Source organism: Ornithorhynchus anatinus, chromosome 2 (assembly GCF_004115215.2).
Source record: "Ornithorhynchus anatinus isolate Pmale09 chromosome 2, mOrnAna1.pri.v4, whole genome shotgun sequence".
NCBI lineage: Eukaryota > Metazoa > Chordata > Mammalia > Monotremata > Ornithorhynchidae > Ornithorhynchus > Ornithorhynchus anatinus.
The window spans coordinates 741,982-810,402 of NC_041729.1; the positions used below are offsets into that span (position 1 = coordinate 741,982).

At 57.8% G+C, this 68,421-nt stretch overlaps 3 protein-coding genes across 3 annotated transcripts in view; all 3 read right to left on the reverse strand.

The window, feature by feature from the left end:
• Positions 1–5,417: 5,417 nt before the first annotated feature.
• On the reverse strand, positions 5,418–17,187 carry NTN3 (netrin 3). Its single transcript, XM_029049135.2, has 7 exons — positions 16,943–17,187; positions 13,966–14,992; positions 8,241–8,429; positions 7,879–8,028; positions 7,136–7,189; positions 5,970–6,044; positions 5,418–5,756 (listed from the first exon to the last, which is right to left on the reverse strand). Exons 2-7 carry the CDS (start codon positions 14,969–14,971, stop codon positions 5,428–5,430), a joined length of 1,803 nt encoding a protein of 600 aa, XP_028904968.1. The 5' UTR covers positions 14,972–14,992; positions 16,943–17,187; the 3' UTR covers positions 5,418–5,427.
• Positions 17,188–37,318: 20,131 nt separating this feature from the next.
• On the reverse strand, positions 37,319–38,217 carry LOC114806127 (noggin-2-like). The gene is made up of 2 exons (XM_029049370.1): positions 37,850–38,217; positions 37,319–37,744 (listed from the first exon to the last, which is right to left on the reverse strand). Exons 1-2 carry the CDS (start codon positions 38,137–38,139, stop codon positions 37,387–37,389), a joined length of 648 nt encoding a protein of 215 aa, XP_028905203.1. The 5' UTR covers positions 38,140–38,217; the 3' UTR covers positions 37,319–37,386.
• Positions 38,218–46,927: 8,710 nt separating this feature from the next.
• The window catches only part of LOC103168370 (ankyrin repeat and fibronectin type-III domain-containing protein 1-like), a 75,689-nt gene continuing 54,195 nt past the window's right edge, over positions 46,928–68,421 (reverse strand). The window contains exons 3-24 of the mRNA XM_039911126.1: positions 66,670–66,825; positions 64,030–64,237; positions 63,204–63,411; positions 62,630–62,824; positions 62,058–62,171; positions 61,227–61,324; positions 60,539–60,629; positions 60,091–60,198; positions 59,702–59,801; positions 59,151–59,283; positions 56,682–56,801; positions 56,190–56,405; positions 55,933–56,099; positions 55,630–55,783; positions 53,841–54,009; positions 52,975–53,141; positions 52,542–52,770; positions 50,301–50,417; positions 49,427–49,691; positions 49,235–49,354; positions 49,009–49,147; positions 46,928–47,556 (exon numbers count right to left, since the gene is read on the reverse strand). Coding sequence (XP_039767060.1) covers positions 47,263–47,556; positions 49,009–49,147; positions 49,235–49,354; positions 49,427–49,691; positions 50,301–50,417; positions 52,542–52,770; positions 52,975–53,141; positions 53,841–54,009; positions 55,630–55,783; positions 55,933–56,099; positions 56,190–56,405; positions 56,682–56,801; positions 59,151–59,283; positions 59,702–59,801; positions 60,091–60,198; positions 60,539–60,629; positions 61,227–61,324; positions 62,058–62,171; positions 62,630–62,824; positions 63,204–63,411; positions 64,030–64,237; positions 66,670–66,825 — 3,568 coding nt within the window. The 3' untranslated portion in view covers positions 46,928–47,262. The remainder of the gene's footprint in view (positions 47,557–49,008; positions 49,148–49,234; positions 49,355–49,426; positions 49,692–50,300; positions 50,418–52,541; positions 52,771–52,974; positions 53,142–53,840; positions 54,010–55,629; positions 55,784–55,932; positions 56,100–56,189; positions 56,406–56,681; positions 56,802–59,150; positions 59,284–59,701; positions 59,802–60,090; positions 60,199–60,538; positions 60,630–61,226; positions 61,325–62,057; positions 62,172–62,629; positions 62,825–63,203; positions 63,412–64,029; positions 64,238–66,669; positions 66,826–68,421) is intronic.

Genomic DNA, 68,421 nt, shown 5'->3' on the forward strand with positions numbered 1-68,421 from the left:
ACCTTTTTCTCCTGCAATCTGGCTCCCACTCCCTCTATTCCATGGACACCACACTCTCTAAGGTCATAGATGACCTTCCTCTTGCCAAATCCAATAGCCACTACCCCATCCTAATCCTCCTCAGTCTCTCACTTGTCTTCAACACTGTGTATCACCCCCTTCTCCTGGAAATATTATCCAACCTTAGCTTTCATACTCACCCCATCCCCACAGTACTTCTGCAAATATTCTTATACTCTACTATTTCCCTTATCCCTAATCTATTTTAATGTCTGTCTCTACTTCAGACTAAGATTTTTATGGGCAGTAATCACAACTTTCCCAAGTGCAGGTACAGCGCTCTGCACACATTTAACACTGCCCAAAACATAACTCATCTTCCCAACGAAACCCTGTCTTTCCCCTACTTTCCCATCACTGTAGACAGCACCACCATCCTCCCTATATCCCAAGCCTGTAACCTTAGCATCATCCTTGATTCATCTCTCTCATTCAACCCACATATTCAATCTGTCACCAAATCCTGTGGTTCTACCTTCATGACGAAGCTAAAATTTTTCCTTCCCCCTCCTCCAAACTGCTACTACGTTCATTCAACAACTTCACCTATTCCACCTTTACTATTACATCTGCCTCCTCACTGACCACCCTGCCTCTCATCTCTCCCTATTCCAGTCCATACTTCACTCTGCTGCCTGTATCATTTTTCTTCAAAACTGTTCTGTCCATGTTTCCCCACTCCTCGAGAACCTCCAGTGGTAGCCCATCCACCTTGGCTTCAAACAAAAACTCCTTCCCATCAGTTTTAAAGCACTCTCCTTGCACCTTGCACTCTTCTACCTTACCTCCATGATTTCCTACTACAACTCCAACTGCACACTACACTTTTCTCACACCAACTTACTCACTCTACCTTGATCTCATCTATCTTGCCATGGACTCCTTTCCCCCATCTTCCCTCTGGCCTGGAACTCCCTCCCCCTCCAAATACACCAGATCACCACTCTCCCCACCTACAAAGCCTAATCAAAATCGTATCTCCAAGACAGGTCTTCCCAACCAAGCAAGGTTTCATTTCTTCTACTCCCTCTCCCTTCTGGTCATCCTTGCACTCGAGTGGGTACCCTTCAAGCATCTGATGTTCACCCCATCCTCAGTGCCACAGAATTTATGTACATATCTGTAATTTATTTTAAAGTCTGCCTCCCCCAGTAGACTGTAAGTTCCTTGTGGGAAGGGAACATGTCTATCAACTCTTGTTATATAGACCCCTCCCAAGCACTTAGTTCAATGCTCTGCACACAGTAATTTCTCAATACACATGATTGATTGATCCATCAGTGAAAATTATTGATTTGTTGATTGAGCCCCTGGCCTGAACCTCCAGCCCTGACCCCTCCCCCAGATGGACCCAGGCCTCAAGAACATCCCCATCCAACCAGGCCCTGATCTGGTCCCTCGTCTTCTCAACACCAGTCTCATCCTACTGCCTTCCCTGGGGCTCCTCGGTCCCCCTGTGAACCGGGGCCAGGGAGAATGAGCCACAGGGAGTGTGGGGGTGCACATTGGAGGGACTGCCAGAGAGTCCATCTCTGGGACAAGTCCCTGCATTGGGGGGCTCCCAACTGGTCTCAGGAGCAGAAATGCGTCCCTGTAGATGGGTGGGAGCTGGCCCTCTCCCTTCCTCCCACCCTGCTGGGCTGAGGGGGAAGACACCGGCTCCGGCTGCCGCTCCTGCTCCGGCCCACCCCCAGTTTCCTGCTTCCAGGTCGGCCTGCCTCTGCTCGGATTGGTGCGGGGCTCCCGTCCATCCCCGGGTTCTGGCCGGGTCCCCAGCTCCCCGCGCCCCACTCCCTCCTGCCGGGACCTGGATCCTGCTCTGCCCTGGCCTCTGGCCAGCTCCGGGCCTCTGCTCCACTTCCCACAGACCGCTCCAGCAGGCTGCTTCCACCCACTGCTCCCATCAAATGCCCCCTCAGACTGCTCCCCCAGACTGCTCCCTCAGACCTCTCATCCAGAACCACTCCCACAGACTGCTCTCCTAGACTACTCCCACCAACTGCTCTCACGGACTGCTCCCAGACTGCTTTCCCAGACTGTTCCCCTTTAGACTTCTCCCTCAAACTGATCCCTTAAATTACTCCCACAGACTGTTTCCACAGACTGCTCCCCCAGGCTGCTCCCTCAGACTCCTCAGCTCCAGGCTGCGAATGCTCTGGGGTAAGGGTATGGAGAAGCATGGGGAGAAGGAGAGGAAGGAAGAGGAGGAAGGAGAAGGAGGGGGAGCCCCCTCAGGGAGTCAGTAAAGGCCCCCGGACTCAGGTCTGGGGACAGGCATCAGCTCACCCCTTGAGTTAGGGGCTGGAGCCCGAGTTCCCCATCGCTTTCTAGCCCCGTGCTGGGTCTAGACGCCCGCCGCCCCCCACCTCCGGGGCCACCCTGCCCCCACCCAGGTCCTGGGCTGGATTCCAGGGGGCCACGCCAGGGGAGGGAGTGGCCAACATCTGGACAGGGAGCCTGTGCCTTCCTTAATAGCAACTCCAGATGTTCCCAGGGCCTTTCTTTCATTATTTTGCTTCTCTCGCCATCCCCCCTTCCCCATGAGTCAGCAGAAAAGGGGGAGGGGCGAAAGTGCTTACCGCCCCCCTCCCCTGCCCAAGAGATAGAGTGAGTCCCTTACTCTTAGCAAACAGGGTGGGGGAGGGGGGCTCGTGCACTAGGGGCCAACCCCCCATCTCCACTGGGACCCCAGATCACGGAGGGGGAGGGAGAGGGGCCAGGGAATCGGGAGGAAGACTCCTTGAGCTAAGGGCTCATACCTTTGCCCCCCCCCCGGAAGCTGGGGATCCCCAGAGCAGCAGCCATACTGCCCTTCCCCCACCCCTCTTACTTTTAGGGCCCCTCCCCTGATCCCAGGAACGGAGAGGGGTGGGAAATCCCCTACCCTGGTGAACTGGGGAAGGGGGGTGGGAAATGTGAGGGCAGGGGCCGGACCTAAAGTCCTGGAGCATCCACCCACCCCAGGGGGGCATGGGGGAAGAGCAATGGGGGAGGGGGGGCGGTACAGAAGCGAGGTAGCCATCAGGATCCGGGGGTGGGGAGGGTGATTTTGGGCAGCTCCTTCTCTGCTTAGCGCCCCCAACCCTCTCGCCCTGCCTCCACTGTCCGAGCTCGTTGGGAGAAGGGTCCCTGCCAGGGCCGCCCCCTTCCATCCCCCGAGAGTCCATCAGACTCTCCATCCTGGGTCCCCTAGGGCCGAGGGTCTGAGGGTCTGGAGCCAGGAGCCTCGGGGAAGCAACGGAGTCTAGGGGAAAGAACGCAGCTCCTAGAAGTCAGAGGACCTGGATTCTGATCCCGGCTCTACCACTTACCTGCTGTGGGACCTTGGGCAAGTCACTTCACTTCTCTGTGCCTCAATTTCCTCATCTGTAAAGTGGTGATTCAATACCTCTTTTCTCTCCTCAAACTGTAAGCACCATATGGGCCAGAAACTGTCCGACCTGATGGCCTTGGATCTACGCCACTACTTGACACATAATAAGCACTTTTTATTGTTATTATTATTATCATTACTCCTCAACCCAGCTTGACTGCTACAGTAAATCTCTCCCCCATCCGCTCCCTCCAACTCCGAGCCCCGACGGGGTTTTCCCCTCACCTCCTGAGACCGCACCCAACATCCCCTTACCCGGGCTGAAGAGACAGGTGCAGGAACGAGTTTTGTGGGTTTTATTTTTAATTTATTGAACGAGTTAAAATGATTCTCGTGTCGGGGGAGGGGACTGGAGCTAGCCTGAGGAGAGGACGTCCTGTCAGAGCGCCTGCCCCGCCGTCCGCCCGCCCCCAGCCCCCGCCCGGCCCCGTCCTGTGGACACACCGGTCCGGCGCCCAGCGCCGGCTGCAGAGATGGGGAAGGAAGGGGAAAGGAGGGAAGGAAAAAGGAGGGAAGGAAAGAGGAGGGAAGGGGAGGGGAGGGGATAGGCCGGCCCCCGCGCCGCTCAGTGTCCGACTCTCTGGTTGGGGTGGGGAGAGGGATGGAAAGGGTCGAACGACCTCTGGGCCCAGGTCCCCGCCAGGGCTCGGAGGTGGGGAAAGTGGCTGGGGGATGGGCGGGGGGCGGGGGGCGCGCGGGTCCCTGGGGGCCCCAAATCTGAATGTCAGGATTGGGGTGAGGCCACGAACGGTGAAGAACCTGTGAGGGAATTCAACCAAGTCCCCGAGAAACCCTCTCCCCCACCCCCTCGCTGAGCTCCCGCCTCCACTCCTCCCTGACCTCCCACCCTAATTCCAGCGGCCCTCAGGACCACGAGACCGAGGTTGGGGGCGGGGGAGGCCACAGAGCCCCTTCCCACGTCATTGGGACCCCAGGACGGACCCTCTGTGCGGTCCCCACCCAGGGATCCGGGGAAAAAACAGACGGAGAAACTGCAGGGAGAGAGACGGGGCGGAGAGAATACTGGGTGGGTGGGAGGCCGTTCCCCAGTTATGGGGTGGGACGCAGCGACACCCCCAACCCCCCAGCTCGGGAAACTTCGCGGATTGAGCCGGCCAGGCGCGATTAGACGTGTTATTAAAATAATAATAATAATAATAATTAATAATAACAATATCAATAATAATATCAACAGCAACAGGAGAGAGCCGCAGCCCCCGACTCCCTCTTAGTGCCCCTCGTTAACCCGCCTTTGCCCCCCTCAAGTACTTTCCCCGGGTCCCCCACTGTGGTACTCCAGGGGGGTCCGCAGGGGAATGCCACTCCTGGGGTGTTGGAGTTGCGGGGGGAAGGGGATGGGGGAGAGGACAGGCATCTGGCTGGGAGGGAGAAGGGCAGGAGGAGCAGCAGGAGGAGGAAGAGGAGGAGGAGAAGGAAGGGTAAGAGATGTCTAGAGAAAGAGGGAGAGAATGGGAGAGACGAGAGAGACAGAGAGAGGAAGAGAGAGGGAAAGAGAGAGAGGAAGAAAGAAAGAGGGGGGAAGAGAGAGAGGAAGAAAGAAAGGGGGGGAAAGAGAGAGAGGAAGAAAGAAAGAGGGGGAAGAGAGAGAGAGAAAGATGCCCGATTGCTCTCCAAGGTCCTGCTCGCTCCCTCCCTCCCTCCCTCGGAGCCTCCTTCCCCGTCTCCCCGGAAGCAGGAGGCGGGGCGGGGCGAGGGGGTACCCTGCGGGCCTCGGCCTGGTCGGTGCAAGTGGGCAGCCCCCCTCCCCCGCGGAGAGAGCCCCCTCCTCACTTCGGTCTCCCACTCAGGGCTGGCGTGACCCCGGACTCACAGACGCAGCCCCACCCGTCCATCTGTCCACCTGTCCATCCGTCCGTCCCCCAACCCTCACCCTGTGAAGTCTTCGCTCCTCATCCCCCCCCCGGCCCAGCCCCCCGGCCGGGGTCGGACAGTCCTCGCCCCCCCCCCGCCCCGGGGTCCCCCTCCCTGCCCCCTCAAGGCTTCTGACACTTGCCCTTGCGTTCGCGCCGCTGCAGTTTCCTTAGGCGCCGCGTCCACGCGTCCCGCCACGGGATGGCCAGGCTGTTCTTGCCGGCCGTCAGCCCCGGACGCTCCCCGGACGCCTCGGCCGCGCCCATCAGCAAGTAGCGGTGTCCCAGCTGGAGGCGCGGGCAGCGGCAGGCCAGGTCCTTCATGGGCACCCACAGCCCGCTGTCCCCTCGCCGGACCCGCTCGTCCCGGCTCTTGTAAACCGTCAGCACCGACACCGTGAACCGAGCCCAGCTGCCCGCCGCCTCCAGGGCCAGCACGTTCACCTGGACCACTGCGGGGAAGGGGCGCTCAGCAAGGGGGTCCCGGGAGGGAGGAAGGAGGTCCCAGGGGGCGGAGGACGGTCCTGGGGAGGAGAGGGGGCCCCGGATTCCCGACCCCTGGAGCGCGGGATAGTGTTGGGATGAAGCTGGAGGCGGGGCGGGGGTCCGGGCCGCGAGGGAAGAGGGCAAAGGTCGCCGAGGGGGCAGGGAGCCGCGTTAGGTACCGTAGTCTTTTTTGCAGTATTTCTTCAGATTAATCTTGTAGTTCCCTTTGGCCGGTTTGCAGTAGGACTCACAGTCTGCAAGAGATGGAACGCGGACAGCGTTGGGCCGACTCATTCGTTCATTCATTCGATCACTCATTCAGTGGTATTTTTTGAGCGCTTACTGTGTGCAGAGCAGTGTACTAAACACTTGGGAGGGTATACTACAACAATAAACAGACACAGTCCCTGCCCACAGCGAGCTTACAGTCTAGAGGGGGAGACAGACATTACTATAAATAAATAAAATAACAGATGTATACATCAGTGCTGGGGAGCTGGGAGGGGAGATGAACAAAGGGAGAAGCAGCGTGGCCTAAAGGATAGTTCACGGGCCCGGGAATCAGAAAGTCATGGGTTCTAATCCTGACTGCCACTTGTCTGCTCTGTGACCTTGGGTAAGGCACTTCACTTCTCTGTGCCTCAGTTACCTCATCTGTAAAGTGGGGGTTGAGACCGTGAGCCCATGTGGGTCAAGGGCTGTGTCCAATCTGAGTTGCTCGTATCCACCCCAGCACTTAGTACAGTGCTTGGCACATGGTATTTGTTAAGTGCCTACTATGCGCAAAGCACTGTTCTAAGCGCTGGGGTCGATACAAGGTAATCAGGTCGTTCCACGTGGGGTTCACAGTCTTAATCCCCATTTTACAGATGAGGTAACTGAGGCACAGAGAAGTTGAGTGACTTGCTCAAAGTCACACAGCAGACTAGCGGCAGAGCTGGGATTAGAACCCTTGACTCCTGACTCCCAGGCCCGGGCTCTATCCATCACGCCATGCGGCTACAGTGCTCCGCACGCAGTAAGTGCTCAATAAATACGATCGATGGATTGATTGATGGGAGAAATGGGGGAGAAACGCAGTTCGTCGTTCTCCTGAGACTTCTCCCCCATCCGAACCCACGACCCTCTTTCTGGTCCCGGGGTCTGCCATGTCCCCCTTCCGCCCCCCACCCTTCACGACCATGTGACACTCCCCACCCCCCACCCCTGACTCAGCGGGCCCTGGCAGGCTCCCCAACCTCCCCGTCCCCCGGGCCACCCCCCAGGCCTCCCCCCAACAGGCAGCCCCCCGTTCGACCGTCCCGAGCCCCCTCCCCGCTCTGCCTCCCGCGGCCCTCGGACCCACCGGCCGGCTCCTCGGTGCTGGTCACTGCGGCCGTGGGGCTGGTGGCCGGAATCTCTGGGGAGGCGGGGAGGGGAGGAAATGCCTAAGGATGGGAAGGTCCGGCCTCCCGCCCTCTTCCCACCCCCGCCGGCCCCTTCAGGCCCTCCCCCACCACGCCGCGGGGATGACCTGTCCTTCCCGGGCAGGCTGCGAGGGGCTCGGGAAACAAGCCCAGATACTGAAGCCACGGGGCCTTCAAGTCATTGCGTCCTTGGGGGAGCCGGGGCGGGGGAGGGGTTGCGGCGGGAAGGCCGGGGGGTGTGAGCAGGGGGCGGGGAGAGCACTCCAGGACCCAGAGCGGGGGTGGAGGGGCATGGGGAGCGGGGCGCTCAAGCAGAAGAAGCGTGCAGGGGGGAGCGGGGCCGGATACGGATGGAAGTCGGGAGGCGGGGGGCATTCTCTGATGTTGCTGGGGCGGGGGTCACTCTGCTGCAGGGGGCAGAGTCACTCACGCAAGGGGGCAGGGGGAGCGGGGCCGGGGGGACTGATTGATGCTGCAGGGTGAGAGGGGCGGGGGTCACTCTGCTGCAGGGGGCAGGGTCACTCACTGATGCAAGAGGGAAGAGGGGATCGGGGGCGGGGGGACTCTGATGCTGCAGGTGAGGGGGCGGGGGTCACTCTACTGCAGGGGGCAGGGTGAGGGGTCGGGGGTCACTGATGCAGGGGGCGGGGGTCACTCTCCTGCAGGGGTCAGGGTCACTCACTGATGCAGGGGGCCACCGGAGAGCGGCTCTGCTGGAAGCCCTTGGCGCAGCGGTTGCAGGTCAGGCCGGTGACCCCGTCCTTGCACGGACACTGCCCGGTCGTCTGGTTGCAGGTCTTGCCGGCGGCTCCGACAGGATGGCAGTCGCAGGCTGCGGAGAACGGGGAGGGACGGGGCGGGAGGGAAACTTTCCAAGGGTGCTGGGGCGGGGGGCGCGTCCCGGGGTGGGCGTTTGGAGCCCGAGGCCAGAAGCGACGCTGCAGTGGTCACCGCGGCCCGGCGGTGTGGGTGCGGTGGGGGGGTCCTGAGAGGGCCTGGAGGGTCGTGGGGGTCCCGGATGGGGGGGCGACGGCGGCAGCTCACCCTTGCAGGCCCGGCGATCGCTGACGGGGCGGGCTCGGTCGCGATAGTAGCCCTCGCGGCAGTAGTGACAGTGGCGTCCGGCGGTGTTGTGGCGGCAGTTGAGGCAGACGCCCCCGCTGCGGCGACCGGACAGTTTGTACAGCTCCATGTTGAAGCGGCAGCGGCGGGCGTGGAGGTTGCAGGAGCAGGCTGCGGGCAGACACGGGGGGGGTGGGGGCGGGTCATCGGGCTCGGGTGGGGGGGCACATAGAGCCACACGTCATGTGTTCTAACCCCGGCTCTGCCACTTGTTCTCTGTGTGGCCTTGGGCAAGTCACTTCACTTCTCTGGGCCTCGGTTCTCTCATCTGTAAAATGGGGATTAAGACTGGGTGCCCCAGTGGGGGACAGGGACCGTCTCCAACCTGATTTGCTCGTATCCAACCCAGTGCTTAGTATAGTGCCTGGAACATAGTAAGCATTTAACGAATACCACAGTTGTATTATTATTATTATTATTATTAGAGGAGTTACAGGCTGGGGGCAAAAGTTGGGGGGACATGGGTTGAGGTAGAGAAAAGGGGGTAATGGGCTGGGGGAGGCCACAATGTGGAGGGGGTCACAGTCTGGAGCAGTGGGCAGAGAGGGGGTCAGGGCAGAGGGGGTGACAGGCTGAGGCGGTGGGAAGAGCATAATCACAGGTCGGGGGAAGGGGGGACTACAGGCTGGGGGACAGATGAGGGTCACAGGTGGGAGGGTGGGGGGGACACATTTGGGGGGCAGAAGGAGTCTCATCCTGGGGCAGTGGGCAGTGGGGTCACAGGTGGGGGGTAGAGGCGGTCACAGCCTGGGCAGTGGGCTGGGAGGACACAGGAGGGGGTCAGAGGGGATGGCAGTCTGGGGCAGTGGACAGACAGGAGGTTACAGGTTGGAGGCAGAGGGGTAATAGATTGGGGGACAGAAGGGGGTCAAGCACTTAGTACAATGCTCTGCATACAGTAAGCGCTCAATAAATAAGTGAGCAGAGAGGGGGTCACAGGTGGAGGACAGAGGGGATCATAGGCTTTGGGGAAAGAGGGGGTCACAGACTGGGAGGCAGAGGGTGTCACAGAGACCGTAGTAGGAGCAGGTGTACACACCTGCTGACTTCATTTCCCTTTCACCCACTCTTTTTGACCCCCTTCAATCAAATTTTTGACCCTTCACTCCATCTAGACTGCCCTCTCAGAGGTCTCTGATGACCTCTTGATAACCAAGGCCAAGGGGTTCCCTCGCAAACATACCTATCAGGTCATGACCTATTTATTTTGTTAATGAAATGTACATCGCCTCGATTCTATTTAGTTCCCATTGTTTTTACGAGATGTTCTTCCCCTCAACTCTCTTTATCGCCATCGTTCTCATCTGCCCGTCTCCCCCGATTAGACTGTAAGCCCGTCAAACGGCAGGGACTGTCTCTATCTGTTGCCGACTTGTTCATCCCAAGCGCTTAGTACAGTGCTCTGCACATAGTAAGCGCTCAATAAATACTATTGAATGAATGACCTCTCACCGCAGCGGCACTCCTGCAATTCCTCTTCCCTACAGGACCTCTCTCCTTGTGGGATGCCCCGGCCCCCATCAGCACCTCCAACTCAGCTTATCTAAAACTAAACTCAGCTTGCCTCCGAATCTTCTCCTGCTCCCAACTTCCCATCTCCGCTGATGACATCACCATCCTCCCTGTCCCAGAACCCCTCAACCTCAGTGTCATCCTTGACGCCTGATTCTCAGTCGTATTTACAGGGCACTAATGTGTGCAGAGCACTGTTCTAAGAACTTGGGTGAGATTGGGCAGTTAGTTCAAGGAGCTACAGTCGAGAGAAAAAGGCACCCACAAATTACTGACAGGAAGAAGGAATGGAGTATGAAAATATATATATCTATAATAATTATGGTATTTGTTAAACGCTTACTATGTGCCAAGCACTGTTCTAAATGCTGGGATAGGTATGAGATTATCAGTTTGGACATAGTCCCTGTCCCACATGGGGCTCAGCCTTTACCCATTCTATAGATGAGGTTATTGAGGCACAGAGAAATTAAGTGACTTGCCCAAGGTCACCCAGCAGACATGTGGCAGAGTCAGGATTAGAACCCAGGTCCTCTGACTCCCAGACCTGAGCTCTTTCCACTAGGCCATGGTGCTTTCCCAGGGGACAGTTACATATATAACTGGTAGGAAGGTGTGAGGACCCAACATGACCACCAACTTGATGATACTGTCCTCTCCCAAGCACCTAGTATGGTGTAATTTTATTTATTTATATTAATGTCTGTCTCACCCTCTAGACTGAAAGCTTGGTGTGAGCTGGGAATGTGTCTGTTGTATTGTTATATTGAACTTAGTACAGTGCTCTGCACACAGTAAGTGCTCAATAAATATGACTGATTGACTGCTCTGCACACAATAAGCACTCAATAAATACCATCGTTTGATTGATTGTTGGTGCATAAGTGGCAGTCTAGGGGGAGGCATCCCTGGGGCACATGGGGTGAGGAGATGAGCGATTGATGGGACAGGCCTCTCTGGAAGGAGATCTGAGTTTGGAAGGATTTTGAAGAGCAGTGGTTTGTCAGGGGTGAAGTGGGAGGGAGTTCTTTGCAGAAGGGAGTGAGCCAGAGGTGGACAGTGAGCAAGATGAAAGCAAGGCACCGTGAGTAGGTTGGCATGAGAGGAATGAAGCGTGTGAGCTGGGGTGGAGTGGGAAAGGAGTGAGGATAAGTAGGGGAGAGTGAGCTGATGGAGGAGCCTTAGAGTGGACATTGAGAGTTTCTGGTTGATGTGAAGAGGAATGGGTCACCACTCAAGGATCTGGGGGAGATGGGAGAAGAATGATATCTTAGCAAAAACAACTGGGCACAGAGCAAAGTACAGACTGGAGAGGGGAGAGTCTGGAGGCAGGGAGGTCTGCAAGGAAGCTAATATGGTCGTTACATTGCAACTGCTGCCCAATCCTGCCTGTTCCTCCTACACAACATTTCCAGATCTGCCCCTTCCTCCCCACCCAACCTGCTCCCCCGGGTGCACTGCCTCCCTGTCCCCCACCCCGGGACAGGTTCTGACCTTGTCACAGCCAGACTCCAGTCCCCCCTACCTCTTGCTCAGGCTGGTCCCCGGAGTGCTCCATCTCTCCCTCCCCAGACCAGACAGGCCCCAGCTCTCCTCACCTTCAAATCCCACCTCCTCCAACAAGTCTTTCCTACTTAACATCCAAGACCTCAGGTGACAGTCGACCCCTCAGCCATCTCTAGCACTTACATTTTTACTTATTTTATACCCTCCCTCAGCACTTCCATACATATGTATGGTTGATGGCATGGGCTAGTTATTCTAATTACCGTATTTGTAAATATTCTGTTGCCTACCTTTCCTGTTGGAGGGGAAGCTCTTTGTGGGCAGGGAACAAGTCATGTGCTTCTGATATATTTCCCCAAGTTTCCAGTAACAATAATAATAATTAATAATAATAATAGTAGTATCTGCTAAATGCTTACTATGTGCCAGGTACTGTACTAAGCGCTGGGGTGGATACAAGCAAATCAGGTTGGAGACAATCCCTGTTCCACACGGGGCTCTCAGTCTCAATCCCCATTTTACAGATGAGATAACTGAGGCACAGAGAAGTGAAGTCACTTGCCCAAGTTCACACAGCAGACAAATGGTGGAGTCAGGATTAATAATAATAATAATAATGTTGGTATTTGTTAAGCGCTTACTATGTGCAGAGCACTGTTCTAAGCGCTGGGGTAAACACAGGGGAAGCAGGTTGTCCCACGTGGGGCTCACAGTCTTCATCCCCATTTTACAGATGAGGGAACTGAGGCACAGAGAAGTTAAGTGACTTGCCCACAGTCACACAGCTGACAAGTGGCAGAGCTGGGATTCAAACTCATGAGCCCTGACTCCAAAGCCCATGCTCTTTCCACTGCGCCACGCTGCTTCTCAATTAAACTCACAACCTCAGGATTCCCAGGCCCCTGCTCTATCCACTAAGCCATGCTGCTTCTCGCAGCAGTACAGAGCACTGTGCCCAGGAGGTGTTCAGTACACTGCTGCTGCTACTACTACTGAAGATCCAGGGAAGTGGTGCGGTGGGGGAGCGAGGGTCATAAACTAGAGAAACAGAGAGGAAGGGCTACAGACTCGGAAGGAGTCTCAGGATGGCTGGGGTGGGCAAGGAGGAGAAAGAGGAAGAGGAGGAGGAGGAAAAGTAGGGGGAGAAGAAAGAGGAGGAGGATTCAAGGCTGGGAAAGCAGGATGTAGTGGCAGCCTGAGAGCTAGGGAGAGGAGCTGCAGATGGGACGGAAGATGGAGGGGGTGGAGATGGAAGTGAATGGGGAATAAGCATTAGGATTGGCCAGAATAAGGGGGGGGCAGGGGTGTAGAGGGGAAGAGGTGGAGGTCAAAGTAGAAGAAGAGGGTGCCCAGGCTACCCGGGCCACTAGGGATCCTCAGCGGTAAGCAAAGGGACCCGAAAATCTGAAGCTGTCTTCATCGCTCACAGCTTCTCCTGACACCCCACCTCCTCCAACAAGCCTGAAGCAAAGGGACCCGAAAATCTGAAGCCGTCTCCATCGCTCACAGCTTCTCCTGACACCCCACCTCCCCCAACAATCCTACCCCAATCCGACGGCTGCCTCTACCACTTATGGCTTCATTTATTTATGCCCAGTCCTCAGCACTTGGGCATATATGGCTATGGATTGAACATTCCATTTCTGTATTCTGATTTTCACGGCTTGTAAATATTTTTACGGCTGTCTCCCCTTTTAGAGCGCAAGCTCCTCGCAGGCAGCTTTGTCTCTGGCATGCTTTCCCCAACGCTTAGTGCGGTGCGAGGCACGGTGCAGCTGGAGCCTGGTGCACAGAGGCACTGCTAGTATGCAGAGGGACAGTTTGCATCATGGGATTACGACGCCAGGGAGACACTGATGCCAGAGGAATGGCAAAGTTGTGGGGGGAGGTGCTGCAGGGCTACTGATGCCAAAAGGGCAGTGGGAGGGTCTGGGGGGACAACACCAACATTGCAGGAGCATCACCGCCAGAAAGACCACCAACCCCAGATAGACACCGACCCAGGAGGGCGCGGGGGTGGGGCTGGGCACTGGGGGGATGCGAACACTGCAGAGTTTTCTGCACATTCGCCCTCTCCCCTAAAGAGAGTGAGGACTCACTTCCTCCAACAGGTCAGAATCACTGGTCAGAGCGCTCCTGCTGCAGCTGATGAGCGTGGGCCCTGCCCCCTCTCCAGCCTCCCTCACCCCCGCTGCCACCCCATCCCCTCTCAAGGGACCTCTCTGCCAGCTTCCCTGGGCTCACTGGCCCTCTGGGCCCAGTTCCTCCGTATTCCAGGCCGTCATCCTCTCCCCCAAGGCTCCCTGGCCCCCTAACCAGGCCCTGGGGGACCTCACCTTCCCTCCCAGGCCCCCCTCCAGGTCATCATCATCATCATCCCCTCCCCCACCAGGACCCTCTCTGGGCAGAGCTCACTATCCAGGCACTCGTGGACTGGCCCCAGGCTGGGCCCCACTCCTCATGCCAGGCCATCATCCCCTTCCCTCCAGCCTCCCGGCCCCCCACCTAGATACTCTTGGGCCTCACCTCCGCTCACCTCCGTCCTCAGACCGAGCCATCATCCCCTTCCCCAGCCCTGCTCCGCCCTTGTCACCCCCCACCCCGCGGCCCTCGGCCGTCGCCCCCCTACCCAGGCACTCGTGGGCCTCCCGGGCTGTGGCGCGCTGCCAGGGCCGGTCGTGGTGGAAGGGCTTGCAGCGCTCGCAGTCGGGGCCCTCAGTGCCGTGCTTGCAGTCGCATACCAGCCGGCCCTCGCGGTCCCTCACGCAGCGGGCCGCGTGCCCGTTGCATTTGCAGCGTCCGCCCACCTGGAACTCGCCCACGGCGTAGGCGTAGGGGGCCACCGTGGCCCCTTCCTCGCCCACGGGGCCGGTCTCAGAACCCCCGCCGCCTCCGCCCCCTGCCCGGGACCCCAGGTGGGGCCGCGTGAAGACCACCCGGATGTCCGTGGCCGTGACCCAGTCCTGCAGCACTGGGCTGGCGTCCAGGTCCTGGGCGCTAGGACGGCCATCTTGCGTGCTGAAGGCGATGAGCCCGCCAGTCAGTGGGTACAGGTCCGTGTGGCCGTCCGAGCACAGGGCCTCCTGCTCGTCCTGTCGGCTGACTGCCGCGCGGCTGGGCCGACCATAGACCCGCCGGCACTGGGAGGAATAGTACTGCAGTGGCGTCCAGCTGTGCCCGTGGTCCATGGACTTGAGGATAGCGGCCGACTCGGGCCGTGGCGAGCAGAACTGCAGGCTCACATAGACCACCTCGAAGGCCTTGCCCAGGGGCAGGGTCAGCGTGACGTTCAGCGGGGCCCGGGTCAGTGTCTCTGAGCGCCAGCAGGTCAAGTTGGCGGCCGTGTTCAGGTCAGTCAGGTAGGCGGGGGGGTGGGCCCGCCGCGGGTCAGCTGCATCGCAGAGCCGGGTGGCCGGACGGCCGCAGGTGCTGGACGCCTGCACCTCCCGCCCGAAGGCCGCATTCACAAACTCGGGGATGCAGCGGCGGGGGGCCCCCGTGTCATCATAGCAGGGGTCTGGGGGGGCCTGCTGTCCGGCAAAGGGGCCCAGGGGCTGGGCCGGGGCCGGGGGCCAGGTGGCCCAGAGAGGCAGCAGCAGCAGCAGCCACAGCGAGGGGTGGCCCGCCATGGCCATGGCCCCGAGGAGGCCGGTCACCTGGGAACAGAGCAGAGGAGAGGTCAGGGAGAGGTCATCTCAGGGCAGGGGGTTGGGGTGGCAACCCAGCAGGAGAGCCCAGTAGTCATCGGGGAGGTCAGACCCCAGGATCGGGGCAGGGGCGTGGTGTTCTTACAAAGGCACCCCCCCCCCCAATAGTCAGTCAGCCCCTGCGACTCTGGACCACCTCCCCTTGCCCCATGGCTCCCCTCAGCGAGCCCCTTCAGATAGGCTGGTCTGGATTCCGCAGAGAAGCTGAGGCCCTCAGGTCTGGGCTTCCTTCTCCTCTCCCTCTGCCTCAGCCCCTGGCCCTACCCTGGCAGGGGCTGCCCCTCAGGGTCACAGTCAGGGGAACCACAGCTAGAGAGATAGTAGGGGAGGTGGGGGGAGGGAAGCAGTTGTTGCCTAGTGGAAAAAGGATGCCCAGGTTCTAGTCCCAGTTCTGTCCTGATGTCAAAAGAGAAGCTGCATGGCCTAATGGAAAAAGTATAGGCCTGGGAGTTAGAGGATCTGGGCTCTAATTCCAGCTCCACCACTCATCTGCTGTGTGACCTTGAGCAAGTCACTTCAATTCTCTGTGCCTCAGTTACCTCTTCTGTAAAATGGGGATTAAGACTGAGAACTCCATGTGGTACAGAGATTGTGTCCAACATGATTAGCTTCTATCTACCCCAGTGCTTAGTGCAGTGCCTGGTGCATGGTAAGCACTTGACAAGAGTTATTTAAAAAAAAGAATGAGAAAGTCTCTGGGCCTCAGTTTCCCTATCTGTAAAAATGAGGATTCAATCATTCAATACCTGGTCTCCCTCCCCTTTAGACTGTGAGCACTATGTAGTACAGAGATTCTGTTTGACCTGATTACACTGTATCTGCCCCAGTGTTTGCACAGTGCTGGGCACATAGTAAGTTCTTAATAAATACTACAGTGGTCATTTCCATGCTCTGGAGGTAAAAGTAGGAAAAGAGACCTCCCCACCACAGACTCACTCACACACACACACACACACACACCTGAGCCCCTTCCACCAAGGTCAGCAGAGTGGAGGCACGGCTTGGGGAGGGGGAAAGGGAGGGGTCTCGGTCTGGGGGCCAAATGGCGGAGGGGTCTCGGGAGTATGGGGGCTTTCCTGTCCAAGTCTTCTCTTCCCCCTCACCCTTTCTAGTCCAGGCCTGCCACTGGCACCCAAGGGATCGAGGTGGAGCGGGGCAGAGCCAGGGCTAGGCTGGGCAGGCCCTACTCCCTGCCCTGCCCTGTCCCCGGACCAGGGCTCTCCAACCCTGGCCCTCTCCAGCCCGGCCCACCCTTTGCCCCTCCGGCCCTGAGCTCTGCCCCCTCCGCTCTCTGCCCATATGCCCTCCACCTCCCTGCCCGGCTGTCCCGGCCGGTCCTTCCCCTCCCCTCCCCTCTCCTCCGGCCCGCCCCGCCCCGCCCCGCCCGCGGGAATCGGAAACAAGCAGCAAACCCAGCGGCGTGAGGCTGCAGCCTGAGCCGTGAAAGGATTTAAACAGGAAATAAAACGGAGAGAGGAGGGCGGGGGGGGGAGAGAGAAAAAAATCGGGGAGACACCCACCCCGAGAGAAAGGGAGAGAGCGGCCAAGACTCGGGGACGGAGCGAGAGACTCGGGAGACTTTGGGAGGGAGAAGAGGCCGGGGGTTGGGGGCTGCAGGCTGGGGGCTGCAAGCTGAGACTGACTGGGAGGCTGGAGGCTGGAGGCTGAGTCTGGGGGCTGGGGACTGGGGACCGGAGGCTGGGGGAGGGACTTAGGTCTGGGGGCTGGAGGCTGGGGCTGGGGCTTGGGTCGGGGGGGCTGGGGCAGCTGTGGAGCAAATGAAAAGTTTTTCCTTCTCGGCAGAGCGTCCGGGCCCTCTGACAGGAGCGGCCAGTGCGCCTCCCCCCGCCCCCCGCCCCCAGCCCCGCCGGGCCCCGGGGGCCGGTTGGGGGGTCTCACCGGGCTGGATGGAGCGAGGACGGTCCTGCCTCCCGGGGCCGGCGAAGGGGAGGCGGCGCGGGACCCCCCGGGCCGGGACACCCCCCCGGGCTTCCCGCAGACCGACGGCGGTGGCCCCGGCCCCACCCGTTTCCGAGGACCCGGGAGGGGGCGGCGGCTCCGGGGGCTGCGGGGGCTCCGGGGGCTGCGGCTCCGGCTCCGGCTTCTCCGAGCTGCCCCAGCCCAGCTGCGGGGCGGGACGGACGGACGGACGGAGGGAGGAGGAGGAGGAGGAGGAGGAGGAGGAGGAGGGAGGAGCGCAGTGTGTGTGTGTGTGGTGGTGGTGTGGGGGGGCGCCGGGGGCTGGGGGAGCCCGGCCTGGCTGGGCGGCGCTGGGGAGGAGGGAGCAGGACTGGGGAGGAGGAGGAGGAAGAGTGGGGGGAGAGTGGGAGGAGGAGGAAAGGTTGGGGGGGAGTGAGGGGAGGAGGGGGGGGAATGAGGAGGAGGAGGAGGAAGAAGGGGAGGGGACCGGGCAAGGGCCGGGCGTTGGCGGCTGCTGCTGCCGGCGAAGCAGGGAAACGGGGCTGCGAGAGGGGAAGCCGCCCGGCTCCCCGAGGAAATCAGAAGCAGATTTCAGACATTTAATCACAGGCGCGGGGGGCTGGGGGGGGGCGCGGGGGAGGGGGGCCGCCTCGCCCTCCCCTCCCCTCTCTCCTCCCCGTCCCGCTCCCGCCCCGTCCCGCTCCCGCCCAGGACCTCCCTGCTTGTCTGCTTGGCGGGGGCTCAGCCCCAGCCCCCAGCGCCCAGCGCCCAGCCCCCAGGCCCCAGCCCCATCGGGGAGGGGGGACCCGCCGGGGGGAGAGGGAGGAAACCGGGGGCTGAGATGTGTCACCGAGAAAACAGCTCCTTCCCTCCCTCCCTCCCGCGGGGGCTGCGGGCCGGGCCGGGGGGCGGGGGTCTGCGGGCGGGGGGCCAGGAATGCGGAGCGGAGAGGCCGGGCGGCCCGGTGGGCGGGGGCGCACGGAAGGACTGGCGGGGACCGAGGCAGGTGTGCGGCCCCGGGAGGGAGAAAATGCAGCTGTTTGGATGTGGGGGGCGGGGAGGGGGAGGGGGCGGGGGAGGGGGAAACCCACCCAGCCGGGCACTCGGACATCGAGAGGCAAACCCCGCGGCCGGGGGGGTCCCGGGGCACGGTGGACCCCTCAGCTGGGCCGCCTCCGGGATGGACCCTCCAAGGCTCCGGGCGCGGGGGGGGGGGGCCCGTGGGACAACCTGACACCCTCCCCTCTGACCCGGCCCGCCCCCGGGGAGGAGGGGTCCACACCAGCGTTCGTGGGGAAATCGGTTCCGCCCAAGACCCCCGGACCCCCGCCACCACACACGCGCCCTCAGACAAAAATGAACCTTCCGCCCTGACCACCTCAACGGCCCACGAGAGAGAGACCGGTGGAAGCGAGTTCCCCAGGGGCAGGGATATCCTGACCTCTAGCCTGCCGGGTGTCGGGAGTGGAGAGGTGGTGAAAGCAAGAGGATCGCAGGGTCAGGGGGTCAGGGTCTCCGGGGTCAGGGGGTCTTGGGGAAGGGTCTCAAGGGCTGGGGGTCTCAGCTGTAGCCAGCAGGTGGCAGCCCCTGGATGGTCTGTCCGGACCCAGAGTCCAGACTTGGGTGGGCCCGAGGGGAGAGGCGGGAGGGGACCTACAGAGATCGGGTCCCGGGTTCAATTTATGACAGTCGGTGGGCGGGGAAATGGGCGGGGGCACAACTGTCAGATGGGCAGATGGGCCTGGGCCAGTCTGGAAAGCAATGAGACTGGATCAGGGGGAGTGAGGGTGGGGGGTGGGGCGACAGGAATAGGGGCAGACTAGGTGTGCTGGGTCTGGCACCGTGTCTGGGAGCGAACTGGAGGGAGAGTAGGCCAGGCTAGGGGACTCGGGTAACAATAAAAACCTGTGTGACTGGGCAAGTCACTTAACTTCTCTGTGCCTCAGTTCCCTCATCTGTAAAATGGGGATTAAGATTGTGAGCCCCATGTGGGACAACCTGATTCCCCTGTGTCTACCCCAGCGCTTAGAACAGTGCTCTGCACATAGTAAGCGCTTAACAAATACCAACATTTTTTTTTATAAAAAATAATAATGGCATTTGTTAAGCGTTTACTATGTGCCGAGCACTGTTCTAAGAGCTGGGGTTGATACAAGGTAATCAGGTTGTCCCACGGGTGGCTCACAGTCTTAATACCACAATTATTATTATTATTACTATTAACCCCCATTTTACAGATGTGGTAACTGAGGCACAGAGAAAAGTCAAGTGACTTACCCAAAGTCACTCAGCTGATCAGTGGCAGAGCGGGATTAGAACCCACGACCTCTAACTCCCAAGCCCGGGCTCCTCTCACTTCCCCCGAGCTCGCTGGGTGGCTCTCCTCTCCTCTGGTCTGGGAACTGTGCGTGGGAGGTTCCTGTCAGGTCAGAATCAGGGAGCTGAGCTCTGGGGATTCCTTGCCCTCCCCAGGGTTGATCCCAACGCCGCCACCCTCACATCCTTAATCAATCAATCGCATTTACTGAGCGTTTACTGTGTGCAAGGCAGCGTACTAAGCACTTGGAGTGTACAATATAAGAGTTAGTTGAAAAGTTCCCCTCTCACAATGAGTTTGAGGAGACAGGGGTGAAAGGAGTCAGGAAGTGGGGACACAGGTGCATCTGGCCATTACCTCCTCAGCCCCTCAACTGGGAGTGAGGCCAGGGCAGAGGGTGTAGGGTGCACAGAGATGGGACTGGAACGTGGCTTAGTGGAAAGACCACGGGGTTGGGAATCAGAGGACGTGGATTCTAATTTCCCCCTCTGCCACATGTCTGCTGTGTGATGTTATGCAAGCCACTTAACTTCTCTGTGCCTCAATTACCTCATCTGTAAAATGGGGATTAAGACTGTGAGCCCTACTTGGGACAATTTGATTATCTACCCCAGGGCTTAGAACGGTGCTTGGCACATAGTAAGCGCTTAACAAATACTATAATTATTAAGAGGGAGAGTCTGGGTGAGGGGTTAAAGAGAGGGGAGGAGGCCTGTCACAGGCTCAAAGTAAGAGCAGGGGACCATGAGGGGGAGTGGGGAGAGGCTTGCCCCATTACTGACGCGTGCGGCAGGTCAGAGGTCAGCCCTGCATCCACCCCGCCCCCGCCCAGCTCACCTGTCCACTTCCATTAGTCTATGTCTTTTTCACTGCGGGTCTCTGCATTCTCTTAGTAATAATAATAATTATGGTATTTTGTTATGTGCTTACTATGTGCCAAGCACTGTGCTAAGCGCTGGGGTAGATACAAGATAATCAGGTTGTCCCACGTGGGCTCACAGTCTTCACCCCCATTTTACAGATGAGCCAACTGAGGCACAGAGAATTTCCCCCGTTCACCCCCCCCCCAGCTAAGTCCCCTTTCCCTCTGCTCCTCCCCCTCTCCCTTCCCCTCCCCTCAGCACTGTGCTCATTTGTATATATATTTTTACTACCCTATTTATTTTGTTAATGAGGTGTCCCTCCCCTTGATTCTATTTATCATGATTATGTTGTCTTGTTTTTGTCCATCTGTCTCCCCCGAATAGCCTGTGAGCCCGTCATTGGTCAGGGATTTTCTCTCTCTTTTGCCGAATTGTCCATTCCAAGCGTTTAGTCCAGTACTCTGCACAAACTAAACGCTCAATAAATACTATTGAATGAATAAAATGGCTTGCCCAAGGTCACAGCGCAGACAAGTGATGGAGTCGGGATTAGAACTCACGTCTTGACTCCCAAGCCTGTGCACTTTCCACTGCGTCAGGGTCTCGGTCTGTTCGCTGATGATGTCTGGAAGCCTTTGAAAATATTGTCGATATTTGTTAAGCACTTACTATGTGCAGAGCACTGTTCTAAGCGCTGGGGGAGATCCAGGGTCATCAGGTTGCCCCACGTGAGGCTCACAGTTAATCCTCATTTTACAGATGAAGTAACTGAGGCCCAGAGAAGTGAAGTGACTAGCCCACAGTCACACAGCTGACAAGTGGCAGAGTCGGAATTCGAACCCATGACCTCTGATTCCAAAGCCCAGGCTCTTTCCACTGAGTCACGCTGCTTCTCCCAAAGACGTTGCCTGTTCCCCTGCCTTGCCCCCTTCCCCTTCCAGGACTGGGCAGCCCAGGACAGCCCCCCGAGGTGCCACTCGGGACCCTCTGCTGTGCCCTCCGCTCCGCCCAGCCCTTTCCCTCCCGCCTCACCCCGGCCGTGATCATGGTACACGGACTCCGCGCCCCCTCCGGTGGCCACCAGCGGTACTGCAGGGACCCTCCGTCAGCGGAAAAACTCCCCCCGTACATTCATTCATTCAATCGTATTTATTAATAATAATGTTGGTATTTGTTAGCGCTTACTATGTGCCAAGCACTGTTCTAAGCGCTGGGGTAGACACAGGGGAATCAGGATGTCCCACGTGGGGCTCCCAGTCTTAATCCCCATTTTACAGATGAGGTCATTGAGGCACCGAGACGTGAAGTGACCTGCCCACAGTCACACAGCTGACAAGTGGCAGAGCTGGGATTCGAACTCATGACCTCTGACTCCAAAGCCCGTGCTCTTTCCACTGAGCCACGCTGCTTCTCTATTTATTGAGTGCCTACTATGTGCAGAGGACTGGACTAAGCGCTTGGAATGGACAATTCGGCAACAGATAGAAACAATCCCTGCCCAACAACGGGCTCACAGTCTACACCGGGGAGACAGACAACAAAACAGAACAAAACAAAACAAGTAGTCTGGCGTCAATATCCTCAAGATAAATAGAATCATAGATATAGTGACACCATTAACAAAATAGAGTAATAAATAATATACACAAATAATAATAATGATGGTATTCGTTAAGCACTTACTCTGTGCAAAGCACTGTTCTAGGCACTGGGGGCCTACAAAGTGATCAGGCTGTCCCAAAATGGGGATGAAGACTGTGAGCCCACGTGGGACAACCTGATTCCCCTGTGTCTACCCCAGCGCTTAGAACAGTGCTCGGCACGTAGTAGGCGCTTAACAAATACCAACATTATTAATCCCCATTTTACAGATGAGGTAACTGAGGCCCAGAGAAGTTAAGTGACTCACATAGCTGACAAGTGGCGGAGCCGGGATTCGAAACCATGACCTCTGACTGCTGACCTCTGACTGCCAAGCCCGTGTTCTTTCCACTGAGCCACGCTGCTTCTCTCTATGCACATTCCTGTGAGGAGGGGAAGGGGGAAGAGCAGAGGGCGGGAGAAGGGGGAATGGGGAGGGGAGGAGGAGCAGAGGGAAAGGGAGAACTCAATCTGGGCTCAGTCAGTTAAACGCGGCCTTGGGAGAAGAGAGGGGAGAAGGAGGGAAAGAAACGGGGGAAAACAGTGTCTCTCAGGTCCTCGGGGAGACCGAAGGTCAGAACGGGGGAAGGGCAGCAGACGGAGCCGCTCACATTCGGGGGCTCGAGTGACTTTGTCTTCACCCACGCAGGACCTCCGTCCCTGCGACGAGCGGAAAAGCAAGCAGGAGTGAGGGCAGACTGAGCGCGGCTCGAGTCCGTCCGGGGCAGGGAGGGAAGCAAGATGGGCAGCGCCGGGAGGGGAACGGGTTCTCCGAAGGCAGAATAGCTGGAGGCCGAAGCAGCACCCGGCCCTGCCCACCCGCAGCCGGACGCCGAGCAAGGGGGACGCGGCCGGGGATCCCTCCCCGAGAGCCGACCTCCACCCCAGCCCCATGTGGGGAACGAGGATGAAGCAGCATGGCTTAGTGGAAAAAGCCCGGGATGGAGAGTCAGAGGTCGTGGGTTCTAATCCCGACTCGGCCACTTGTCTGCTGTGTGACTTTGGGCAAGTCACTTAACTTCTCTGTGCCTCGGTTCTCTCATCTGTAAAATGGGGATGAAGACTGTGAGCCCCACGTGGGACATCCTGATGACCTTGTATCTCCCCCAGAGCTTAGAACAGTGCCTGGCGCCTAGTAAGCGCTTAACGAATACCAACATTATTATTATTATGAAGCGGGGCGGGAACCAAGACCGAACGGGCAAGGGTGGGGCGGCTGAGAGCTCCTGGATCCCGCGGGCAGAGCCCGAGGAGCCACTTTAACCTCGAACGTGTGCGTCGCCCCCGCCCCGTCAAAAAGCGAGAAAGTATCTATCGACCGCTCTTGTGAGATCTTGGTGCCGGTGTCCACTAGGCAAGCTGTGGCCACGTGGCTGCCCCAGTTTCGGGCCCTCCACTGAAAGATGTGCGCCACACTTACCCCCACCCAAGCCTTGGCACTAAAATGGGAGTGCCTTCTCTATGGTTCTAATTTGTTACTCAGTATTGAGTGTCCACTGGGTGGGGTCCACTGTACTGACTGCCCAGTGGGTCTAGTGGACTGTCATGAACACCCACTGACAGCAATTCACCGTTCTGAGCTCATGATGATGATGTTGGCTGTCCCACATGAGGCTCACAGTCCTAACCCCCATTTTACAGATGAGGTAACTGAGGCACAGAGAAGTTACGTGACTTGCCCACTGTCAGCTGACAAGCGGCGGAGCCGGGATTCGAACCCATGACCTCTGACTCCCAAACCCCTGCTCTTTCCACTGAGCCACGCTGCTTCTCTAAGATGTACTCATGAGAGTACAGCAGCACAAAATCCATCTCCTTAACCAAAAGAAGCTTCCACTCCAACACGGAAGTCAGACATAAAAATATTAAATGCTCAGACATCCACAAATGCTGATCCTTGGACAACGAATGATCTGGCGGGGACTGGAACCCGGCGGCTAAAATGGACCAGACACTCAGGCTTTTAGGGCAGCAGGGCTTCTCTCCCTCCCTTTTTGCAGTGGTGGAAGGAGCCACAGCCACACCTGTGGCTAGCATGGTGGAAAGGCAGAAAGGTCAGAGGAGGGTCAGATCAGCTTGTAGGTCAAATCTTCCCGTTGGTCCAGAAACGACCATCAGTGGCTACCCAATCCAAGCTGTAAGGATGCTTGCTGGCAGCCCTACAGTTGCGAACATTTTACCATGTCCTGTGGACCTGTTCTGATAATTGCAGTAATTATTAAGCACTTACTACGTGCCAGGCTAAGTGCTAGGATAGATAGGAGACAATTAGGTCAGACCTCTCTGCCTCATCGGGGCTTTACAATCTAAGGGGGAGAGAGATCAGGTGAGAAAACACAGCAGTCAAATGACTTGCCTGAGGTCTCACAGCAGGCAAGTGGTAGAGCTGAGATGAGAACCCAGGTCTCCAGCCTTCCAGTCCTGTGCTCTTTCCACATTGGACCACATTGTTCTGACCTTGCCCTTCCTGATGCTTTCACTGTGTGTAAATAATTTGTGTCTGACTGCCTACCCCACTAGAGTGGAAGTTCCAAGGGCAGGGAACATGAGTCTGGATATTGCAGTAATCTTCCCAGTTCTACAATACTAGAGAAGTGGTGTGGTCTAGTGGAAAAAAGCCTTAGAGCTGGGCATCAGGAGACCTGGGTTCTAATCCTAGCTCTACTACTTTCCTACTTCTTCCTACTTTCTACTACTTCCTTGGGCAAGTCACTTAGCTTCTCTGAGTCTCAGTGTCCTCATCTGTAAGATGCAGATAAGATACCTGTTCTCCCTCCTCTTTAGACTGTGAGCCCGAAGTGGGACAGGGAACTGTGTCTGATCTGCTCATCCCCCATCTACTCTAGCACTTAGTTTAGGGTTTGGCACATAGTAAGCGTTAAACTATTACTATTATTATTATTACTACTATTATATAGTGCAGTGCCTGGCAATCAGTAATCTCCCTTAGTGCTGCTGCCGTATGGATGGATCTTTATCTTTAATTCATTCATTCAATCATATTTATTGAGTGCTTACTGTGTACAGAGCACTGTACTAAGAGCTTCGGAGAGTAAAATATAACAATAAACAGACATACTCCCTGACCACAACGAGTTTACAGTCCAGAGGGGGAGACGGACATCATGGCTCGGGGGAAAGAGCCTGGGCTTCGGAGTCAAAAGTCATGGGTTCGACTCCAGGCTCTGCCACTTGTCAGCTGTGTGACTGTGGGCAAGTCACTTAACTTCTCTGTGCCTCAGTTACCTCATCTGTAAAATGGGAATTAACTGTGAGCCTCACGTGGGACAACCTGATGACCCTGTATCTACCTCAGCACTTAGAACAGTGCTCTGCACAAAGTAAACGCTTCACAAATACCAACGTTATTATTAATATAAATAAATAAATTACAAATCTGGACCTAAGTGCCTTGGGGCTGGGACGGGGGACGAATAAAGGTATCAGGATGCCTTTCTCATTAGAGTGTAAGCTCCTGAGGGCAGGAAAACTGGGCTGGAAATGTTGGAAGTGGGTGTTCCGAGGAGGGGGGAGTCTGGGGGCGCTGGGACCCAAGGCGGGGCAGCGGGGTCTTCACCCGAGACATCTGGCCGAACCTGGGTTGGCGCGGGTCTAACGCCAGGCCACCACTAGGTGGCGGCATCGCTCCACGTTGTTAATTGCCACTGATCGATTGATTGACTGGATGACAGAATAAAGACACTAGAATAAGAATAACAATTATTATGGTATTTGTTAAGCGCTTACTGTGTGCCAGGCACTGACCTAAGCTCTGGGGTAGATATAAGGAAATCAGGTTGGACACAATCCCTGTCCCACATGGGGCTCACAGTCTCAATCCCCATTTTACAGATGACATAACTGAGGCACAGAGAAGTGAAGTGACTCGTCCAAGGTGATACAGCAGACAAGTGGCGGAGCCGGGACTAGAACCCATGACGTTCTGACTCACAGGCCCCTGCTCTATCCACTACAACATGCTGCTTCTCATGAATGGGAGAACAGCACAGAATGACAACATAGTGCCCGTCCCATGCACCTCATAATAATAATAATAATGGTATTTATTGAGTGCTTACTTTATTCCAAGCACTGTTCTAAGCACTGGGGGGATACAAGATGATCAGGTTGTCCCACGTGGGGCTCACAGTCTTCATCCCCATTTTACAGATGAGGGAACTGAGGCACAGAGAAGTGAAGTGACTTGCCCAAAGTCACACAGCTGACAAGTGGCAGAACGTGATTAGAACCCATGACCTCTGACTCCCAAGCCCGGGCTCTTTCCCCTGAGCCACGCTGCTTCTCAATACATGCTGCTGAAACCCCAGAATCTCCCTCCGCATATACAGCGGAAGTGGGGTAAAGGGGGGGGACAGAGATGGAGGTTCTGAGCTTCAGGGGGTCCAGCCTATGGTCCCATGGTGTCCTATCTCCCTGGGCGCCCCCCACCCCACCCCGGGGGGTCTTGGCAGTGTCTCCACCGCCACTCTCCATCCACCAACGCTCCAGGCCCTGGCTGGAAGGGGGTTCTGTTGAGTTCCCTCATTTGTAAAATGGGGTTAAGACTGTGAGCCCCATGTGGGGACTGGGACCATGTTCAACACGACTTGTTTGTACCCCCCCCCCCCAGCTTAGAACAGTGACTGGCACATAGTAAGTGCTTAACAATTACCACAGTTATTATTAAAATTTTCATTATATCCCCAGGGGTCATTCAGGCAGCCTGGGCTGGCCTGATCATTTTACTTTCCTGATCATTTTATTCCAGGGACCTCCTGCTTCACCTCACCAACTTGGACACATGCTGGATCTCTTCATTTCTAATCACTGTACGATCTTAAACCTGACCAACTCTGAAGTTTCACTCTTCAACCACAACTTCCTCATCTGCCTTCTTTCCCCTCCCCACCAAACTATCCTCCCCCTTCCCCCACTCCCCCATAGTATTCTTCTAGCTCTCAACCCCCTCCACCTATTCGGGGCTTGCCCCATTTCGTTTTCTGCCCAAATCCACATCCTAAACTTCTCCCTCTCTGTAGAACTCAACTCCTCTTTACCCTTGCTCCCCCATTCATCTTGCACCACCAACCCCCATATCTGTGTCCCTTCCTCTGTGTGCTTTGATAATGATAATGATAATAATAATAATAGTGGTATATGTTCACTGCTTATTATGTGCCAAGGACTGTATTTAAATACAGGATAATCAAGTGAGATTCAGTCCCTGGCACACAAACTCAATACAGTGTTCTGCACATAGTAAGTGCTCAATAGATACAATTGAATGAATAGATGAATGAACATGGGGCTCATAGTCTAAGAGGGAGGAAGAACAGGTATTGAACCCCCATTTTACAGCTGATGAAACTGAGGCACAGACAAGTTAAATGATTTGTCTAGGATCACACAACAGGCAGAGCCAGAATTAGAACCCAGGTCTCCTGATTCCCAGCGCCGTGCTTTTTTCACTAGGCCATGTTTCTTCCCATTGCCCTGCTGTGGGCCACCGTGGCTGGTGGAAAAACGGACAACAGGCTGGCTCTCTCTAACTCATCCTCACCTGCTATTGTTTTTGTCTGTCCGTCTCCTCCTATTAGACTGTAACCCCGTCAAAGGGCAGGGACTGTCTCTGTTACTGACTTGAACATTCCAAGCGCTTAGTACAGTGCTCTGCACATAGTAAGCGCTCAATAAATACTATTGAATGAATGAATGAATGAATGCTATAACTCTGCCAAGCAACACTCCTCTCTAACAAACTCTTATTTGCAATGCCCATTCCTGACTTTTAACTTCTTTTCAAGCCTCCAGCTATCCCAATTCCCCCATCTCTTGCCCCTGATGACCTGGCCATTTACTTCATTGACAAAATTGAAAGCAGCCAGGCATGAACTTCCCAAATCACCCCCTCACTTGCCCAGCTCTCTCCAAATCCCCCATCCACTCTCTCATCCTTTAGAAATATCCCCCAAGAGGAGAACTCCCACCTTCATTTGAAATGTACTCATCCCCACACACCTCCAACCCCATCCCTCTGCATCAAATTTAAATCCCTGCCCCCTCTTTTCTTCCCTCCCCGACCACCATCTTCCACCACTCACTCTCCAAGGGCTTCTTCTCCCCTACTTTCAAACAAGCTCACATATCCCCAATCCTGAAAATATCCTCTCCACCCCACTGCACCACCCAGCCAATGCCCCATCTTCCCCCTACTGTACCAACACAAACACTTCGAGTGAGTTGTCTCCACCTGCTGCTTCCATTTCCAATCCCTTTCTCAGCCCCATGGTTGGGGCTTCCTGCCCTTCCACTCCCCTGAAACTGCCCTTTCCAAGGTCACCAATGACCTTGTCCTCCTCACCAAATCTAACAGGCTCTACTCCATCCTAATCCTCTCAGCAGCCTCTGAACCTTTGAACCACCTCCTTTTCCTAGGAACCCCACAAAGCCTTGATTTCTCTGATACTGTCCTCTTCTGGTTCTCCTTCTACCTTGGCTTCTCTTTGGTCTCCACCGCTGGCTCTTCTTCTGCCTCCCAACCCCTAACTCTGGGTGCCTCTCAGAGCACGGTTCTGAGTTGTCCTGTAGTCTTTATTTTCACCCACTCTCTTGGGGAGCTCATTCACTTCCTTGGCTTTAGTTACCACCTCTATCCAGATGATTCCCAAATCTACCCCTCCAGCCCCTACCTCTCTCTTTCTCTACAATTGCACATTTCCTTCTGCCTTCAAGACATCTCTACAAGGTTGTCCTATCACCATCTCAAACTTAACATGTCCAAAACTGATCTCATCTTTCTTCCCAAACTCTCTCCTCCTGGGAGTTTTCCCATCACTGTAGGCAACACCCCCATTCTCCTCATTTCACAAGCCTGCAATCTTGTCATTAACCTGGACTCTTATCTTTTCTTCAACCAGCATCGTCAAATCCAGTCGATTCTATCTTACCAATTTCTTTAGAATCCGTCCTTTCCTCTCTATCCAAATTACTCCCATGCTGCTCCAAGCACTTGTCATAACCCATTTTAACTACTTCATTAGCCTCCTTACTGACAGCCCAGCCTTGAGCCTCTCCCCTCTGCTGCCCATATCATTTTTTAAAACACTCTTTACAGTATTTGTTAAGCACTTAAGTTTGCACTACATGCTGGGGAAGGTACAAATTAATCAGTTTGGATATAGTCTATGTCTTACATAGGGCTCACAGTCCAAATCCCCATTTTACAATTGAGACATCTGAGGCATAGGGAAGTTAAGTGACTTGCCCAAGATCACACTGTTCTATGCACATCTGTGCAATGAGCTTCTCCATCCAAACTCCTACCACGTTAAGACAATCACTGATCCTCTGCTGCCTGGAGGACTGCATCAGCCTCCTTGCTGATGCCCCAGTTTCCTGCCTCTTCCCGCTTCAGTCCATACTTCACTCTGCTGCCTGAATCGTTTTTCTACAAAAATCTTCAGAACATGCCACCCCACTCCTCATAAAACTGCAATGGTTGCCCATCCATCTCCTCATCAAACTAAAACTCCTCACCATTGGCTTCAAAGCACTCAACCACCTTGCTTCTTCTTACCTCACCTTACTTCTCTCCTTCTACAAGCCAGCCCACATTAGTGCTCTAGTGCTCACTCTGCTAGTGCTAACCTTCTCACTGTGCCTCAATCTTGCCTGTCTCACCACCGACCCTTAGTCCATGTCATTCATTAGTATTTATTGAGCGCTTACTGTGTGCAGAGCACTGTACTAAGTGCTTGAAAAGTACAATTCAGCAACAAATAGAAACAATCCCTTCTCACAACAGGCTCTCAGTCTAGAAGGGGGGAGACAGGCATCAAAACAAGTAAACAAGCATTAATAGCATCAGTATAAGTAAATAGAATTTTAGATACATATCATTAATCAAAATAGAATTATAAATATGTACATATATACACAAATGTCCTGGCTCTGGCCTAGACTGCCATCCCTCCTCAAATCTGATAGATGATTAGTCTACTCTCTTCAAAGCTTTATTAAAGGCACATCTCTTCCATGAGGCTTTCCCAGACTCAGCCTCACTTTTCGTTACCACACACTCCCTTCTGCATCACCCTGACTTGCTCCTTTTGCTCTTCCCCTCCCCCAGTCCCGCAGCACTTACGTACATATCTGTAATTGTATTTATTTGTACTGATGTCTGTCTCCCCCACTCAAGACTGTAAGCCCATTGTGAGCAGGGAATGTGTCTAAAATATGTATACATTAGGAATGTGTCTAATATATATATGTGTTCTGGGGGTCAGAAAGACCTGGGTTCTAATAATGACAATAATAATGGCATTTGTTAAGCGCTTACTATGTTCAAAGATCTGTTCTAAGCACTGGGGAGGATACAAAGTAATAGGTTGCCCCACATGTGGCTCACAGTCTTAATGCCCATTTTACAGATGAGGTAACTGAGGCACAGAGAAGTTAAGTGACTTGCCCAAAGCCACACAGCTCACAAGTGGTGGAGCTGGGATTTGAACCCATGATCTCTGACTTCCCAGTCCGTGCTCTTTCCACTGAGCCATGCTACTTCTCTCCTGGCTCCATCACTTGTCTACTGTGTGACTTTGGCCAAGTAACTTAACTTCTCTGTCCTTTGGTAACCTCATCTCTAAAATGGGGATTAAGATGGTAAACCCCGTGTGACACATGGATATGTTCAACCTGATTAGCTTGTATCTATTCCAGTTTTAGAACAGTGCCTGACATATAGTATTGCCTTTGACACTGCTGACCATCCCCTTCTCCTCCACACCTTATCTCACCTTGGTTTCACGGACTCCATCCTTTCCGGTTCTCCTCTTATCTCTCTGGCCGTTCATTGTCGGTCTCCTTCGCAGGCTCCTCCTCCCCCTCCCATCCTCTAATTGTTGGTGTTCCTCAAGGGTCAGTTCTTGACCCTCTTCTGTTCTCCATCTACACTCACTCCCTCGGTGAACTCATTCGCTCTCATGGCTTCAACTATCATGTCTATGCAGATGACACACAGATCTACATCACTGCCCCAGTCCTCTCTCGCTCCCTTCAGGCTCGTATCTCCTCCTGCCTCCAAGACGTCTCTACCTGGATGTCTGCCCGCCACCTAAAACTCAACATATCCAAGACTGAGCTCCTCATCTTCCCTCCCAAGTCCTGTCCTCTTCCTGACTTCCCTATCACTGTGGACCATCCTTCCCGTCTCTCAGGCCCGCTACCTCGGTGTCATCTTTGACTCTGCTCTCTCGTTCATCCCACACATCCGATCCGTCACCAAGACCTGCCGGTCTCACCTTTATAATATCGTCAAGATCCACCCTTTCCTCTCCACCCAAACGGCTATCTTACCAGTACAGGCTCTCATGATACCCCGGCTGGATTATTGTGTCAGCCTTCTCTCTGATCTCCCTTCCTCCTGTCTCTCCTCACTCCAGTCTATTCTTCATTCCATTGCCCAGCTCATCTTCCTGCAGAAACGCTCTGGGCCTGTCACTCTCCTTCTTAAAAACCTCCAGGGGTTGCCTATTACCCTCCGCACGAAACAAAACCTTCTCACTCTAAACTTCAAGGCTCTCCATCACCTTGCCCCTTCCTACCTCTCCTCCCTTCTCTCTTTCCACTGCCCACCCCGTAGGCTCCACTCCTCTGCCGCCCACCTCCTCACCGTTCCCCGTTCTCGCCTATCCCACCATCAACCCCTGGGCCACATCCTCCCACGGTCCTGGAATGCCCTCCCTCCTCACCTCTGCCAAACTAATTCTCTTCCCCTCTTCAAAGCCCTACTTAGAGGTCACCTCCTCCAAGAGGCCTTCCCAGACGGAGCTTCCCCTTTTCCCTCTGCTCCCTCTGCTGCCCCTCTACCCCTTCTTCACCTCCCCTCAGCTAAGCCCTCTTTTCCCCCTTTCCCTCTGCTCTTCCCCCTCTCCCTTCCCCTCCTCTCAGCACTGTGCTCATCCGCTCAATTGTATATATTTTTATTACCCTATTTATTGTTTTAATGAGATGTACATCCCCTTGATTCTATTTATTGCTATTTTTTTTGTCTGTCTGTCTCCCCCGATTAGACTGTAAGCTCCTCAGTGGGCAGGGACTGTCTGTATCTGTTGCCGATTTGTACATTCCAAGCGCTTAGTACAGTGCTCTGCACATAGTAAGCACTCAATAAATACTATTGAATGAATGAATGAATATGCTAAACAAATACCATTAAAAAAAAATCTCCCCATTCCTCAAACACCTCCTGTGATGCACTGAGAAATGGGCAACCAAACCCATACTCCTCCCCTTCGTCTTTAAGGCATTCAATCAGTTCTCTCCCCTTCACTTATCCTTGTTCCTCTCTTACTACAATCCAGCACACGTTGCTCCTCTAATACCAACCCCCTCAGTCAGCTAGCCAATCGTATTTATTGAGCGCTACTGGGTGCAGAGCACTGTACTAAACACTTGGGAGAATACAATATTACAACAGACACATTTCCTGCCCACTTTGAGCTTACAGTTTAGAGGGGCACTCATTGTGCCTTACTGTACTCTCTACCGTCATCAATCCCCCGCTCATCCCTTCCTCCAACCTGAAGTTCTGTCCTCTTTCCCTTCTGACAGATCACCGTTCTCCCCAGATTCAAGGCCCTTCTGAAATCACATTTCCTTCAGGAGGTCTTGCCTGATTGTCTCTCATCTCCTCACCCCATCTCCCCCCACCCCGATTGCATCACCTTTGACCTTGAGTCCTCACCCCCCAAACACTTGGGTAATCACCCCACCCATTCCCTCGACAGTAGTTAGGTAGGTCTCTGCTGCTTCCCTTACCTGTAATTTATTGTAGTGTCTGTTTTCCTTGCTAGATGGTAAGCTCCTTGAGGGCAGGAATCATCACTACCAACTCTACTGTTATCTTCCCAAGCACTTTGTCCAGTGTTCTGCACACAGCAAGGCTCAATAAATTCTATCGATGGATTTATTGACTACTTACCAATCCCCCTGACCGCAGGGCTGTGGAGGTTGAACATCATAGAGGGAGCCCCCAGAGGGACCCCTCCCTGCAGCCTCAGCTTCCAGTTCTGGACCTGCAATCCTGCTCGCCCAAGCCCCGCCTTGGTGTGACCCTCCTCCGTCCCCCCGGTCCCCAGAATTGGCCCCCTTCCTCCCCCAAACCCCACCAACTTTCTCTAATTTCTTGCCGCAGCTGCTCAGTCTGGCAAATTATCCTTTCTCTCAGCCTGGAGACCCCTTCCGAGCATGGCTACCCACCTCGTTATTCCCGTCCTCCTCCCCCCGCCAATCCCCAGGCCTAGAAGGCCCCTGGCCCCACGGAGGCTGCAATCGCGCTATTAGACCCTAGATGATGATGATGTTGCCCATTGACCTCCCTGGGGAGGGCGAAGAGCCTGACACCGCCTCCCCATACCTCTCTCCATAGACTCGGTCACCTGGGTTCGGTGCGTCCCGGGCAGCACAGTCCCCTGGAGGGATAGGGGGAGTAAACCTGGTGAAACTGTGGGAGTTTGGCTTCACACCGGAGTTGAGCCCCGGATCACAGGCTGAAGTCAAGTTTATTCTTTCCCTTCCCACTTCGTCCGTCCTTCCATCCTCTCCTCGGTCCTCCCTCCCTTCCCGACCTCCCCTCCACCCCTCACAGTCGCCCCGAGTAGCCCCAGCTTCCGGGTGGGCTCTAATCCAGGGTGGGGGCCTGTGACGAGGAGAGGGGGGTAGTTCCCTACCGAGGCCGACCCCAACTAGACCCTCATTTCCTCTTCTGCCACTCCCGACTGCGTCGCTCTTGCACCCTTTATTCACCATTTCCTCGGCCCCGCAGCACTAATATCATTTAGTTATTTATAATAATAAGCGCTTACTATGTGCCAAGCACTGTTTTAAGCGCTGGGGTAGATACAAGGTAATCAGGGTGTCCCAAGTGGGGCTCACAATCATAATCCCCATTTTACAGATGAGGTAACTGAGGCACAGAGAAGTGTGCCTCACGTCCTACCGCTGTCCTGGAATGCCCTCCCTCCTCACATCCGCCAAAGTAACTCTCTTCCCCTTTTCAAAGTCCTACTGAGAGCTCACCTCCTCCAGGAGGCCTTCCCAGACTGAGCCCCCCTTTCTCTCTGCTTCCCCTTCCCTCCTCTCCCCCACCCCACCCTCTGCTCCTCCCCCTTCCCCTCAGCACTGTGTTCATTTGTATATATTATTTATTACCTATTTATTTTGTAAATGAAGTGTACATCTCCTTGATTCTATTTATCTTGATGATGTTGTCTTGTTTTTGTTTTGTTTCGTTTTGCTTTGCTATCTGTCTCCCCCTTTAGACTGTGAGCCCATCATTGGGCAGGGATTGTCTCTATCTGTTGCCGAATTGTACATTCCAAGCGCTTAGCACAGTGCTCTGCACATAGTAAGCGCTCAATAAATACTACTGAATGAATGGAAGTGAAGTGACTTGCCCAAAGCCACACAGCTGATAAGTGGCAGAGCCGGGATTAGAACTCACGACCTCTGATTCCCAAGCCCGGGCTCTTTGCACTAAGCCACCCTGCTTCTCGAATATTTATATTAAGGTCTGCCTCCCCCTCTACACTGTAAACACGCTCTGGGCAGGGAACGGGTCTACCAACTCTTATTTTGTACTCTCCCAAGCGCTTAGTACAGTGCTCTGCACGTAGTTAGCCCCCAGTGGAAAGAGCCCCGGCTTGGGAGTCAGACGTTATGGGTTCGAATCCCAGCTCCCCCGCTTGTCGGCTGTGTGACTTTGGGCAAGTCACTTCACTTCTCTGTGCCTCAGTTACCTCATCTGTCAAATGGGGATTAAAACCGTGAGCCCCATGTGGGACAACCTGATCACCTTGTATCCCCCCAGCGCTTAGAACAGTGCTTTGCACATAGTAAGCGCTTAATACATACCACCATTACCATTATTATTAAATACTGTTGATTAGTTGATTGGTTCCAGCCTTTTCTGGTGGAGTGAGGGATGAGAGTGTCAGTTTGAAAGTGTGTGTTCGTCCTGAATACAGGGACGGGGGCAAGGGGTGGGGGAAACGTGTGTGTGTGTGTGTGTGTGTGTGTGTGCGTGCGTGCGATTGAAGGACCGGCGATGGGTCCGGGGTGGTGGCCCGTTAGGGCGCCCAACGGGACTGTTTCCCTCCATGCCTCCTCCCTCAACCGACCCTGGCCCCACTAGGGGGCAAGTGGGAAGGGGCAGTGTCACTCCGGGGGGACGGTGCCACAGTGGGGAAAGGGCAGGGGGATTTGTGAATGGGAGCGGGAGAGCCCCCCCATCCCCCCGCCATCCCCCCGACTTACACACACACACATACATTTCCTTATCGTTGGCCTGAGCTGGACTCAACAACACCGGCGGGAGCCGGCGGACCGGTAGTGTGAGGGTGTTCGGGGCTGATACTCTGGGGCAGTGTAGACGCGGGGTGGGGGTGGGGGGTGGACAAGAGGGTGGACAAGAGAAAATGTATGTGTGTGTGTGTGAGTGTGAGAAAGAGAGAGAGCGAGCCTGGGGTTTTTAGGTGTTGTGAGGGCAAGCACGCAGAGACCCGGATATAAATGCGTGGCTCAGTGGAAAGAGCCCGGGCTTGGGAGTCAGAGATCATGGGTTGAAATCCCGGCTCTGCCACTTGTCAACTATGTGACTGTGGGCAAGTCACTTCACTTCTCTGGGCCTCAGTGACCTCATCTGTTAAATGGGGATGAAGACTGTGAGCCTCACGTGGGACAATCCGATGACCCTGTATCTACCCCAGCGTTTAGAACAGTGCTCTGCACATAGTAAGCGCTTAACAAATACCAACGTTATTATTATTATTACCCCAGCGCTTAGAACAGTGCTCTGCACATAGTAAGCGCTTAACAAATACCAACGTTATTATTATTAAAAGGCCAAGGCAAACGGACAAAGATGCCCACGGGCCCTGTCTGCCCTCGCTCCTCCCGGCTGCGACGGGCTGGGCGTCGGTAAGAGAGCGGGTCCGGGGCCGACAGCCGGAAAACCTGGGACAGAGGTGGGAGGTGAGAAGCAGCGTGGCTCAGTGGAAAGAGCACGGGCTTTGGAGTCAGGGCTCATGAGTTCGAATCCCAGCTCTGCCACTTGTCGGCTGTGTGACTGTGGGCAAGTCACTTCACTTCTCTGTGCCTCAGTTCCCTCCTCTGTAAAATGGGGATTAAGACCGTGAGCCCCACGTGGGACAACCTGATTCCCCTATGTCTACCCCAGTGCGCGGCACATAGTAAGCGCTTAACAAATACCAACATTATTAGGTGAGGGTCCCGGGCTTCTCCCAGCCCCTGGCTCTGTGCTGCCGGTGACGGCGGCGGTGGTGACTGTGTCCGAGGGCGATGGTGTAAACCGAGGGGCGTCGTGGGTGGCTAGGCGGTGTCACCGTCTGGGAGTGTGTGACTGCGACAGTGCCGGGCTGCGGCGGGCTGCGGGCGGGGGCCGCGCCGCAGCCTGCGTGGGCCGAGACCGCGTTGGCGTGGGCTGCGGCCTGAAGGCGGCCGGGCCGGGGGACCGGCTCCGGGAGGCTGCCTCTTCGGGCCAAGGCGGGACTCCCGGCTCTCCAGGGGGTCGCGGAGGGCGGGAGAGGGGGCGCCCGGGGATGAACCGGGGGTGGGAGAGGGGCAACACGAGCCGGTGAGGGTCCCGGGCCCTCCCACCCCAGCCGGGGCCAACCTTCCCGGGCGTCAGATTCGGGCTTTGGGTCGAGCCCCGTCGTCCGCGGTTTTCGGGTCCCAAGCCGTGGGGGAGGGGAAGGGGCTGGGGGAGGGGGCGGAACGGGGGGCGGGGTCTGCAGGGTTTCCGCCCCCTCCCCCATACTCCGCCTCTCTCCAGGGAAAGAGCGGGGGAGGCCAGGCCAGGCGAGGGGGTGTCCGGACCTGGGACCAGGAGCGAGGCCTACCCGCGCCCTCCCCGGGCAGCGGTCAATCCCGCCCTCCCGGGGCTCTCCGCGAACGATGCCCTTGCCCTTTTCAACCTGGAGGGTCCCCTCCCTCGTCCCCCCGTCCCGTCTCCAAGGCCTTTCCAGGGGGAGGGGGGCATGGTCCTCCGCTCCCGGGTCTGGCCGGGTGCCCCTTTTCAAAGGGACCCCCTTCCCTTTCCCCGCGCTCAATCTCTCCGCCTCGTCCCCCCACCCCCTTGGGGTCGGGACGCCCGGAAAAGATAAATCTGCACCTTATTTCCATTTAAAATCTCTCTATTGCGCAGCGGGCGGCTGGGCTCGGTGGAGGGGGTTGGTGTTGTGGGGGGGGGGGCTCCCTCCCTCTCTCGGTATAAAAATAAACATCTGGGCGGCGCGGGCGGGCGCGCTGCGGTCCCTTTAATTTCTCATATTTTCCTCTCGTTTCGAATAAAATAATAAAATAGTCAAACAGGACGCGGGCGGGGAAACACTGAACACATTCGGAGCGGCTCGAAGGGTCCCGCTGTGTCTTGTCTTTCCGCCTCTGATGAGGATGAGGCGCCCCTCCCCTCCTCTCTTCTCCTCCCACCCCAGGCCGAGGCCGAGGGGGGGTCCCGGGAGGGGAGGGGGGTGTGTCGGCGGGCCGGAGGGGGTCCCGGGGAGGGCGTGTGGGGGGCGGTGCCGTCAGCAGGAGCACTTGCACTCGGAGATGACCGGGTACTGGACGGGGATCCAGGTGCAGTACTTGTGGCGCGCCCAGCCCTGGCAGTGCCAGCGCAGGAGGGTCTTGGGGACGGAGCGCGCCGGCCGGCAGAACATGCCCTGGGGCAGCGAGCAGGAGCGCTCGGGCGGGCAGCTGCCCTCTCGCAGGTAGCGCGGCCAAAAGCGCAGCCCCAGGTCCTTCCAGGTGTACACGACGGGACACGAGGTGTACGCCCACAGCCACTGCGCCAGCCGGCGCCGCGCCTTGCGGCCCAGCTTGACGCGCGCTCCGGCCGGGCCCTCGCCCCAGTCGAGCCTCCGCAGCTCCCCGGGCACGGCCGCCGCCGAAGCCGCCCCCCCGCCTCCGTCTTCACCGCCTCCTCCTCCTCCTCCTCCTCCTCCTCCTCCTCCTCCTCCTCCGCCGCCGCCGCCGCCGCCGCCGCCTCCGGGTCCCCCCGGCCTGGGCAGCGGCTCCGGGCCGGACGCGTTGCCCTGCGACGGCGGCGCCGCCACCGACATGAAGCCGGGGTCCAGGTGGCTGCCCAGCCGCTTGCGCAGGGCGCGCTCGTCCAGGTCCTGCTCCTTGGGGTCGTAGTCGGGGTCCGGGTGCTCGATGATGTCCTTGACCGGAAGGCTGTCGCTGGGGGACGGCCGCAGGCGGAGGTAGGGCTGGCCGGACCCGGCCGGGGCCAGCGCCATGTAGGAGCAGAGCAGCAGCGCCCCGGCCAGGGCCATGCTCCAGCGCCCGGGGGCACGGACGGAAGGACGGACGGACGGACGGACGGAAGGACGGACGGACGGACGGACGGATGGACGGACGGGGGGAAGGACCGACCGGGGATTCAGGCGCGGGGGGCGGCCCGGAGGCGGCGGCCGGGGCTCAGGCGCATCCGGCGGTCCCCAGGCGCCGCTCCCGCATCCCGCTCGCCCCGCCCCGCCCCGCCCGGCCCGGCCCGCTCCCCGGCCAAGCCTCCCGGCCAAACCTCCCGGCCGCCCCTGGCCCGGCCCCGAGGGGCATAAATAGGCGGCGACGCCGCGGCGGGCCGAGGTGGGGGGTGGGGAAGGGGGCAGCCGGGGGGCGGGAGGGAAAGCCGGGGGAACCGGGGCTTTAAATAGCTGCCCCCGGGGCGGGAGGACGGGACGGGAGTCGACCGGCCCCCTCCTCCTCCTCCTCCTCCTCCTCCTCCTCCTCCTCTGTCGGGCCCCGGCGGGTCGGGTGGGGTGGGGTCCGGCGTCCGCCTCTCCACCCCCCGGGCGGGAATCCCGGGCGGACGGGCGGGGGCGGGAGGGCTGACCGCTCCGAAAGGCGGAGAAGCCCCCGACCCCTCACCCCTTCCCGCGCCGCCCCCGCCCCTTCTCTCTCTCTCTCTCTCTCTCTCTCTCTCTCTCTCTCCTCTCTCTCCAAAAAAATTCAGCGCGGCCTCGGCTCCATCCCCATGGTGACAGCTGCGCTCAGACCCACGACAAGTTGTCTAGACTCTGACAGGGTTTGGCGTGAGACCGGAGCCCGGGAATAAAACCTCTTTTATGGACGCGCCGAAGAGAGGGGGAGCGCGGGCGGCGGCGGCGGCGGCGGCGGCGGCGGCGGCGGCGGGGCGGGGAGGGGGCCGGGGAAGGGGCCGGGGCCGGGGGTCGGGGCCGGGGCGGGGGTCCGGGCCGGGCCGGCCGGGGAGCACGCGGGACCACGCGGGACCACGCGGGAACGGGAGAGGATGGCGCCGCCCTGCGGAATCCGTCGGTGCGCGGCCTGAGGGAGCCGGGTGTCCGAGAATGCGGAGATCCAGGGTGCGGAGGCCGAGGCTGGGGGGTCCGACGGGCCTGGGGCGTCGAGCCCGGGGGTCCTGGGGTCCGAGGGGCCTGGGGTGTCGAGCCCGGGGGTCCTGGGGTCCGAGGGGCCTGGGGTGTCGAGCCCGGGGGTCCTGGGGTCCGAGGATCCTGGGGTGTCGAGCCCGGGGGTCCTGGGGTCCGAGGATCCTGGGGTGTCGAGCCCGGGCGTCCTGGGGTCCGAGGATCCTGGAGCGTGGGGTCCGAGGGTCCCGGGGTCCTGGGGTCCGGGGGTCCTGGGGCGTCGAGCCCGGGGGTCCGGGGGCCCGGGCGTCCTGGGGTCCGAGGGTCCTGGGGCGTCGAGCCCGGGGGTCCCGGGGTCCTGGGGTTCGAGGGTCCCGGAGTCCGAGGGTCCGAAGGGCCAGAGGTCCGAAGGTGCGGGGCGCGAGCTGGGGCGCAGTCCGCAGTCAGAGCGGGCCCGAGGGCGGCGGGGTTGAGCGGCCCCAGGAGAGAAGCAGCGGGTGACCCGGCCGGCGGGCGCGGCGGTCTGCGGGTCCTGCGGGTCCTGCGGGCCCAGGACCGGACCCCGCACCCCCGGCGGGGCCCTTCGGGGCAGGCCGGACTCGGCTCCCGCAGCGGCGGCCCGGCGCGGGGGCGGGGACCCCCGGTGGATTGGCCCCGGGGCCGGGGGCAGAGGGCAGGGTCGGTGGGTCCTGTCCGGTGCCAACCTCCCTGCCTCCGCCCCGGCGCTCTGGCTGCCGCCGGCCGCTCTGCCGCTCCGCCCGCGCCGCACAAGTTAAATATCTCGGCAGCCGGCGGCGGTGGTGGCGGCGCCGTGTCCGCGGGCGGGGCGGGGGGGCGGGGGGGGTCCCCCTGACTGACAGCCCGCCCCCGCCCCGCCCCAGCCCCGCCCCGGAGCCCCGCATCGCCCTACCGTCCGACGGCCCGCGGCGGGCCGGGAAGCCCAACGGGAGGCGCCCCGCCCCCCACGACCCCCCTCTGGGAGGAGGGTTGGGGGGCCCGGACAGCTGGGTCCGGGGCCGGGGGGAGGGGGGCGAGCGGGGAGGGGAGGACGGAAGGAAAAGTGAGACCCGACCCCAGGCGAAAGGGAAGAGAGCCCGGGCGGATCCTTCCGCTGAGGAGCCTGAGCCGCCGGCAGGACAGATCAAACATCAAAGGGGAAGAAGCGCAGCGGATCTGGCTTTTTACCAGAAGTTTTTAAAGGTCTCCTCCCCCCCCCCCCCCCCGCCTTCCTCTGCCCCCCGCCCCCTTCCCCCAGTTCCCAGGACCTGTCGGTCTCCGGCCCCCACCCCCACCCCACCCGGAGGGGCGGGGACGATGTGGGAGAAGGAGCCCCCTCAGCCCGCGACCCCACCCCCAGTGGGGGTGGGGGTCCTCAGAAGCCCCAGGGCCCTCTCCAGCTCTCCGCGGACCCTGGCCGGCCGGAGGTCCGCTGGGGTCAGGCATAACCCGTCCCCCACTCCCTCCGGACTCCAGTTCTCCGGGCTGGGCTCCGTCCCTCAGTCGGCCATCGCCCCCTCACCGTCACCGTCACCCTCACCCTCGCCACCTCCGGGCATCCCTCCCCGTTGACATCAGCCTTGAATGGGTTCCAGCGATTGGACACACGGCTAACTCCCGGCTGAGGATAGTACGAGCTGTCCCCTCCCCCTGACCACCTGGGTCTCCTTCGGCCCCCTACCCCGGGGCCTGCCTCCCGCCCCCCGGGTCTGCCTCCAGACCCAATCCGGAGTCCAGGCATCAACGTGGAGCCCTCCAGGGGTGCTTTCTGCCACCCCTCTGCTATCCCAGGCTACCGTAGACTCCGTTACCTGATCCCAGCCAACCCCAGCCCTTCACGGAGCCTTTCTCCTCAGCTTCCACGGACACACCCGACAGAGGCCCAAGGTCGGCGGCCTGGCATACATTCATTCATTCAATCGATCGTATTTATTGAGCGCCTACTGTGTGCAGAGCACCATACCCGCGCTTGGGAGAGTACAGTAGAACAGTGGACAGACGCATTCCTTGCCCACAACGAGCTTACAGTCTAGAGGGCAGGGACAGGGTCTGGAGAGGTCCCGTAGGCGGCTGCCCGAACCTTTTCCCCCTCTGCTGCAGTGTGAGACGACGGGGAAGGACGAAGGGGAGGGAGTTTGAGTGACATCCTTCCCCCACAGAAACTCGCGCATCCGAACAAAGACCGATCTGGGCGTCGCATCGGGGTCTCGCCCTGACCCTGAGATTCAGTCGGCTCCGGGTTGGGCCAGAGAAGGGAGTGGCACAGACATTGAGGAGGCCCGAACTCCTGAGCCCGGTTCCTCGGAGAAGACGGGAATGTCTAGACTGTAAATCCGTTGTGGGCAGGGATTGTTTCTCTTTATTGCTTAATTGTACTTTCCAAGGGCTTAGTACAGTGCCCTGCACGCAGTAAGTGCTCAATAAAAACGATTGAAAGAATGAATGAATGAATGTCGGGGTGGGGGAGCTAACTCTGCCACTGCCCTCCCAACAAGATACCTGTCTACTTGTTTTGTTTTGTTTTCTGTCTCCCCCTTCTAGACTGTGATCCTGTTGTTGGGTGGGGATTGTCTCTATCTGTTGCCGAATTGTACATTCCAAGGTGCTCTGCACACAGTAAGCGCTCGATAAATACGATTGAATGATCAAGATGACCCGGAGCGCAGTGGACCCAATCCTTGGACCACCGGACGCCGGCGGAAGCAGATAACCGCTGGGGGGCGCTCTGGCGGAGTAACAGACAATCCAGGCTCGGAGCTCACGGCCCAAACAGCGCCGCCTGGTGGCGGGGGTCGGGGGAGGGAACGGGGGAAACCGCTGCTGTTACGGTCTGGGCCGGACCGGGCCCGGATCGGGACCAGAGGCCCGGTGGACCAGATTGGCGCGATTTCCACGTTGGAGGAGAAAACCGAACAGTCCGGGGAAAAAACGGTCCCGGCCCCTCCAAGCTGCTGCACCCAGAGCCCTACACGCGGCCCCGGAGGGCTGGACGTTGGGGGCAGCGGGGCGCGAAGGCCCCGCGCGGGGGGGAAGGGGCAGGTCTCCGGACCGTGTGAGCTGACCCCTCTGATGCCCCCACTTCCCTAACTCCCTTCCAGCCCCCTTGAGTTAGGGCCAGATCCCGAGGAATCTCATTGTCGGCACGTGCGCATGGGTACCAAATGTCTGGCTCTTTCATCACTCTCTGTCTCTGATTCTACAGTCTCTCCTTCTCGGGTTCCGTCTCCTCTGTCTTTCTCTGGTTCTCTCTCTGGTTCTCTCTCTCTTTTTGTTCTTGTATCTCTTCTGTCTTTTTCTATCCTCGTGTCATCTCTCTCAGACTCTTACCTTTTCTATCCTCTCTCTTCCTATCCTTGTCTGTCTTTTCTCTTTTTCTATCCTTGCTCTCATCTCTCTCACACACTTTCCTTTTCCATCTCCTTTTCTATCCTTGTCTCTCCTCTCTCTTTTTCTATCGTTGCTCTCCTCTCTCTCTCATCCTCTCTTTTTCTATCCTTGTCTCCTCTCTCTTCCTCACATTCTCTCTTTTTCGATCTTTGTCTCTGTCTCTGTCTCTGACTGTATCGGGACACTTGTTCTGTCTCTGCCTCTCCTTTCCGGGCTCTGTCTCTCGCCGCCTCTCACGGTCTCCGTCCCTGCCCCGCGCCCTCATTTCGTGCGGCCTCGCCTCCCGCTTTGCTTCCGTCCCCCCCGCCCCCCCGCCGGGCCCGGAGTCCCGACTGATGAGATTTTTCGACCCGATTGAGACGCCTCCTCGTCGGGCCGGAGCCGGGGCCCGGGGCCGCAGGGTCGAGAAGGTGGGAAACGCTTGGTGACCGGCCCCGGCGTCGCCGGCGCCCTCCGCGCCCGCTGCCCGCTGGGCGCCTTTGTTGCGGCGGCAGGAGAGGGGCCAGGGCCCAGCTGGGGGGCTCCCGCCCCGCCCCCGCCCCCTCCCCAGCTGGGCGAGAAGAATGGCTAATTAAGAGGTCTCCGCGAGGCCGAGCTTCATTCAGCCAGGGGGAGGGGGCACGACCGGGGGAGGGGAGCAGGGGAAATGAAGGGGTGGGGGCGGCCGGAGACCATGACATCACAGCTCTGCGGAACCCCAGCCGAGGACGCTTAACCCTTTCCTGACCGCCCCCGGGGCCTGTCGAGGGGCGCTGGAAGACAGAGTCCCCTCCGGCCTTTCCAGCATCTTCTGGAGCCGGCATGGCCTGGGCGTCACTCCGGCCCACCGGTTCCCCGCTGGCCTTGGACCCGGCCTCCCCCGGCCCTCCCCGTGCAACCTTTCCTCTTTAATCCCGATGGAGGGGAAACGGTCATTTTCTAACCCTCGCCCCCCCCCCCAACGGCGGCCCGCTTCGTCCTCTCTGCCAGCCCCTGCGGCCGCTAGCCCTCCTGTGCGAGCCTCCGCCTGTCACTCGGGGCTCCCAGACCCCGCTCCTACCCTCCAGCTGTCACTCAGGACTCCCAGTCGCCCCCCCCCGCCCCCCGCCGCCGAGCTGTCACCCAGGGTCCGGGCCCCTCCCTCGCACCCTGAAAAGATAGAATCTCCTTGTGAGCTGGGAAATTGGCCTGTTTATTGCTGTACGGTACTTTCCCCAACGCTTAGTACAGTGCTCTGCACACAGTAAGCAGAAGCAGCACCACACTAAGCAAAAGTAAGCAGGGAAGCAGCATGGCGTGGCGGACAGAACACGGACCTGGGAGTCAGAAGGTCATGGGTTCTAATCCCGGCTCCGCCACTTGTCTGCTCTGTGGCCCTGGGTAGTCACTTCACTTCCCTGTGCCTCAGTTCTCTCATCTGTAAAATGGGGATTAAGACTGTGAGCCCCACGAGGGACATGGACTGTGTCCGACCTTATTTGCTTGGATCCATCCCAGCGTTTAGTACGTTGCCTGGCACATAGTAATCGCTTCACAAATACCACAGTTAGTAGTAGTAGTAGTAAGCCCTCAATAAATACGAAGGAATGAACGAAGCGGCTATCGTGCCCACCCTCGCACGCTTTCAGACCCCGATCCCCAGACGAAGACCTGCCGAGCTCGCCCCTCTGCCCCTGGCCGTCCTCTGCCCCTCGATGCTCCTCCGCTCAGCCCTTCCAGCCTATGGACAATCCTCACCCAAGCCTCGCCCACAGGTCGATCCCTCCCCGGGCCACTCTCCCCGACTCCGGGATTTCTCCTTCTGTCCCCGCCCGCCCCCACCAGACTCTCCCCTTCCCTCCAAGCCTCCTCCCCTCGCTTCGCTCCCAGAGCTGCTCCCGGGAGCCGTCCTGGGGGAGGAAGCCGCCTGACCCGACCCGACCCCATCTAACGAGGTCACTCTGTGGGCCGGTGTCATTGCAATTGGTTGGAGCGTGCGGCCACCGCCCAGGAAGCCAGCGACTCGTCCCCCGCCCTCCCCTGACCTGCCAGCTGACCTGCAGAAAGACTCTGCATCTCTCTGGGACTCGGTTTCCTCAGCGGGCTGAAAGTGGGGGAGGGGAGCCCCTCATTCCTCCCGGGATGGGGTGAGGAGGCGGCAGAAAACTGACGAGGATGCACTCTGCACTTTTATTTTGCCCGGTGTTTATCCAGTTGCCCGTATGTTCCCCCACATGCCCAACAGCATCAGCTCTGCCTGTCTCGTATTTCGAGTCAAAGATCCCTTCCCCCCGCAGTCCGGACCAGAACTGTCCACTTCCAATTCTGAGATTGAATCCAGGGGGCAGAGACCGAGTCTGCTTCCCTTACTGGGCCGGCCCGGGCACGGGTTGGTGCTTACAGGAAGACAAGCTGGAAGAGGCCTTAAGTGGCCCAAGGGAACCTGGACAAGCCGCCCGTATCCAGGCTGCTAGTCCTGGGTTCGGGCCCGCGAAGGCGGAGCAGAGCCAGCCACCGACTGTCCAGGCCCCAGAATGAGTAGGACCAAGGAGGGGAAGGGCAGAGCTGCAGCGCAACTCCAGTGGGCAAGGGGAGAGTGGGGCCCCAGGGCAACCACTGGACTGGGGGTGGGGGTGAAGGGGTTGACTGGGCTCTAACTCTTGGGGTCATGGCCTCCAGCAAGGCCAGCAGGGACAGAGCAGGGGGCAAAATGGGCTCTTTCCCTTCCACAGAACCAGGGGTGGGGATGTGGGAAAGGGTGTTGGGGAGGCAGTAAGACGGCAGGGAGGGCGGGGGGCCAGGGGCCGGAGTTAGCCTTGTCAGACAAGGATTTCCAGGGCTCCTCCCGCATTTTACCAGGTTTCATGGTTCCTTAGCGATCAGATCCACTTGAGACAACGGCTTGCCCTTAGCAGCGTGGGGAGCAGGACCGGGGCTCGGGGGTGTCTCTGCTCACCAGTCAGCACCAGCCCAAGCCCCATGGGACAGAGGGGCACCAAGCTGGGCCATGGGATTGGAACCTCAGCCCCGACCCCTGCAACCTGAAGCCTCTCCTGTTACCCACTGTGAGGCGCGGCACTGGGCCTGGGACATCTGATCCCACAGATGTGGGGATTGTCATTTTAGGGATCCTTCAATCCTTTAGCCCACCACCACTAGGTCACCTCTCTTCAGTTCCCTCTTCTCCCAAGACATGGACCCCTGAGACCCCATCCGCATGCTGCAGCCCCTGAACTCACTTTTCTATTTCATCGGGTTTTAATTCTATTTAAGTAGTTTGAAAAATGATTGCCCAGAGCTTGAGCACTAGGGCTGGCCAGGAATGGGAGTGGGGTGGGCCTGGAGATGGTCAGTAGTGGGAGCAGAGTGGGCCTGGTGGTGTCTAGGGCCGGGCAGGTGACACCTTTCTGGTCCTGCTGCTCCTAGAATGCACCTGAGACACGACTGGGGACAGAGGCTCAGGGGTGGGGCAGTCAGGGAATCCCCAATTCGAGATGACTTTGGCCTACTCTGATCGGGAGACAGGAATGTCAGGGGGTCTTTCTGGGCTCAAAGATGGCAGAGGCACCTTGCCCCCTGTCCAAGCTGTAAGACCCTTGGGGGGGAGAGGCAGGGGTTGGGGGTCCTGAGAGGGGAGGAAGAATGGGAGGCTCAGGGGGCCTCTGGGACAGAAAAGGACAGGAAGTTTGAGGGCAACCTCTTGCCCCCACCTCTACCAGCCTTGCCCTGGGACAGTTGCTATTGCTTTGAGCACTGCGTGCTTTGGGATGAGGGCCGGGGGCAGGCTGGGGCTTGGGCAGCCCCCGCTTTCATCCTGGGACAGTGGCAGATGGGGCTGGATGGTTCCTTCTAGCTGGGAGGTGATGGGTGGAGTGGGGAGCCCCCCCCAACCCCTAGCTGGCTCCATCCCCTCTTTCCTCCTGACCTTGTGACTTCATCTCCTCCCTCCTTCCTGAACTTTCTGGCTTCACTTCCTCTCCCCGTCCTGGACTTGCTGGCTCCATCCCCTTTCTTCCTCCTGGGCTCGCTGGCTCCACCTCCTCTCTCCACCCTGGACTGGTGGCTCCGTATCCTCTCCCCATCCTGAGCTTGCTGGCTCCATCCCCTCTCCCCCTTCTGGACTGACTGACTCCATCCCCTCTCTTCTTCCTGGGCTCACCTGCTCCATCCCTTCTCTCCCTCATCTGGGCTCACTAGCTCTCAGTGCTGTCGAGGGAGAGTGGTTGAGGGAGGTGTGATCTACAAAGCTCCAGGAACTCTGAATTCAAGGGCTTGAGTGGCACCCCAAAGTACCCCCCCCACACACACCTGCTTCAGGCCCCCCTCCAGATTCCAGGTTGGGCCCTTTTCTGTCCTGCTCTGTTCACCTTCTCCCTCTCCCAAGCCTGAGGTCTGAAGGGGGGAAAGGCCCAGGCCACTTTATTTCCCTCACCACTGCAAGGAGCCTCCAGTCCTCCCCCTCTTCCAAGTCATGGGGGGCCGGGGGCTCTAGGCACCGTCGGGAAGGGCGGGGCCGGTGCCTGGAGTTGGATGTGAGGGGTGGGCCGTCGGGGCAGACTATAGGGCCATCCACCCCTCCCCACTCCCGACCCCTACCAAAGGCATTCTCCTCAGAGCTGCCACGTCCCTCCGTCTCTGCCCTGGGGGCACCCCCACTGGCACCGAAGAAGGGAGGCCCCGGCCGTGACCCCATCAACAGCGCAGCCCTTAAGGTGACCCGTGGTGGGCTCAGACGGTGGTGGCCGGCCCAAACTGGAACAGCAGGGGGGAAGTCTCCCGGATGCGAACGAAGAAGTGGGCTCTGCTGGCGTCCTCGGGGCGGGCGAGGGGCTGGGCGTCCCCAGGCAGCCAGTGCTCCTCCCCGCCGGCCTCCAAGACCAGCGCAAAGTGGCCCAGCAGCTCCTCCCCGTAGTGGGGCGTCGCGCCCGGGCCGCCCTCCGCTAGGCGCTGTGCCGCCGCGTTGGTCTCCAGCACGGCCAGGCGCACCATTTCCGCCGCCGTCGTCCGCCTGCTCACCTGCAGCTGCCAAGCACAGAGCGGCCGTTAGCGACCCCTGCCACCCGCCCACCGGAGCAGGAGTCCTCCCCCAACCCCCCCGCCCCGTCCCTTCCCCCACCGTCAGCCTGCTTCCCAGGAGCTTGGGGCAGGACTCCCGAGCCTCAGGGATTATAATCATAATAATGATGGTATCTGTGAAGCCCTTACTATGTGCCCGGCACAATTCTAAGCGCTGGGGTAGATCAGGTTGTCCCTCGTGGGGCTGACAGTCTTCATCCCCATTTTACAGATGAGGGAACTGAGGCCCAGCGAAGTGAAGTGGCTTGCCCAAGGTCACACAGGAGGCAACTGGCAGGGGCGGGATTAGAACCCAAGTCCTCTGACTCCCAAGCCCGTATTCTTACCCCTAAGCCACGCTGGCTAAGGGCACTGGGGAAGGGGGAGGTGCTACAGGGCTGGCGGCAGGGGGTGGAGCGGGGAAGGGGGAGGTGCTTACAGGTCTGGTGGCGGGGCAGAGGGCGAGAGGTCGGAGCAGGCCCCCAGGGTTGGGGCAGGAGTGGCGGACTAGGGTAGGGGTGGGAATGTAGGGCTGAGGCAGGAGTGGAGAGAAATGGGGATCCTGGGGTGGGGTGGGGCGAGGATACAGAGAAGCAGCGTGTCTAGAGAAGCAGCGTGGCTCAGTGGAAAGAGCACGGGCTTGCGAGTCAGATGTCATGGGTTCGCATCCCGGCTCTGCCACTTGTCAGCTGTGCGACTGTGGGCAAGTCACTTAACTTCTCTGGGCCTCAGTTACCTCATCTGTAAAATGGGGAGAAAGACGGTGAGCCCCTCGTGGGACGACCTGATTAGCTGTATCTACCCCAGCGCTAGAACAGTGCTCTGCACATAGTAAACGCTTAACAAATACCAACATTATTATTATTATTATTATACCGGGCTAGGGAGGGGTCGGGGCGCGGGGCTGGGACTGGAGGGCAGAAGGGTAGGAGGCAAGGCTCCTGGGGCTCAGCGCCTCCCAGGCCGGAAGGGCAGGTAGGCGGCGGGGGCCAGGGGCCAGGGGCCAGGGGCCAGGGTGGAGACGATGGCTAAGACCTAAGGGGCAATGCCAGCTCAGGCGCCTTCCCTCCCGGCTCTCTGAGCGCTGGGGGAGGGAACCGGGGCCCTGGAGCCTCCCCGTGCAAGGGGGAAGTTAATCATCATAGGAATTCAGGTATTCGTGAAGCGCTTACTATGGGCCAAGCACTGTTCTAAGCGCTGGGGGAGATACAAGGTTATCGGGTTGCCCCAGGTGGGGCTCACAGTCTTAACCCCCCTTTTACAGGTGAGTAGCTGAGGCCCAGAGAAGTGAAGTGATTTGCCCAAAGTTGGAGGGAGCCCGGGCTGCCTGGCGGGGGGCGGGGGGTGGGCGGGGGTCTCGGTGGTGAGGGCTCAGAGGGCGCCCGGCTGGAGGGACCCGTCCGGCCGCCGGCCCCCTACCTGGACGCTGGCCCCCCTCGGCAGGCCGGATTCGTACTGGGGACAGACGGTCAGCGTGGTGCTGGCGCCCGGTCTCCGTCCCGCCTTGCGGCCCGCCGGCTCGGGCGGCTCCGGGCCGCCGGGGGTCCAGGCCGCTGGCCTGGGGGCGAGCCCGCGGGGGCGGGGGCGGGGGCGGGGTCCGGCCGAGGCCGCCCGGGGAGGGGCGGGGGCGGCGGGGGCGCGGGGCAGGTCCAGGCTGCTGGTGCGCACCGTGTAGGCCCGGCGCTTCTCCGTGATGCGCAGCAGCTCGATCTGGCGGCTGGGCAGGACGAAGTCCGGGTCGGAGAGCTCGGGGGCCGGGCCGGGGCTGGGGCCGGGGGCCGGGCCGGGGCCGGGGGCCGGGGCCGGGGCGGGCTCCCCCGGGGCGGGCCCGGCCGGCCAAGGTGACTCGTGGTCCGGCAGCACGTCGGGGGCGGCCCCCTGCGGCTCCCCGGGCCCGCACCGCCCCGCGCCCTCGGGGCTCACAACGTCGGGCTCCCCGCCGCTCGGGGCCTCCTCACGGTGCGCGGCCGGGAAGACTTCTGCGGAGCCCTCCTCCTCCTCCTCCTCCTCCTCCTCTTCTTCCTCCTCCTCGCCCTCGCCTGTCACCACCTCCACAGCCCCTCTGCCACCGCCGCCGCCTCCTCCTCGTCCTTTGAGGGAATCTGCAGAGGGAGTCGAGCCCTGACGACCACCGCAGCCCCCTGTTCTCGCGTCCACGCCCCGTGACTCCAGCCCTCGCCCGGGGACACCTGCTCCGGTCTCTACTTTATCTTGGGATCCCGGCCCACTCCCGCTAGCCTGGAAGCTCCTTGAGGACAAGGATTGTGTCCCTGTCTACTCTACTGTTCTCTCCCAAGCTCTCGGTACGGTGTTCTGTACACACTAGACTGAAAGCTCCTTGAGGGCAGGGATCTTGTCTACCAACTCTATTGTCCTCTCCCGAGTGCTCAGTGCAGTGCTCTGCACACACTAGACTGTAAGCTCCTCTATATCTACGCACTCTACCCTCTCAAGTGCTCGGCCCAGTGGTCTGCACGCAGTGGACTGTAAGCTCCTTGGAGGCAGGGATCACATCTACTAATTCCCTCGTACTCTCCCAAGCACTCAGTAGGCAATCGATCAACAGAGTTGATGGAATGATTGGGGTGGGGAAGCAACGACCCACAGAGCAGGGTGGGCTCTGAGGGGAGCCCCTTCCGCCCAACAAGACGTGCCCCATTCTCCAGCTCAGTACCCTTTTCTGTCTGCCCGGTGCCCAAGACCAAACTCACCGCCAGAGGGGGAGCGCAGGGGGCTGGGGGGCAGGATGCCAGGGTTCCAGTCCCAGTTCCAATTCTGGTTCACTGGATTAGTCAGGGACCCCCAACTAGGCACCTCAGGGTCCCTTTCTGAAACGGGAGAAAAAGGGCCAGGGGCCAGGGTTATCTGGATGAGGGGGTTTCCATGGGAATGGAGACCCCTACAGGGCTCCTTGGCTTTCTGCCCCCCCAAGGGGTCCCTCATCCCTTTTTTAAGTCCTGGCTTCTCCCAGCCCCCAGTGCCACAGCCCCTGCCCCTCCCTCCCCAGTCTCTGTCCCTTCCCATAGTGCCCCCAGCCCAGAAAAGTCAGCGTTCACTGACCCAGTTTGAGCATTGATTGGGCTCCACCTCATTTGCTCCCGTGGCTTCAATTACCAACCCCGGGTGGATGATTCCCAAATCTCCCTCTCCTTTGCAGTCTCGCATTTCCTCCTGCCTTCAGGAAACCTTTTTGCGGATGTTGGTATTTGTTAAGTGCTTACTATGTGCAGAGCACTGTTCTAAGCGCTGGGGTAGACACAGGAGAATCAGGTTGTCCCACGTGGGGCTCACAGTCTTAATCCCCATTTTACAGTTGAGGGAACTGAGGCTCAGAGAAGTTAAGTGACTTGCCCACAGTCACACAGCTGACAAGTGGCAGAGCTGGGATTCGAACTCATGACCTCTGACTCCAAAGCCCATACTCACACCTCAAGCTTAATAGAACTCTTCATCTTGCCACCCAAACCTTGTCCCTCCAGCATCCCACCGCCTTTCCCATCATCCTAGACAGCACCACTATCCCCCAGTCTCACAAGCCTGTAATCTTGGCATTATCCTCGACTTATCTCTCTCATTCAACCCAAATATTCACCTATCACCAAATCCTGTCGATTCAACCTTCACAACATCGCTACAATTCACCCTTTCATCTCCATCCAAACCACTACCACCTTGGTTCAGGCACTTATCCTATCCCATCTGGATGACTGCATCTCCCTCCTCACTTTTCTCCCAGCCTCCCATCTCTTTCCACTCCAGTCCATACTTCACTCTGCTGGCTGAAGCGTTTTTCTAAACAAAAATTCAGTCCCCATCTCCCCGTTCCCCAAGAACCTCCACTGATTCCCCAACCATCTCCATGACAAATAGACACTCCTTGTCTTGTCTTGTGCTCTTTATCATTGCCTTTAAAGCACTCAATCAGATCTACTCGTTTCACCTCATTCTGATCTCCTACTACAACTCAATCCATACACTTGGCTCCTCTAACCCCAACCTACTCACTATACCTCAACCTTGTCTATCTCACTGCCGAACCCTGGTCCTCATCCTCCTGTTGGCCTGGAACACCCTCCTCCTTCATAATCTACAGACCATAACTCTCCCCATCTCAAATCCTTACTAAACCTATCAACTCCCGGGAGCCATCCCCGACTAAGCCCTCACTTCTCCTATTTACTCCCCCTACTGCATCACCTACACACTCGCCCATAACTATTTTGATACTCACCCCACTTCCAGCCCCACAGCACTTATATCCATATCCTTATACTCTACCACTTCCCCATCTGTCATTGATTTTAATGTCTGTCAATCAATCGTATTTATTGAGCACTTCCTGTGTGCGGAGCACTCTACTGTGCACTTGGGAGAGTACAGTATTAACAGAGAATTGTTGGACACGTTAACTTCCCAAAATGAGCATACAGTCTTTGAGGGGGAAACAGACAGAAATATAAATGAATTGTGGGTATGTATATAAGTGCATGCAGTGCTAAACAAATACCAGAGTCCCCAGCGGGACAGGTCCCGGGTCTAATTTCCAACTGTGCATTCTTTTCCAGGGCTTAGTACAGTGCTTGTGCACACAGTAGGCCCTTAATAAATACTACTACTACTACTACTATCATTCATTCAGTCATCCATTCAATTAATGAATGAATAGTAGTAGTATTTATTATTACCATTACTACTACTATTACTATCATCATCCTTGATTGACTGGTTGATCTCAAGAGTCCCAGTACCCTGTACTCGTGTGGATTCTCGAAGGCTACCAAAAATCCTGCCGCTCACCACCCCTGGCCCCCCTCGGCTCCTTCCAGGGGGAGGACTGGGCATCACCTGAAAGAGGGAGGAGTGCCCCTTCCCCCTCCCCGCTCTAGTCCTAAGACACTGCCCTCCACCCCCACCACCGACCCTTCCCCAGCCTTGCTGGGTCCAGCACTCACCATGGAGGGTCCGGCGGGGAGTCCTGGGGGAAGGGGTGGGGGAGGGCAGGAAATCAGGTGGGGAGGAGGCCCTGGTGGTGGGGTGCTCTCCCCTGGCAGCGGGGCCTGTTGGCATTGGCGGCGGAGGCAGGAGGGCAGGGAGGGGGATACCACTGGGCGGCTGCTTGTAGCGGGCGTGCTGCAGGGCATCCACCAACCAGCGCTTCTCCCGCCAGATCTCCTCCAGGCGCTGCAGCCGGCCGGGGCCGAGGGGAGGCAGGCGGTCCTCACCCTGTCCCCCCCACCCCCCCGCCCCCAACCAACTCCACATTTTCCCCTCCCCACGTCTCCCCCTTCCCAACCAGGTCCAGCCGGGGGCCCCACCCCCCTCCCCAGCCCCTGGGGGCCCCTCCCAGCCCCAGGCCGCCTCCGCTTGGCCCCGGGCCGGCCAGACCTGCACATGATCCTGCAGCCGCCGGTGCCGCAGCTTGGCGCTGGCCAGCTCGGCCTCAGAGAAAGCCTCGCGCAGCTTCTGCTGGGACAGCAGCACCTCCAGCTCGAGCAGGGCTGACACACGGCAGTACGGGCCCAGGAATGGCCAGTCGTAGGCCAGGAAGTGCACTGGGGGACACGGTGGGCCGACGGGCAGATGGCAGGGCCTGAGGGCAGGCCGGGGACCGCCTCCCCGAACTCTACCGCCCTCTGCACCCCTAAGTGCTCAGGACAACGGGTGCTAGACACCTACTACAGACTGGCTGGCTGAATGACTGACTGAGGGATTGACTGATTGGGGGCCAGGCACAGGGGTTGAGGGAGCAGTGGGGTGGAGGCTGGAGAGAGGCAAGGAGGGAATCGAAGTGTTAATGGGGCCGTGGGATGGAGGGTAGGGGCTCCAGGGGAAGAAGAGTGGGCCAAAGGAGCCTGAGGAGGCTCAGCCGTGGGACGGGGGGCTGGGGGAGCGGGGCGCCGCAGGGAGTCCATTGGCCTCACCCTGAACACCAGCCTGACCTCCCCTCGACCCAACCCCTCAGGGGTCAACTCCCTGCTACCAACTTCCTCACTGACTGCCTCTGCCAATCCTGGCCCTACCAGCTGGGTGCCCTGTCAACTCTCTCTTCCTCTCGGCCCCCTAAGCCAGTCCTCGGCCTCCTCCGGTGCCCCCATTCCTCCCTCTAGCCTCACTCTGGCACCCCAGCCCTCCACCAGTCCTTCTCCAGCCCCCCAGGACTCCCTCCAGGTCCCCAGCCCTCCCAACCATCCTTCAGTCCCCTCCAATCCCCCCTCTAGTGCTCTCCGAGCCCTCTTCAGCCCTCAGCTCACCCAGCTCGAACATCTGGAGTGGGAGAGTCAGGAAGCCAGAGCTGGGGGCGTGGGGTGGGATCTGCCCCGGGGCGGTGCATACGCCCTCCGATGGGGGCAACAGGAGCAGGAAGGAGACCTGGCCCCCGAAGTCCAGCACCTCCTGGCTGTACAGTCGGAAGTCTTGGGCCTGGAATCAGCAATAGGCCTTGGATCAGGGAAACCGGGGCTGCCGGCCCTGCGGCCCTCCTTTCCACCATTGTCACTGTCATCTTCCTCACCCACAACCGCACCACTGTCATTGCAGAAGTGATTCAGGATGGACTGGGTGCCAAGCAGTATGCTGAGCACTGGGGAAGATCCAGAATAATCAGATAGGACACGGTCTTTGTCCCACTCGGGGTTCGCAATCTTAGAGGGAGAATGGAGATCCTATCCCCATTTTACAGCGGAGGAAAATGAGGCCCATAGAGGTTCAGTGACTTATCCAAGATGACATAAGCAACTCTCTGAGCTGGGCAGAGAGTACAGCTGTGGCCCAGCTGACAGGATCATATCCCAGCCCCAAGGCAGAAAGCTGACCCACTCCACCAGTCTCTGGCCCCTCGGATCTTCAGTAGTGCTAAAAGGAGGAGAAGGAGGAGGAGTGACAGCAGCATTTATTAAGCAGCCTCTTGGGGGAACTAGGTGTTTGAGAAATACAGAATAACTGACACAATCCCTGCCCACAAGGAGCTTCTGCTCTAATAGGAGAGACAGACATCAAAATATCTATAGCTAGAATGACAAGTAAATGGAGCAGATGTATCTTTGTTTATACTATATACATGTATATGTATGTATGTATATCCATGCATGAGGGCTGAGAGGGGTTCAATCAGTTCATGAGTCTTGGCATCAGCTTGAAGGGGTGATATGGTTCAGGGTGCTGGGAGAAGAATCTGGGAAGGCTTGTTGGAGGAGGTGAAATTAAGGAAGGATTTGGAGGTTGGCAGGGCTGGGGTCTGTCTGATGTGGGGAGGGAGGGAGCTTCAGGTCTGAGAAGAAGCACGAGCAAAGGGATGGAAGCAGGAGAGTCGGGAAAGAGGTACGCTAGGAGATGGGCTTGGAAAAACTAGGACAGCGGGTGGGGGAACTGCGGGAGAAGAGAGAAGAGGTGTCAAGAGGGGCCAGGTGGCTTTCGGCCTCAAAGCCGATGTGAGGAATTTCTGTTTGATGTGGACAGGCATGGGGAGCAGGCAGAGGGTTTTGAGGACAGGAGAGTTGTAGATCGAGCGAGGCCTCGGGAAGATGATCTGTGGGTGAGCAGTGGGGAGTGTACATTGGAGGGAAGGGAAGCTGGAGGCAGGGAGGCTGATTTGCTCCCTTTCTTTCACTCCTCTCTCAGCCCTGCAGCATTTATGTCCAATTCCATAATTTATTTATTTACATTAATATCTGTCTCCCCCTCTAAACTGTAAACTCGTGGGCAGGGAACGTGTCTGTTACATTGATATACTGTGCTCTCCCAAGTACTTAGTGTGGTGCTCTGCACACAGTAAGCACTCAAAAAATACAATTGATTGGTTGATTGACTGATGCAACAGTCTAGACATGGAAGATCAAAGCTCGCACCCGGGAGGGGACAGTTGGGGTGGAGAGGAAGTGGTGAATTCGGGAGATGGTGTGCGGGAAGACAATTCCCAACCCCCCAACGTTATCCTCCGTCCCCAAGTCCAGGCCATTTTACCACCCCCACAGCCCCTACCGCACCACCGGATTCTCACCCCCAAACCCCCACCCGGTGCAGCCTCTCTCCTCAGGTGCCCACCTCCTGCAGAGGGACGTTCACGATGTCGACGAGCTCCCTGATGGCTCTGCGCAGCTCCTGGAGGAGAAGGTCCTGGCAGCTGTCAGGCTCCGGAGGGTCTGGGGGGCCTGGCTGGTCGGGGGCAGCCAGGGCCTGCAGCCATGCCCACTCCTCCCTGGAGGAGAGAGGGGTCGGTGCTGGGGGAGAAGTCAGAACCGTGGCGAGAGACTGCTGGGCGTGGCCCTGACCTGGGCTGCGGGAGGACCGGGGGGAACGGGGCTGGTGTGTGGGACGTCCCAGGAGGTCCAGGTCGGGACCGCCCACCTGGAGACATGTGGGTTATCCCGCACAGGGACGTGGCAGAGCATGCTGGGATGTCCCTCGGGCACCAGGACGCGGAGCTGGTCCACAGCGCTGCACAGCTTCAGGTAGCCCAGGTAGAGCCCGGGGGCCAGGGCCTGGCCGCTGCACCGGTCGAACGCCAACTTCTCCTGGGGGCCGGGGGCTGGGCTTAGACCGGTCTGCCCCCAAGTCGGGGGCCCCACGGCCTCAGGTCCCACCCCCCTGCCCCACCCCCGCACCTGCAGGGTGAGCAGCAGCTGGTCCAGCGCGCTGGGTTCATCGGGGGTGGACACAGACCTGCGGCCGCCCTGCAGCTTGGTCAGGGGCAGCCAGCGGGCGGGATCTCCGGACAGCGGGCCCTCCACCTCCCGCAGGGTCACCACTAGCACGTTACCTTGGCGGTCTCTAATGGGCTCAATAAACAGGCGTCCCAGGTCCTGGGTACCCAGCAAGCCCTGGTAGGGGAGGAGCGAGATCTGGGATCAGTGCCACCCTGGGTCCCAGGATCCCAGCCCTGCCCAGCCCCGGCCCACCACCCATGTCCCCTTCCTGGTTCATCCCGTATCCCAACCTCCAGCCCACCACATCCCCAGTCCTGCAAGACCCCTCGACCTCACAACACAAGCCCCATCTCCCACCCCACTGCAACCACCCTCAGCCCCTCACTCTTGGCTCTCCACACCCAGACCCATGGCCCCAGCCCTCCACCCCCTGGCCCCTCGGGCTCTGACCTGCATCTGGGAAACGGCCAGCAGCATCTTGGAGCGCGTCTGCAGGACGCAGGAGCAGGAGTTTGGGGAGTCAGGGAGGCATTGCCGGAGCCATGGCACCTCGCCCCACACGCAGGACACCTGCCACAGAGAACCCGGGGCCGCGACCCATGGTTGCATGGCTCAGTGCCCTCTCCCTGTCCCCCCTTCCCCAATGTAGGCAGAGCATCGAGTCTTCCTCCCTCCCCACCTGAAAACAGTTTCAGTGATGCCTCCCCAACTAGACCATCAGCTCCTTGAGGGCAGGGACTGTGTCTACTAACTCTTCTGCACTCCCCCAGCACTTGGTACAATGCTCGGCAAACAGCAGGCTGTGAGCTCCTCAAGGGCACTTTAAACAGAAACTCACCATCACCATCAAATCAGCTCTCCCACCTCACCTCACTGATTTCCCACTTCAACCTAGCCTACTCACTTGGTTCTTCTAATGCCAACCTACCCACTGTACCTCGATATGATCTACATCACTCCTGACCCTCACCCACGCCCTTCTTCTGACCTGAAACTCCCTCCCCATTAAAATCAGATAATCACTCTCCCCACCTTCAAAACTCTGCAATAATAATAATAATAATAATGTTGGTATTTGTTAAGCGCTTACTATGTGCAGAGCATTGTTCTAAGCACTGGGGTAGACACAGGGGAATCACGTTGTCCCACGTGGGGCTCACAGTCTTAATCCCCATTTTACAGATGAGGTAACTGAGGCACAGAGAAGTGAAATGACTTGCCTACAGTCACACAGCTGACAAGTGGCAGAGCCGGGATTCAAACCCATGACCTCTGACTCCAAAGCCCGGGCTCTTTCCACTGAGCCACGCTGCTTCACATCTCCTTCAAGAGGCCTCCTTAAGCCCTTCGATACTCACCAAGCCCTCACAATGCTTATGTAAATATTTATATACTCTACTGTTTCCCCTATCCCTAACCTATTTTAATGCCTGTATCCTCCTCTAGACTGGAAGCTCCTTGGGGGCAGGAATCAGGCCTACCAACTCTGTTGTATAGTACTTTCTCAAGCGCTTAGTAAGTGCTTAATAAATACCATTGATTGAAAGGCATGGATCGTGTCTGCTAATTCAACTGTATTTTCCCTAATGCTCAGTGTGGTGCTCTGCATACATCAGGTGCTCAATAAATACTGATGATGGATGGATCAGGACAGTTGGGTCTGTGGGGCTGGGTGGTCCACAGAGGAGGGTACCAGGGTTTAGGATGGTGTCAGAATGAGGTCAGCTGGGGGCGATTACTTTTCTGGGGTCAGGGTGGGTTCAGGGAGAGGTCATCCAGGCTTCAGGATGGGGCCGCTAGGGGTCATGGAGAGGTCAGGACCTTGGTGGGTCATTGAGGGTCATGATAGGTCTGTCGGGGGTCATGGAGAGGTCAGGATGGGGCCATTGAGGGTCATGGAGGGTTCTGGATGAGATGGTGGGGGAGGGTCTTGGAGGGGTCAGAATGGAGCCATTGGGATCTTGGAGAGGTCAGGCCTGGGGCATCACAGGGCATTGACAGGTCAGGCTGGGGTCATGGGAGGTCATGGAGAGGTCAGGTGAAGTTATTGGGGGTCATGGAGGGGTCAGGATGGGATTTTGGGGGTCATGGGGGGTGAAGACAAGGCTGTCGGGGGTCAGGAGGGTCTGAGATTACTCTGGGCATGTCACTCCCCTCTTCAAAAACCTCCAGTGGTTGTCTATCAACCTTTGCATGAAGCAAAAACTCCTCACTCTTGGTTTCAAAGCTCTCCATCCCTTTGTCCCCTTCTACCTCACCTCCCTTCTCTCCTTCTATAGCCCACTCTGTACACTCCGTTTCTCTGCCGCTCACTTCCTCACGGTGCCTCATTCTCGCCTGTCCCACTGTCGAGCCCTGGCCCACGTCCTACCACTAACCTGGTATGCCCTCCCTCCTCACATTTACCAAACTAACTCTCTTTCCCTCTTCAAGGCCCTACTGAGAGCTCATCTCCAGGATGCCTTCCCAGACTGAGCCCTCCATTTCCCTCTGCCCTTCCTCTCCTCCCCATTCCCCCTACTTCTTCCCTCTGCTTTACCTCCTTCTCCTCCCTACAGCACTTGTGTATATTTGTATATATTATTTATTTATCTATTTTTTAATGATGTGTCTATATCTATGATTCTATTTATTTATTTTGATGGTGTTGATGCCTGACTACTTGTTTTGTTTTGCTGTCTGTCTCCCCCCCTTTAGACTGTGAGCCCGTTGTTGGGCAGGGATTGTCTTATCTGTTGCCTAATTGTACATTACAAGCGCTTAGTACAGTGCTCTGCACACAGTAAGTGCTCAATAAATACAATTGAATGGATGAATGAATGAATGAATGAGGGTGGGACCTGGACATGGCCAGCAGAAGTCCGAGAGGAGTCTGATGGTCAGAGGGGTTGGGGCAGGAGGATGCGGACCAGTCCCCACCTTCGCGAGCCACAGGAAATCCTGCAGGGGGAGGGTGGAATCGTTGTCATCCACTTCAAGCACAGGGATCTGGTCATCAGCTGTTACCAGGATGTGGCTGTCTTTGTAGAAGACGGAGGCCAAGTGCAGACCCCTGTGGGGAACCGGGCAAGGGGTGGGAGTGGGGGTCATCCCCGGTGGGGTGTGAGGCAGGGGAGGAGTTGAGGGGGACAACGATCCCAGGATGGCCTGAAGGAGACTGGGGGCACAGGAGGACAAGGAGGGGGAAAAACCAAAGCTCCAAAATGGGAGGTTGAGAAGGGGGTCTCTGGAGGCCCCATGAAGAACACTGAAAATCCAGTGGAAGGGAGCAAGGAGCAGGGCAAGGTGGAAGGGTCATGGTGGGGTAAAGCCCACGGAGTTCCCTGGGGTAAGGAGGAGGAGAACACCCCCACTCCTCCCTGACCCTCCCCCAGCTGGCCCCTGCCCCTGTCCTCTCCCCTGACCTGATCCACCTCCTTCCCCACCCACCCTTCCCCTCCCCACTCTCCCCTCACCCTCCCCTCCCTAACCTCTTGAGGGTTTTCAGGAACTTGGTCCCGGGGTGGAAAAGGTGCTTCAGGCTCTTGGAAACGGAGTGTTTGCGGCTCTGAGGCTGTGGCTGGCTGGGCTCTGGGGCAGAGGGGAGGGGGCATCAGCCAGGCTTCCAGCAATGATGGTAGGGAGGGAGTGGGCAGAGGACAAGTGAGAGAGCTGGGAGGTGGCAGCCCCCCATAACCCTTCCTCCCTCTGGGGCAGGAGGTAAAACATATCGCCCCCTCCCATCTCATCCTGGGCACTGCCCCTCCCCCTTGGGGACTGCTCCCTGCCCCCACCCAGGGCACTGTCCCCCACCTCCTCTCACTTTGACTGCTCCCCGCCTGATTCCCCTCTGCCCCAGGATCCCCTTGGGGCTGCTGACCGTGGCATGTGCAGTGCTGGTGTCCAGCCTTGACCTGGGCGAACAGCTGATCCAGATCCTGCAGATGACCCCTCTGCCGTGGGGGCCGTCCATCCCACTCCCGCCAATCTGAGGGGAACCAGGACATGGCGAGCAGCCCCGCTGTCTGGCCCAGACTGGCCAAACTGCCCAAACACTCCTCTCCCCAACTCTTGGTCCGCTCCCGCTCCATCACTCTCTCCCAGGCCGCCCCCAAACCGGCACCCACACAGATGGAGGGGATGCAGCGGGACAGACAGATCCCCAAGGAACCCCCAACCCCACCCACACTCACGAAGGGGATGCAGAGAGAGAAACAGACCCCCAAGGGATCACCAACCCAACACCCACATTCACAGGGCAGAGGAGGAGGGACATGGGGGTGAGAGACAGACCACTGGGGGACCCCCAACCTAGCACCCACACTCACTGGAGGGGACGGCAGAGGGAGGGACAGACCCCCGGGGGGGCCCCCAGCCCTTCATATTGTAGGCAGAGACCTGGATGTAGTAGCCGGTGCCCTGTGGGGGACACCTAGAGGTCACCCTCTGCCCCATGCCACCCTCAATCCCGTACCACCCTTGGCCCCAGAACCCCATTGGCCACCGGCATCCACAGCTACAGGTCACTCTCGACCCTGGACCACCTTCAGGCACAGACGATCACGGCTACAGGTCACCCTTGGCCTCGGGCCACCAACAGCCACTGAAGGTCACAGCCATGGGTCACCCTCAACCCTGGGCCACCCTCAGGCATAGGCACCCACGGCCACAGGTCACCCTCAGCCCCAGACAACTCTCGGCCATAGGCTCGTTCCCAAGCTTACTCATTACCGAAGGTTTCAGGGGCCCCATGGTCTCCACACCCACAGCCCAGGGGTCCCCAAAACTCTGTCAGACAAACATCTGGGAGATCTTGGTCCCTGAGGGGCCCTATCACTCGTGACCATGGCCAGGGACACTCCCTTGCTGTCCCCAGCCCAGGAGGACTTGGCCTGGAGGGGCACATCCCCCCCATAGCCTCTCTGGCAGACCCCTCCACTCCAAGGCCCCAGGAAGGGTCTTGAATTGGAGGCAGTGGGAGAGGGTCTTAGGAGGAGGGTGGGGGTGGTGACTCACCGGGCTCAGCCCCTCGATGGTGCAGTCCAGAGTGTGGAGCTGGTCGACAACTGTCTCACCCAGGACAGGGTGGAAGGATGGAGAGAGACTCCACTGCACTGTGGGGAAATGAGGGTTGCTGGGATCAGCCAGGATGAGGGGCGAGATGGGGGGTAATGGGGGCTTCTGAGGAAGGAGAGACACAGGTCATGGGGGTCGGTCAGGTTGGGGGAGGTGGAGAGCTAAGGAAGGAGAGACAAGGGTCGTTGGAGTTGAAGGGAATAGGGTGGCTGAGAAGGTAGCAGAGCTGTCTGGGGTATGAGGGCTGTAGGTCCAGGGCCGAGTGGGGACAGGACGGATGGATGGATGTTCATTGGCCCATGCCACTTCCTCTCCACATTGGCTGTGGTTGGCTCTGGAACTGAGGAGCCCAGGGAATCCGTCTGCCTCTGGGTTCAGGGCCGGGTGTGGGTAATCATTGCCCCCAGGGTAGTGCTGTGTGTATGTGGGGTGGTGAGTCCCTCAGCTCTACCTGCTCAGACCCTGGGGGAGGTAAGGTGGGTTGGTGGAAAGGTAGAGGGCCTTGCCCAGGGTCCCACCTATGGGGCTCCACTTCCAAGAATCCCAACTCCAGGAGTGAGCCCAGCACGGGGTCCCTTCACCAGAGCACCATCCCCAGGATATCGGAGCCCTGCCCCAGGGCAGTGGAGCCCTGTCCCCCAGAGCCCCGCCCCCTGAAGCTTATCCCGAGAAGCCCTGACTTCTCAGGCACAAAGTGGCCAGTTGCCCGCTCCCCTGAGGGCACTATGTCAAATCCCTGGGGGAGCCAGGGGTCCCGTGAGCATCACTGACCTCGGTACTTGGTAACCACAGCAGAGTTGATGCTGAGAGGCTCTTGGAAGGTGACCTTAAGTGTGGAACTGCTGACCACAGATAGCCGGACACAGGAAGGGGCGTCGGGGACTCCTGGGAAGAGAGCAATTGGGAAGGGTCTGCCCCAGAACCCTAACTTGCCCAGACCTCTCCCTGACTGGGTACCTGGCCCATAGCCTGCAGCTCTGCCTCTCCTCCACCCATTTCCCTCTCAGTGTCCTCCTCCTAGATCCTCCTCCCTTCTCATCCCCATCTGTGTCCTCTTTCAATGCCCTTATCCTGTGTCTCTTCTTCGTCTCTGCACGTGTTCCCCTCATGCATCCCCCTCCTGTATCCCCATCTGTGTCCCTCACTCCCAACTCCCCCCAGCCCAAGTCTTTCTCCCATTACCTGTGCCCTTATGTCCCCCGACTCTCTCCTGGCTGCCAAACTCAAGCCTGAGCTCAAATTTGCCTCTTCCCCGGCCCCCTCCCCAGTCCTGGGTCAATCAGCCAATTAGCCCACAGATCAGTCAATCGGTCCCCCGACCCCTCTCCCAGCCTCGCCCTCACGCGCGTGCTCGAAGCCGGCTTGCATGCGCTGGTACAGCCGCTGCCTCCACGTCCAGCCGCTCAGCTGCTTCTCCCGCTCGGCCCCGTCCGGCCCAGCGGCCGCGCCTGTTCCCTGGGCGGCTAAATCCTGGACACGTTGCCCAGCTTCTCGCACCAAAGTGGCCAGATGCAGGGCTCTGCTCTCCAGGCTCACAACTGGTGGTGGGGGTGGGGGTGGGGGGGAGGAGGAGGAGTCAGAAAAGGGAGAGGTGGTGAGGGCTGTCCCAGATGAACTCAGAACGGCCAGGGATTCTGAGGGTCCTTGGGGGAGGGTCAGTCCCAAAGGAGTCATTCGTAAAGGAGGGGTCTCGGGGGTCAGGTCCAGCGGGGACTCTTGGGGGAGGTCACTCACAGCCAGGGCTTTCAGGGGCCACACATAGTAGGGGTCTCGTGGGTCAGTCCCAGTGGGGGCTCTTGGGGTTCGGTCACAGTGGCGGCTCTCTGAGGTCACTCATAAAGCGGTGGCCCTTGGGGGTCAGTCCTAGTGGGGGCTCTAGGGGGTCAGTTCCAGCGGGGTCCCTCAGGGGTGACTCACAGTGGGGGCTCTCTGTGGCCCCAGCCTGGAGCAGGGCACGGGCGATGGGCGCATTGTTGGTCATTAGTGCGATGTCCAGAGGCTGGAGCCCCTCGCTGTTGGGTGTGTTCAGATCCAGGTCGTCGGCGCTGTGTGAGGCCAGGAGTTCCCTCACCCCCTCCAGATCCTGCTGCTCCACGGCCTCCAGCAGCCTCCCACTGCCCGCCACCTGGGGGCGGCGGGGCCCGAGGGTCAGTGCAGCACAGGCTGGGGAGCTAAGGGGGCCAGGGCAGACTCGGGGTCGCCAGGGTCGGTGGGTCCTGTCACAGCGGGGCAGGGAGCAGAGGAGACCACGACAGGGTTGGGGGGTGGGGGTTCGCAGGGTGGAAGGGTCCTATCAGAGGAGGATCAGGGGAGTGGAGGAGGACAGCTGGGGGTAATGTATTTATTTCTATGAATGTTTCTCTCCCCCTCTAGACTGTAAGCTCGTTGTGGGCAGGGAATGTGTCTGTTTATTGTTATATTGTACTCTCCCAAGGCGCATAGTAAGCATTCAATAAATATGAATGAATGAATGATCGAGTGTAAGGGAGCCTGGGGTCAGGAGGGGCAGGCTCTGAGATGGGGATGAAGATGGTCTAAAGGGCAGGGAAGGTGCTGGGGAAGACACCCAGAGGAGCCTGGTAGAAGAGGGTGGGGCCCCGACACAAACGGAGGAAATGGTTGGCAATGAGCCCCGGCCCCTCCAACCTCGCACCGGCACATAAACTACCGGCAGGAAGCAGGCTGGGGTGGCCACCCTTGCTGGTTCTGTGCCCTTTCTTTCGGCCCCCCCATGCCCACTCACTGTGGGGGGCTTGTGGAGTCGGTCCCGGTCCCTGTCGCTGCGGCCGGCTGCGCTGCCCTCGTCCAAGGACACATAGCTGACCCGGAACTTGCCCGAGAGGTTGCGGTACAGACGCTTGGCCGCGTTGGGAGAGGAGGGACCCAGAGGCTTTCTGGCTGGTGCCAGTGGCAGGTCCCGCATCTGCTGGGTCATTCTTGGGGGTGATGACCTGGGGCCAGGGAGGACAGTGAATAGGGGGTTGGGGAGAATGAGATTCCTGATCATCAACTTTAAGACATTCAATCAGCTCTCTCCCTACCTTACTTATCCACTCTCTTCTCCCACAAGATTCCCAGCCCACGAGATTCATTCTTAATGGGGGAGGGGGAGACCGTGTGGACTCCCATAACCATTGCCCTTATTAGTTTTAAGTCCCACCTCAAACTCCCTGTCCCCTGCCCCTCCATCTCTTGCCCCCAGTGACCCGGTCACTTCACTGATAAAACTGAAACCATCAGGCATCTTCCCCTAAAATCTCTCCTGTTTCTCTCCAGGCCCACCCTCCTCCTGACCCTTCTTCAACTCTCCCTTCTTTCCCAGCAGTATCTCAAGAGATCTCACTCCTCTTCTCAAAACCCACCCCCTCCACCCGCACCTCCGACCCCATCCCTTCACATCTCATCTAAGCACTCGGCCTCGCCCTTCTTCCCTCCCTGACTGCCATTTTCAACTGTTCATTCTCCACCGGTTTCTTTTTCACTGCTTTCAAACACGCTTATGTCTCCCTTACCACAGAAAACCTTCCCTTAACCCCATGACTCCTCCCAGGTATTGCCCATCTCCCTTCTACTACTCCCCTCCAAACTCCTTCAGTGAATTGTCTATACTCTCTGCCTCAAGTTCCTCTCCTCCAATTCTCTCCTTGACCCCTTCTAATCTGTCCTCTGCCCTCTTAACTCCACCAAAACTGCCTTCTCAATGGTCACTAATGATGTTCTTCTTGACAAATCCATCAGCCTCTACTTCATCCTAATCCTCCTTGACCTTTCAGTTGTCTTCAACACTGTCGACTATCGCCTTCTCCTGGAAACATTATCCAATCTTGGCTTCGGTGAGACTGTCCTCTCCTGGTTCTCCTCCTGTTTCTCTGGCCGGTCCTTCTCAGTCTTTTTCATGGGCTTCTCCTCTGTCTCCCACCCCCTAACTGTAGGAGCCCCTCAGGCTCAGTCTGAGCTCCCTTCTATTCTCCATCTACACTCACTCCCTCAGAGAACCCATTTGCTCCCATTCATTCAATAGTATTTATTGAGTGCTTACTATGGGCAGAGCACTGTACTAAGCACTTGGAATTTATAATTTGGCAACCGATAGAGACAATCCCTGCCCAATGATGGGCTCACAGTCTAATCGGGGCTCCCATGGCTTCAACATGGCTCTATTTAGATGATTCCCAAACCCACATCTCCAGCCCTGATCTTTCTCCTTCTTTGAAGTCTCGTATTTCCTTCTGCCTTCAAGACATCTCTACTTGGATGTCTCACTGACTCCTCAAACTTAACATGTTCAAAACAGAACTCACCTTCCCACCCAAACCCTGTCCTCTCCATGACTTTCCCATCGCCACAGACAGCAGCACCATCCTCCTTGTCTCACAAGCTCCTTTTCTCAACTCAGCTTTCTCATTCAACCCACACATTCAATCTCTCACTAAATCCTGTCAGTTCTACCTTCGCAGCATCACTAAAATCTGCCATTTCCTTTCCGCCCAAATTGCTGATCCAGAGCACTTATCCTATTCCGCCTTGACTACTACATCAGTCTCCTCGCTGACCTCCCTGCATCCTGTCTCTCTCCACACTAGACCATAGTTCACTATGCTGCCGGATCATTTTTATTAAAAAAAGTTCAGTCCAAGTTTCCCCACTCCTCAAGAACCTCCAGTGGTTGCCCATCCACCTCTGCATCCAACAGAAACTCCTTACCATCAGCTTTAAAGCACTCAATCACCTCTCCTTTCAGGGTCACCCTCGCACTTAGAACTGTACCCTTAAAGCACTTGATATCACCCTACCCTCATCCCCATAGCACTTATGTCCATATTCATAATTCATTTCAGGGTCTCTCTGCCCATCTAGACTGTAAGTTCCTTCTGGGCAGGGAACATGTCTACCAACTCTGCTATATTGTACTCTCTGAAGTGTTTAATATCATGCCGTGCACATAGTAAGTCTCAGTTGATTGATTGATTGACTGGGTGGGGGTCTCAGACCAACGGGGCAGAGGAGAAGGGGAGACCTTGGGTGGTGGTGGCAGACTGCACAGAGGGGAAGGGAGAAGGAGACCTTGATGGGAACAAGGAGGGAGTGATAGGGGAGACAAGTGTTGTAGGTGGGGAGACCAGGGAGTGGGATTAGGAAATGGGGGAGACCTAGAAGGGTGAAGGGGTGGGGACTAGTTTTCTTTTGGCTAAGGCCCTGTCCCAGGCCGGTCCAACCTATTCCCGCCACCCCCTGTGCCCCTCCCCCAACATCGGTGCCCCGCACTCTGCGCTCTGGACCAGGCCTGGGTGGAAGGAGGGAGGGTGGCCCAGAGCAAGGAGCCCCCCAGAAGCCAGGAGTCAGCAGGAGTGACCTCTTTCTCGCTCTCCCATAGTCCACTCACCATTCAATGCTCAGAGAGCGGGGGCGGAAGGCAGATGAAGGCGAGGGGGGGCCATGGGATGGAGGGGGCCCCACCCCCTCAGCTCTCTTCCTCTTCTCCTGTTTCTGCTTTACCAAAAGCCGATAGGCAAACCTGGAGAGACCACCGTCAGCAACCCTAGGGAGATGGGACAGAGGCAGACAGAGATGGGGGCTGAGACAAGGGTTCAAACAGGGGGTGGGAAAGAGGGGGCAGACACAATCAATCAATTAATTGTAGTTATTGAGCATTTACTGTGTGCAGAGCACTGTACTAAGCACTTTGGAGAGTACAATACAACAGATTTGGTGGACACGTTCCCTGCCCACAAGGAGCTTACAGTCTAGAGTGGGAGACAGATATTAATATAAATAAATAAATTACAGATATGGACATAACTGCTGTGGGGCCAAGGTTTGGGTGAATAAAGGGTGCAAATCCTAGTACAAGGGCAACACAGAAGCGAGTAGGAGTAGAGGAAACAAAGATTTAGTTGGGGAAGACCTCTTGGAGGAGATGTGCTTTTAATAAAGCTTTTAAGGCAGGTAGGGTGATGGTTTGTCGGATATGAAGCGAGAGGGAGTTCCAGGCCAGAAGCAGGATGAGGGTGAAGGGTCGGTGACAAGACAGATGAGATTGAAGTACAGTGAGTAGGTTGGCGTTAGAGGAGGGAAGCCTGCAAGCTGAGTTGTAGTAAGAAAGCAGAGAGATAAGGTAGGATGGGGAGAGCTGATTGAGTGCTTCAAAACCAATGGTAAGAAGTTTCTGTTTAATGCGGAGATGGATGGGCAACCCCTGGAGGTTCTTGAGGAATGGGGAAACATGGACTGAAGGGTTTTATAGAAAAATGATTCAGGCTGCAAAGTGAAGCATGACTGGAGTGGGGAGTGACAGGAGGCAGGAAGGTCAGCAAGGGGGCTGATGCAGTAAACAAGGTGGGATAGGGTAAGTGCGTGAATTAACATGATAGCAGTTTGGATGAAGAGGAAAACAGATAGAGAGACAGAAACAGAGATGGGGCAGAGGCAGGGGGCAGAGATCGAGGTAGGTAGGGAAAAAGATTACCTTCTCAAGAACCATGGAGTAGGGGGGTGAGGGGAAGCAAAGGGAAGATGGAGGGTGAGGGTGTACACACACACACACACACACACACACACACACACACACGCATCTTCCAGAGAGAAAACAGGTTACGGGGCTGTGAGATCAAGTTAGACTGGGAAACCCATGTGGGACAGGGACTGCATCTCAGGTCATTAACTCGTATCTCCCTTGATTAATTTGTATCAACCCCAGAGATTAGAACAGTGCTTGATGCAGAGTAAGTGCTTAACAAATATGGTAATAATTATTATTAGAAGTATTAGTAACAATAATAATAATAATACTAGTAATAGTAGAAGGATGAAGAATTCCTATTCTTTGTGCCATATCCTGGACTAGTCCCCCAAATCACCAGATTCGAGACCAGAAAGGTTCTAGCCAAGTTATGTGTTCCAGCCCCTATCTCCAAGTCTGAGAAGCTCAGTGGAAAGAGCACGGGCTTGGGAGTCAGAGGTCATGGGCTCGAATCCCAGCTCTGCCACTTGTCAGCTGTGTGGCTGTGGGCAAGTCACTTAACTTCTCGGTGCCTCAGTTACCTCATCTGTAAAATGGGGATTAAAACTGTGAGCCCCACGTGTGATAACCTGATCACCTTGTATTCCCCAGCGCTTAGAACAGTGCTTTGCACAT

What these genes read in the sequence shown, in the direction of transcription:
- NTN3 (XM_029049135.2), bottom strand. Translation starts at nt 14,971, where the DNA reads ATGGCCATGGCGGGCCACCCCTCGCTGTGGCTGCTGCTGCTGCTGCCT. An exon ending in CAGCACCGAGGAGCCGGCCG is followed by an intron (nt 6,045 to 7,135) that starts GTGGGTCCGAGG and finishes CATCTCTTGCAG; the next exon opens with ACTGTGAGTCCTACTGCAAA. An exon ending in ATACTGCAAAAAAGACTACG is followed by an intron (nt 5,757 to 5,969) that starts GTACCTAACGCG and finishes CCTTCCCCGCAG; the next exon opens with TGGTCCAGGTGAACGTGCTG.
- LOC114806127 (XM_029049370.1), bottom strand. Translation starts at nt 38,139, where the DNA reads ATGGCCCTGGCCGGGGCGCTGCTGCTCTGCTCCTACATGGCGCTGGCC. An exon ending in CCCAGGCCGGGGGGACCCGG is followed by an intron (nt 37,745 to 37,849) that starts AGGCGGCGGCGG and finishes GGCTTCGGCGGC; the next exon opens with GGCCGTGCCCGGGGAGCTGC.